At 38.6% G+C, this 63,259-nt stretch overlaps 1 protein-coding gene across 1 annotated transcript; it reads right to left on the bottom strand.

Annotated features, from left to right (window-relative positions):
- Nucleotides 1-12,101: 12,101 nt before the first annotated feature.
- prkd3 (protein kinase D3) lies at nucleotides 12,102-62,766 on the bottom strand. The gene is made up of 19 exons (XM_053632560.1): nucleotides 62,329-62,766; nucleotides 61,155-61,877; nucleotides 32,293-32,431; nucleotides 28,262-28,393; nucleotides 27,054-27,211; nucleotides 25,418-25,613; nucleotides 25,246-25,323; nucleotides 24,973-25,159; nucleotides 24,538-24,661; nucleotides 24,134-24,211; nucleotides 20,136-20,427; nucleotides 18,636-18,688; nucleotides 18,414-18,486; nucleotides 18,201-18,307; nucleotides 17,947-18,108; nucleotides 17,391-17,489; nucleotides 16,236-16,503; nucleotides 13,797-13,882; nucleotides 12,102-13,690 (listed from the first exon to the last, which is right to left on the bottom strand). Exons 2-19 carry the CDS (start codon nucleotides 61,434-61,436, stop codon nucleotides 13,517-13,519), a joined length of 2,688 nt encoding a protein of 895 aa, XP_053488535.1. The 5' UTR covers nucleotides 61,437-61,877; nucleotides 62,329-62,766; the 3' UTR covers nucleotides 12,102-13,516.
- Nucleotides 62,767-63,259: the final 493 nt, after the last annotated feature.

Genomic DNA, 63,259 nt, shown 5'->3' with positions numbered 1-63,259 from the left:
AGGTGTTTGGCACGTGCCTGTGCAGCAGTGTTATCGTTCCGTATCTGTTTGATTGCGTATTTGCGTAGCGCAGGCGCACAAATGTCAATATAATCTCAGAGTTTATTTGGACCTATGTGTAATGTGTAAACGGCGCAGAGAGTGACGGACACTCAGACAACGCAAAAAGTCAAACCCTACCAGCCTGTTTGTAGTTTGATAGACTGCCAGAGACTACTGATATCGTGGGCAACATATTTACCACTGTTTCAGAAATGTGCTTGGCATCTAACTTTATATTTAATGTACATATATGAACGCTTCCCTTGTAATCCGTCTAACATAACACTGCAGTAAAATCAGTCCAATTGCCCAGAAAAAATTCACTCTGTGTCCATGGATTGGACAGACCTTAAGAAATACCTAGAGATGCACGTGCATACATGAATATATCTATATCCCAAACCACACAACAAACTATATGCTAGGTAGCATACAGACTTGATTGCCATATTACAGTTTAGTATATGTGGCTTTGGGCATAAATGGCTTAATTCACATTTTAGAATGAACCTTTTCCTGTGGATTAATATTTTTAACTAGTACCAGTGTACTCACTACAGCATGAAAGTATTTCATAAATTATATGAAATGGTACTTTACATATAGCCTACTTTAGGATCACATACACAACTAGTAACGTTTCTGTTACTTATTATTTTAAATATATATATTTTACTTTTGTACTCAAACATTCAGAAATAATAAAGCACAATGTACAGACTAATATAGTGTAAATGATTGATTAATGTCATACTGGCATGTTTAACATGACCATAGAATTCAGTCATATCTGCAGAATTAACATTTAAAACATTCACATAAATATGGTGACTACTTCATGGTCAGTGACCGGGTGTGTAGTATAGAGTACTTTTGGAATATTTTGCTTAAAGTTAATCATTCATGAACGTGGTACAGATTGTGAGCACACTCAGTAGTGAAGGTCACTTTTTTGTATTTGATGAAAACGAAAAGGACTCTATCTTTGAGCAAACAGAACACGTTGGAGTTATGGTCTATACTTTGTGCCTGATTTCTCTGAACCAGAGGCAGCATATGGCAGGGGATTCCAGCCTTAACTAGAGACTGCATGTGGAAGAGAATTAAGACAGCAGAGTGAATCTCAGCAAATCAAATTATTTAAGCATGTAAAAAAAATCACTTTCATTTATTTGGTTTATTTTGTCTTTAAGGTATTGGTGGGTGTTTTTTTTCCCCTTCTGTTCTTATATATATACTGCGGCTCATCCATCATCTATTTGAATGCTTTCTGTGTGTTGCAATGCACAATCACAGTGGGTGATGTCTAAGTGATCCTACTCAAACTCATACATTAGGGCCTGTATTCTGAACAAATATTGCCTTGGGATCTCTAAACACTGACCTGCATTCTCCCTATTGTAGACCTAAAATCATGTTTCAGATCGCAAAGAGGTCAGGTTATATTTAAGCTTCTAAAAAGGTTTGGCACGACCTTTCATGTAATGCAGGTTACATTTTTCAACAAAGCAACAAAAGTCAGCACAGGTTGGGGGCAGGTTCAAACTCAGCTTTTTGGAGGACCTCCAGCAGTATCAAAACCAGTCCAGAGATCAATGTTCAGAGCAAAAACAGAAATGCATTAGTGGCTATTTATATTTAAGTAGCGATTATATATGACTATTTTATTTGAAGTTTAGCTATGTGGTATGATACATCATTTTTTGTTGGTGTGTTTAAGTTTATATTACAGATTGTAGGATGGTGGGTGATTGTAGAAATGTTTTGTCAAGTCACTCAGTTTTTTTGTAATAGTTTATATTCAACCTGGAATCTTGAAAGCTGAATTCCTCTGACACCTGTGATGCTACAGATTATCTGCACTGGTTCAATGTATTTCTCACTGGCTTCTTACTGTCCTGGGAATCTTGCATCGTTTTATGCATATCAGGGTCTCTGTACAAGCTAGGTGGGAGGCGCAGTTCAAATTCCCTGCTGTTATTTGCAGGAATGTGTTACTTAGAGTCTTCACTTTCAAAGCACAGCTTTCTGTGCCTTAAAACTTAAACAAACCTCGAACCAAGTTCCTGCTGTAAGGTTGCTTTGCTCTGTATCAGTGCTTTTACTCCTCTGTTTCTCCACCACAATAACAAAGGGCCAATGGGTTAAGCTTGTGATTTGTCAAAATAAAATTAATAACTGCACCCTCTTTCTTCTGGAAGGTAATGGAGAAGTGTTTGCTGTGCAGGCCCTGTGGTGACAGTAAACATTCCGGAGCGGTGCAGGAGTTCGGCCTGGCTATTATCCAGCACAGCTGTGACAACGGCTGTTGGCTGCAGGTTTGTGGCCGGCCAAAGCGTGTTTACCTGGAAATGAATCTCAAAAGTAGAGTGACGGGGAATGCACACAACCCTGACTGGATGGAGGGAGGAAAAAAGCTCAGGGCAGCCATTGAGGTGTCATTCACAGCCAGAGGGGTGGTGCAGAAGTTATTGCACAGAGGCCCATTGGGTCTGGGTGCAAACACTGGCGTAAATGGGCTAAGGATTTCCTCAAATACGCACCTTTTTGATATTGAGAAGTATTCGCTGGGGAATGCCCTGCATTAGGGTCCTATGTGGTCTGTATCCAGGGGCGGCTGCAATACACTCCCCTTGTCATGCTAAAAAGACCTCAGCGTAGTCATGCATACCACAAACAAGGTGCCAATCCACATCCATTCCACAGAGCATGACCAGGAATTGTGGAGCTGAAGTTACAAAATCAAGCAGCTCTTAATTGGAGCTTGATTAAACCTGATGGATGAAAGTTTGGATGAAAAACAACATTAAAAGGGCCACAGGAGAAAGAGGAAGACTTGCAATACACTCAAGTTTAATACAGTTTAATTCTCTACCATGCTTGACAAACTATTAGCACTCAGGCACAAAATGGTTTGGATTATATCCGTTATTTTAATCCATGCATTTTAATGTACACCACAGCAAAAGTGCAATATCATATAACCCTTCATTGTTATGCATCAACGAGGGAAACGCAAAGTCAACACACGGTTTAATTACAAACTGAAAGCAATTAAATGTGATGGCAAGCGTCAGTATGCTAATTAAGCCGTGTGCTCCCTTGGGAAGAAGAGTTCTTAAATATTACCACCATCAATCCCGATCCAGAAGCAGGAGCTGCCATCATTCACACTCAGCTGACACATTTTCACTTCTCAGCTGTCACCTCTAAAGAAAACACAGGTCTGAGTGAAATTAATTCATTAGTGAAAGTCATTTAACTGTGGTGACAGGAGTTAAGCTTGCTGTTAACAGAAGGTTAAAGTTATTTCTCTCTCTTTTCCTTTTTTAATAGGAGAAGGATGAAATCACTGAAACAGCGATTGCAATAGGACCTGAAGGAATTAAATTACAGATAAACATGAGTTAATATCAAGTATGTTTATCAGTTGGTTTAAAATGTAGTATTTTGACACATATTACCAAAATGATCATTATCTGTCTGATTTTAAATACAAAAATTTGATGGCTGAATGAAATGTGCTGTGACAGAACATGTCTGGGTTCAGTCTAGAAACATCATGGCAACAAAGTCCATATTAGGATTAACAACAGCTACATGCCAGACCTGTTTAACATGTGCTAGATAAAACTAGACAAAAATAAAAGAATAAGCAAAACATTTCATATATATATCATATAGAATCATTCTGTCCCTATGGCTGGACCTCGGAATAGAACATTACAGACAGTTACCTGATGCATCTTTTGCACTTTCACATACAGTATCTCACAAAAGTGAGTACACCCCTCACATTTTTGTAATATTTGATTATATCTTTTAATGTGACAACACTGAAGAAATTACACTTTGCTACAATGTAAAGTAGTGAGTGTACAGCTTGTGTAACAGTGTAAATTTGCTGTCCCCTCAAAATAATTCAACACACAGCCATTAATGTCTAAACCGCTGGCAGCAAAAGCGAGTACACCCCTAAGTGAAAATGTCCAAATTGGGCCCAATTAGCCATTTTCCCTCCCCGGTGTCATGTCACTTGTTAGTGTTACAAGATCTCAGGTGTGAATGGGGAGCAGGTGTGTTAAATTTGGTGTCATCGCTCTCACACTCCCTCATACTGGTCACTGGAAGTTCAACATGGCACCTCATGGCAAAGAACTCTCTGAGGATCTGAAAAAAAGAATTGTTGCTCTACATAAAGATGGCCTAGGCTATAAGAAGATTGCCAAGACCCTGACACTGAGCTGCAGCACAGTGGCCAAGACCATACAGCGGTTTAACAGGACAGGTTCCCCTCAGAACAGGCCATGGTCGACCAAAGAAGTTGAGTGCACGTGCTCAGCGTCATATCCAGAGGTTGTCTTTGGGAAATAGACGTATGAGTGCTGCCAGCATTGCTGCGGAGGTTGAAGGGGTGGGGGGTCAGCCTGCCAGTGCTCAGACCATATGCCGCACACTGCATCAAATTGGTCTGCATGGCTGTCACCCCGGAAGGAAGCCTCTTCTAAAGATGATGCACAAGAAAGCCCGCAAACAGTTTGCTGAAGACAAGCAGACTAAGGACATGGATTACTGGAACCATGTCCTGTGGTCTGATGAGACCAAGATAAACTTATTTGGTTCAGATGGTGTCAAGCGTGTGTGGCGGCAACCAGGTGAGGAATACAAAGACAAGCCTACAGTCAAGCATGGTGGTGGGAGTGTCATGGTCTGGGGCTGTATGAGTGCTGCCGGCACTGGGGAGCTACAGTTCATTGAGGGAACAATGAATGCCAACATGTACTGTGACATACTGAAGCAAAGTATGCAGTATTCCAGCATGATAATGACCCCAAACACACCTCCAAGACGACCACTGCCTTGCGAAAGAAGCTGAGGGTGAAGGTGATGGACTGGCCAAGCATGTCTCCAGACCTAAACCCTATTGAGCATCTGTGAGGCATCCTCAAACAGAAGGTGGAGGAGCACAAGGTCTCTAACATCTACCAGCTCCGTGATGTCGTCATGGAGGAGTGGAAGAGAACTCCAGTGGCAACCTGTGAAGCTCTGGTGAACTCCATGCCCAAGAGGGTTAAGGCAGTGCTGGAAAATAATGGTGGCCACACAAAATATTGACACTTTGGGCCCAATTTGGACATTTTCACTTAGGGGTGTACCCACTTTTGTTGCCAGCAGTTTAGACATTAATGGCTGTGTGTTGAGTTATTTTGAGGGGACAGCAAATTTACACTGTTACACAAGCTGTACACTCACTACTTTACATTGTAGCAAAGTGTCATTTCTTCAGTGTTGTCACATTAAAAGATATAATCAAATATTTACAAAAATGTAAGGGGTGTACTCACTTTTGTGAGATACTGTACATCTGGACAGGTTTACGTTTAGTTTGGAAAAGTTCTTTTTCCAACATGGTCTTACGGTTACAAACTGAACAATTTAAATGAAAAGTTAAGAAGGTTAAAGCTATTTAAGAGGGGGTTTTTTTCCATTTATATGATAAGAACAACATCTGGCCACTTGTTTGAATTACTAGATTTGTCATGTGATAAGGTTCTTCTCTCAAGCAATGTTTCTGGATTTTTTTTAACAATAGTTAAGTATACTATTATTCTCTAGCCATGTATTTATTTATTAAGAATCTAACAACTGTAGGTTTTAACTAAAAAAAATCTAATCTTTCCAGTACACTAAAATATTGTTCAAATCTTCAAATAGTCCTATCTCTGATTCCTAGGTTTTCTTAAGAATCTGCTGACATCTCAGTTCTACATCAGTCAAAAGACATTTCACTGTTCCCCATTTTCCATTGTTCCTTATATTTGTTCTTCAGCTGGCTTATCTCTAGCCTGATGGAGTGATGGCAAGTTTAGGATTACTGCAGTCACCATGACTGCTGACCTGCATCTGCATCGCTCAGGCACAACCAAGACCATCTATCTGGCAGCTCCTAAAACATGCCCTTTCCTTGCAAAACCAGATATCATTTTATTTAGCAGTTCTGCTTATTATATTGCATGTGCTGATTAAATGAGTCCCCTTTTTTCTATTAAAAAAAAAACTTCATCTAGGTCACTGACTGAAATTCTAGAGCTCACTGACTGGAATCTCATTGCCTCTCCTGATGACACATCCATATGTAGATGTCCAGTTTGTTAAGTTCACTGAAAAGCAGCAGGGGAGCACAAGACATCCTCATTCCTCTTGTCATCCCAGCCTGTAATTCCCAAAGGCCTCTCAGCCAGTCAGCACATCCCATCAGTGACCAATCTGTGTTTACTTACTCGTGAAAACCCTTGGCAGGGGAGCCTATGAATTCAGGCTCAGTTTTACAAGCCCTGACAGCTAACGAGCTAGCCTGCTAACAAGGAGGCTCCAGTGACGCTGGCCACTCAACAGATTAGCACCTCATCAGCCTCCTGTGGCTACGGACAAATATGGCCTTCCCACCCATAAAATACAATAGGACAGTCAGCGATGAACAGCGCCTCAGTAGGGGTCCAGCTCCCCCATACTAAACTTCCTGGCCCTTCCCCTTCTCTTAGGCTCACAGCTGCTAAAGGCACCCAGCCCTGCTCCAGTCCCAGGCCTCAATTGCAGAGTCATGTGTATTTCAGGTGAGCAAATATTGCCACTTGTTTGAGAGTTCAGTGCCTGCCCCTTTCAGATGTTGTGTATTGCAGTCACTCAAAGGAAGTAGGTGTGAGGACATGGGAGCTCCTCTCAACACAGCTGGAGCTGTTCAGTCTGTCCAACCACACACCGCGTCTTAAACAGCAGCCTCTTTGTAGTACAGGCAAGGATTTCCCTTCCTCCACACAATGTCCCCCATGTGTATGTGTCTATTCTCTTATACCTTCTTAAATTCCTTCAGATACAGCATGGCTGATTGTGTTTTTATTTCTTTTACTTGTGACAGCTAGTAAAGGAGAATTGATCTTGTCAAGCACTTGCTATTTTTGAAGCCCTATTGTCTGCAATATGCATTTACAAGGGGTGTCAACAGCCCATCATGACATTAAACTCTCACCTGGGCCTTAATGTGGAGAAAACAATTGGAAGACAAACTGACCTTGTGTTTCACATGATTTCACATTAGATAAATGGTGGATCCTGACAGCCTACCTCTGTTTACTTTCATTAGTGGAGATGTGTATCAAAAGTGAGAGTTTTTATGAGATTTTATAAATCAGGAGGGCACTGAAATTATGCTCTAGAAAGTATATTTGTGCACCTGTGTTGTCTTCATCAACTCTTTAAAGTGTGTTTATGAAATTGAACTTCTGGATTTTTGTGATAAAATCACTGTGGCTTTTCTCCAATAAAAAGAAATATCATGAATAATTCAATAATTTCAAGTAAATAATAAATAATTAAATGAAAATAAGCCAAACTGATAAAAAAGAAACAAAAAGAACCAGAGATATAGAAGCTAAATAATATTCTTCCTTTAATTAATAACAATTAAAAGAAGCTTTTACACCAGGAAGCCAGTGCACAACAGGCTTCTTTCAGAGTTTCTGAGTCTGCAGTAGAGCATTTCACTCAGACTTAAGTGTTAAAGGTGCCCAGCTGGAGTGGAACTGCCTCAAGAGTCAATCAAAGGAGGCAGTAGGCAGCTCTAGTGGGGGTTCTCCATGAAATAGATCCAGCGCCACTGCAAATAGCTCTCACCCATCCCAAATCAATCTGCTGCCTGAGCTCGTTTGCTTTTTGTGTGTTTGCTTGTTTGTTGGCTTGTTTGTTTGCCGTAATTCCTGTTGGTAGAGACTGACTCAAGGAGGATACATCACACAGACCACCCCAGAGCTGACAGGGGACTGCAACCTGATCTGCTGTTCAAGGCCAGACTGGAAGCAGACAGCACCTGACTGTGCACATCTACAGGTTCTTACAGTGCTAAAAGAGAGAGAGAGCGAAAAGTCTAGGTGATTAGTATAGCAAAATCTACATTATGTAATTAAAATCAATATTATATTGTACTGAACACGTGACACGTGTCTAAGTTAGTAAAGGGATTTAAATAAGTATATACATATTTAAAATATACTTAACGCCATGTGTTTTTAATGAAATGTTATGGCGCTGACAATGAGTCTATATTAGGCCCAGAATGCCACCTAGTGGTGAAAAGGAGATCTGCATCACTGAACTAGCAGTTTTTGGCACCTAGTAGCTTAAGACAGGAACGATGCACTTTTTACATTGGCTCAGCGGATAGTCTTTCTATATGTTGTTTCTAAGAGAATATAGCTTAATGTAGCCTAGTGTTATATTCAATTAAATGTATAGGCCTAATGAGTTTCTGTTGTATTTATTGTAGTTTCTTTTCCTAAGTTCTCTTTCTCTCTTTCTTTCTTTCTTTCTTTCTTCATATTATTATTATTATTATCATCATCAGTAGTAGTAGGAAGTCGGATGTCTGATTAATGTTTGTTTTTCCTTCACAGTTTTACTTCATTTTTGTGAATTGTTAGTTCATGTGAAGTTTTACTTCATTTTGGGACTCTACACCAGTTGTCCCCCAGAGTTGGACCGAGTTCCTCTATATAAAATCACATACATCTCAAAGAAACAGGCCTGAAGCCCATACTATGCCAACATCTGGACTTCATCAGCCATGTTTACACAATATGTGCATTTTGAATCAATTTGATCTCCACATTTCTCCATAATCTCTCCAAATTTAACTGCCAAGTTTTATATCACACATGAGGCTCAATCCACAGTAGTAAATCTTGGCGCAAAATCACATGCCTGTGCTCATGGTTTCTTTTATTTTCCTGTATGATCTGTTCAGTTGTTCCTGTAGCATTTGCACAGTTCACTTTCTCCACTTTTCACCACTTTTGTTTGTGTGTGTGTGTGTGTGTGCGTGTGTGCGTGCGTGCATGTGCATGTTCCTAGAAATAATTTAATTCATGTGTATGCCTTATGAGATTCCATGGTCTTCCTTTATGGGATGTTTCAGATTTTTGCTGATTTGATTTGCGTTTGATTAATCACACCATCCTGTTTACACAGAACCCTTGTCTCAAATCGTATTTGAGATTTTTTTTGTTTTGTTTTGTTCATGTGAGATTGCTCCTTACTCCTGATCTGGGACCAGGGCAGTCATGTCCGTCTCCTTATCTAAATGGTCTATGATAAAACTCAGACTTCTCCTCACTTCACAAGCTCGGGTAATGGAATGGGCTGAAAGCCAATTTGTCTGCCAGGTTTTCCTCTCTTCTGAAGATGAGCACTTATCAGTAGACCACGTGGCACGGTCCACATCTTTAAGCCATTTGAAGAGAGAACAGATAAAGCAGCTCATTCTGAGTTCAAGCTCAGGGGGATCTTTCTGAGACCCTCTTCAAGTGCTTCTGAATCCACAATCCTTTAATTTAATCTTACAGATGTGTGGAACTGCACCCTTTTAATTTGTTTGATTCAAACAAACTGCTGAATTCCTCTATGTTAAATAGTTTTAAATATAGAACAAATCTTAAAAGACAACTTCTATCTAACCATTGTGTTATAATTATTATTATTATTATTATTATTATTATTATTATACAGTTCTATCTTTCATTCATTCATCCCAGTAGAACCTTGTAAATATAAGGTTCACAGTTATGATTTAAAAGGTTATGAAAAGCTGTTTTCAATCTGATAATAAATTTGGTTTAGGAAAAGAACCTCAACATGCACATGTATGTTCATGAGCAGTGAATATATTCTCTTCTCTCTCTAATTACTCCTCAGTGTTTGGGGTGGGCCAAGCTGCCTGATGGCCAGTGGTTACACAATTGCATCCAGCTGCTGCTAACTGCATGTGACGTGTGCTGCCGCTTTTACCGAGTAGTGAACCTAACCCAGCATGCATGCTGACACGCACACAGCACATGCTAGCATCATATACCATACCTCAGAAACCAAAGAAGTGCTCTTAAAATGTGTGGTCTGGTGGCAGCAAAGACCAAGAATTTATCAACATCTTTCATGTAAATTCTAAATTACATAGCCCAACCAACAAGTCAGCCATACAACTATAGGGACTAGACGTAAATGCAGAAACATGTAGGATTCAGTGTACACATTACTTCAGAAATATATTTCTGAAGGTTAACATGACACTTCTGAACCTTGGCTCAGGGATAACTGATCATTCCTCAAAGAAAATTGCTCCAGTTCCCTGAGGAATGAAGAAGCCACTTTGCCCTCCAGAGTTTTTCCTCTGCTGATTTGCTGATGTTTAGATCTGGTAGTTGGGGAAGTGATGGAAGACTTTCAACTTCAAAATGTACTGTTCGGGAAAATAGTCTAGAATGTTTTTGCCAGTGTGCATGAAGGAATTATCATGTTGTAATACTGAAATATCAAACTCAAAGTGTGTTACATGAAATATTAAATACTGCAATATTGGAAATAATTGAATGGTAGAACTTCCAATACATGACAATTCTTTACATACATACAGTACTGTGCAAAAGTCTTAGACACATGCAAAGAAATGCTGTAGAGCAAAGATGCCTTCAAAATAATGAAATTAAATGTTTCTACATTAATGAAAATACTATAAAGAGCAGTAAACAGTAATAAATTAAAGAAACTCAATATTTGGTGTGACGACCCTTTGCTTTTTTTTTAAAAAAAAAGTACAGTTAGTGTAGTTTTATAAGGAAAGGAGCTGTAAGTTTTATTGAGCATCTTGCAGAACGAGACACAGTTCTTCTGTGGACTTTGACTGTCGCACTTGCTTCTTATTTTTGCAGAAAAACCCAGCAGCCTTCATTATGTTTTTAGTCTGAAAAGTGTCTCTTTTTTAATATGTTGCTTTCTTTTCTGACACACAAACATTTTTCTGTAACATTTAATTTTGTGCTGGAAATCTAATGTCTTGAAATCTAAAATGTTTTTTGTACTGACTCACTAAGGCAGAAGTCATAAAATAAAAATCAAAAAATTTGTACTAAAACTGGGTGCCTAAGACTTTTGCACAGTGTATGCTAACTCTATATTAACATATTATGTCTATAGATGAGTCAAATGCTAATGTACTAATTTAACTCGGGTATGCAGAGGTACATAATGTATTCGTATGTGACTCATGTAAAGCACACAAGTTACTATGCAAAAGTGCTAGTGAATTGTCTGTAGCCAATAGGTAGACTTTTACCACATTTGTTTTTAAAAATGGAAATTGGGGCTTAAAAACACAAATGTAAAATTATAAAACAATAACTAATAACTGAAGATTATGAATAGTTAAGATTAAAGAAATCTAGTTTCAGGGCCATAAGCATTTATAATATACAGGTGAGAGTTTCAATCATGAAATGCGAACTGGTATAATCATTTAATGTGATGAATGTCGTACATAACAATAACATTTTAACTTTATTATTATTATTATTATTATTATTATTATTATTATACATGAATATAGCCTAGACCCAAAGGCTGTTGTTATGGGTCCTAACCTAAGCTTGTGGTGTTTAAAAAGGATGAGAATAACATCAGCTCCTATCATTTTCCCCACTGCTCTGTGGCCAGGTTTTGTGCATCAAAGTTCCTGAATATTGGTGGTTTACAAACTGGTTGTTCTGAGGTAGTAGTTTTGTAGTTATCTATAGTTATACAAATCAGTGCTTTCAATGTTTTCATCATTTGCTAGATTTGTTCCATGTGGCATGTTAAATAAGTGGAGCGAGTGACTGAATTTTGTCACTTGAATTTCAGACCCAAATATTTATCCTCCTTGGAATACTGTCAGTTGCCTCATGCTGCTTTAACATGTTAAACCAGAGACTGTCAGGCCTCTCAAGTTCTTCCACACCAACCCTGGCAAACCATGTCTTCATGGGGCTCGCTTTGTGTACAGGGGCATCGTCATGCTGGGACATGTTTGGGTGCCTTAGTTCCAGAGAAGGGAAGACATCCTATACAATTGTGTGTTTCCAGCTTTGTGGCAGCAGTTTGGGGAAGATCCACATATGGGTGCAATGGTCAGGTGTCCACATGCCTTTGGCCAAAGAGTATTTTTCAATCCCTAAATCATGAAACAAACAACCCACACATGAAGTAGTGCATTTAATTCTTTATGTACTAAAATATACAAAACACTCACACCTGCCAATCCAGTGGCAACATGAAGTAATGATTATATGGATCCAGAGGAGCCAACATGCCCTCCTCTCCCAGACAAAGTGATGGAAAAACTTCCATCTCATGCAAACTTTAAAAGCAGTCAAATTGATCTGCTCAAAATGGCTCCTTATTCTGTGCTATGGCAAACCTTGAGAACAGAGTGTGTACTGTAAACCCAATTGTAATCAATAAATAATTGAACTTGAACATTTATAGGCAAATCTTAGCTGCTCACCATAATGCATATCTTCCATCCCGTATAGTGCACACAGAAGGTGAGTTTGTACATATGTACTTAAATCGTACTGATCTGAGTGAAAACAGCTGACTACTGAAGTCAATTCAGTATTTATGGCTGAAATGGAAAATTTCTTCTCCTATGTTTCTCTTTTCTCTTATGTTACATGTTGGTTCTTCTGGCATACAGCCCACATGAAAAAGAAATACAATACTGCTGTTAAACCATGATCTCAAGCCATTATTAGATAATATTTTTGATGTGTTTAACAAATGTGTAATAATGTATTGTAGTGCTATTTCAAGTCAGTTTGACTGTCTGAGCAACAGACATAGTCTCTACAGATGGAAGTTTAAAAAACAAGAAGGAGAAACAGTAACTGCTTAATCTGATAAAGTTAAAAAAAAAAGGGGGGGGGGCCTGCAGGCCATAATTGAGGTTTTAAGCGTCTTCTATTCTCTACATAAAAAAAAAAACTCTTTTCATAGCCTTATTTTTGTACTTCTCCAAAATTCTTGGCCTTTTTCACAAATGTTGTGAGGAAACCTATGGCTCTACTTCACCGTATGGCTTTTTAGTGAACCATCCTAACATCTTCCAGTTATAGAACACAAGGCTATTTGTGTTATAGGCAACTTGAACTTAGCCCTCGAATAAGTCAAATTCATTATAGCACCATTCCTCTCTCTCCTTTATATGTAACATCACCTAAGCCCTTTTGCCTTTCCTCGAATTAGGAATATTACTGTAAAATTGCTAATACTAAATCTGTAAATAAGATAAACAGATCTGCACCTTTAGATGTAGCATAGACAGGGCTAGAGGGCAGAATGCATAACCACAAAATACTGACATTTAAGGTTTCTACTAGGATTAGAAGAAAAACAATCTTCATCACAAATGGTCTTGACTGTAAGACCCGGAAAAACCAAGGCCTCACACTGCTGTGTGCATTTGTAACACTTTGCCCCTTCACAAATCCCCTAATATCCTGCCTCTGCTTCAGCAGAGTGCTGTATTCAGTCTAGCTACAGGTCCTTATGGGCCTAGCGCCTTCTAGTGAGAGTCTGACATTGTCCTCCTTCACAGATTTAGTCCATAATGTATCTAGGGGTCTTCATCCATGTCGTCTAGGTTCGGAGCCATGATGAAGTGTTTGGGGTAGATCAGACTGTGCTCATCAGCGAACTCCTCCCAGCGTGCATCATCGCTTTCGTGGGTGATGTAGCGCTCGCCTCGCCGGGTCTCGAACTCCCGCAGGTCTAGCCATGTCTGGTAGTCCTGAGAAAGCAGGGATATGCTTACATAAACAAACAAGGCTTCAAGACTTTCACTGGGAATGTGGAGGTATCACTGTAATGCCACATTATGTGCTATGCTGGCTAACCTGGAACCATGGATGACTGAGGGACTTGTCCACACTGTACCGCTTCCTCATCTTCACTTGAAGAAGGTTGTTGATGAGATCTGTGGCTGTGGGTTAACACAAAGTTCAAACTGTAAAATAGGTTTCAAGAGCAAATTATTTGTATATTCTACAGAAAAAAAACATATTAAAAGCATATTATTATACTAGTCTAATTAACGTGGCACAGTATGTTGAAATATCATGGCAATCCAAAGTTGTAAATTTAAGATTATCTTCAGACATCTTTTACTGGTTAATTCAGGTCAAAACTTTAAAGATCATGGTGTAGAGTTTGCCATTTCTGAAGGTTATTAATGTGACACACTGCACCATTAAAATCTCCACTATCAATTACAAGTGTGCATTTCTACATAACCACTTCCTCAGGCTGCTTGCACATACTTTATATCAATCACATCATCTCCATTTAACATAAAGAACATTTCATCTCCAACATGAATGTAATTAAGATCCTACATTAAGATGAATTGTCAATAATAAACATGTGATTTAATGACACCAATATAAAGGAAATGGACAGCAGTTTTACAGCAAATATATTGTGTCTTTTTTTTTGTTGTTGTTGCATCCTCTTCAAACCGAGCCTCAGCACTACATGCACATGTGCCATTTGTGACCTGAACTGACTAAATGTAATAAATGCCAAGCTGATATCAAAATGTCAAATGAGTAATACCCTGAATTTCGTTATGAAAATTTAAGGACTAAATAAGATCATGAAAATGGAGTTATGATAAATGCAATTTCCCGGTGCAAATTGTAATGATCTTTAAAATAACTGTTGATCAGCTCAGAATGTAAAGAAATAGAAAATGCAGAAACAGAAGCACAGAAGTTCAACTGGGAGGTGGGTAGTGCAGTGACTCATTAGAGCTGAAATGTCTGAGATTGTGGTAGTATAGACAGACATGGGGGTGAGAAGCATTACCATGTCTGATAAACACTTTGCATCTACTGTATGGTTTTGGGTTTTAAATACAGCCCACTAACCTTGATATTAATGTTATAAACAAACACTCAGCCATTTATACATAATACATGTTCTGTATTAATACTAATGTTGGGCAAAACCTCTGTAATTTAATCTGACTTATTCAGCAACTATATTATATAGCAAACCACTATTTGTAAAAATAAATAAATAAAAATTTTACAAACTCTCTTGTCTAGACAACTATGTGTTACTGTGTAATATGTTGAAGTAAAATATTGATGCTAGTGTGGCTGAAACAATGACTAGCTTCTAAAAGTGTCCTTGTCCTTGATTAATGAGCTAAATGATGAGGTTATAACATCAAGCTTGCCACACATTTTAACCAGAATACAGCGCAGAAGAATTCTTTGGGGCCCCATCTTTTGTTTATGAGGATAATATTTGGGGCTATTATCTTTTCCAAGATCCAATGGATATTTTTTTATATGTGCTTAAGCATTGTCATTCTATTATTTTCCAAAACATCAACAGGGCTGAACTTTTATTTTAATTATTATTATTATTATTTAATTATTTTTTTCCCTACTTTTCCAGGATTTCCAGCACAGTTAGAACTCTGTTATGCTCCATCTAATTTAATATATTTAGTATTTAATACTTTTAAATATTGAAAAAATATTTAGAATGCAATATAATTTGTGTATATAATCTGTAGTATTTAAATTTAAGTATTGTTCTTTTAATGCCATGTCTACATCAATGGCTATTTTCATGGCTAGTTCAAGGTAAGTAAAACAGGACATTCAATAAAATCGTATAATATAACAACAATAAAATCTTAATAAAAACATTTCAACATCAACAACAAAAACTATATAAGATCCTAAATTTAATATTTGAGAAAAAAAATTGTTCTAAAATGTTTCCTGGTGAGATATTTTGGGAGACTTCCAGAGAAGTATTTTCTGAATAGAAACATTGTCTAGTACGATTAAGAACAGGACAGGCCAGTAAAATATTCTTAACAGTCATTCTTATCTAACAGAAATCACATGTTTTTGATTCTTCACCACTTAATAAGAACTTGAACCGCCTATGTGTCTTTGTGTCTGATTGTGTCTAGATTCAAAGGGGAAATGAAGGAAAGGAAGTATCTTTCATTTATAACAGGGTTAAGTTTGTGTAGTTTGTTAAATGCACACTGATCCCATTCCATTCGCCACTTTTTTTTATGTACAACCTTATTATAGGTTTGAGATCTGATGGTGGGATTTGACAAGCAGTAATTCTCAGTTTGAGGGCTTCCTTAGCAGCTTGCTGGTTACGAGTCAGCCCAATATGGAATGGTATCCAACAGAACTGTAGTATTTGAAAATACTTTTAAAACATTTGTTGTATTTAATATAATTTAATATTTTTAGTCACCTCAGCATATCAGCGTGTAGAATGCATTGTTTTCTTACCTTCGGTGGATATCTCCTTCCAAGGCATTGGTGGATACATAAAAGCTGCGTTCTGGATCTGATCATTAATATCTTCATCCTCGTTAAATGGGAAGGTACCACTCAGGCTGACGTAGATGATGACACCCACTGACCACATGTCCAATGAGCGGTTATAACCTTTACTACGAAGAACTTCAGGAGCCAGATACGCTGGAGTTCCCACCACAGAGCGACGGAATGACTTCTCACCAATTATGCGAGCAAAACCAAAGTCACACAGCTTTACCTGCAGGCAAAATGTACAGTCATGAGCCTGATAGAGTTTTTGGTGCATAAAACTCTATAATTGCAGAGGTGGGTAGTAATGAGCTATGTTTACTTCGTTACATTTACTTGAGTAACTTTTTGAAAAAAATATCCTACTGTTAAATGTTAATGAATAAAGTAGTTTTAATAATTAGTTAATATCATATTATGAGGTTGCGAGTCTCACGATACGCTGCAGTGGTCTGAATGCGGACGCAACATCCGCTCACTTTTTTAGCAGCTCAGTCCTGGAAGACAATGGCCGAAGAGGGGGAAAAAGTGAGCGTGTCAATGGAGGCAGGACACCCATACACACACATAAACAAACAAACAAACACACACACACAAACATGCTAACGCAAACATACCAACACACACACACACTCAAACTCTCTCTCTACACACACGTTCTCTTCTGTTCTGTTCCATTGTCTGACAGGTTTGTGTTGTTTACATGTTGTGAAAATAAAGACAGTCAACTGTTGGGAAAATGTTAGTTTTTTGGTGTGTGCGCGTAGGCGCACGGTGGCTTAGTGGTTAGCACTTTCGCCTGTTATTCTACCCACCACAGGACTGGGATATGCTGCTTCATTTTGAACCCATTTTCAACTCTTACAGTTCTCCATGTAGTCTGAGATTCAGGATTTTCCCTTCATTTTAATCAGATCTGAAGTAACTAGTAACTTGCTACTTGAGTAGACTTCTCGTTGGATACTTTATTACTCTTACTCAAGTAATAATTAACATTATTACTCTTACTGTTACTTGAGTAATTATTTTCACAAGTAGTTTTACTTGCAGTTGAGTAAACTTTTTGGCTACTCTACCCACCTCTGTATAATGGCAAACGTGTGACAAGATTCTTACCTGAGGAAAAGGCTCTGCCGAGGCTAGGAGCACGTTCTCTGGCTTCAGATCACAATGAACAATGTTTTTGAAATGGAGATGCCTCAAAGCCACCAGAATCTATAACCAGAAATAAAACAATGACATATTTTAAGCCTTATATTAAACTGTAGTCACATTTAGAAGATGACAATCACATATTTGGTGATGCATGCTGAGAACATGTGCTGGTTAAATCAAGTTGAATGAAATTCACTATTTATTTTCAGTGAAATATACACCATCATGCACAGTCAGGGGCCTCTGGCCACATCAGAGCTGTGTGTGGTTGCTAATTGGAGGCTGCAGATCCATAGCTAATAGATGAGCCCCTGTTATTCCAGCCCCCAAGGGGCCTTTCGGTTCTAATCATCTCACAGACTCGAGCAGTGGAGCACTTCAGCTTCCTGATGAGATCCAGACTTCTCTAAACACAGCCCCCATTCAAAACACCACATCCATCAGAATAAACACAGTCCAGAGAAGAAGAATGAAGGGTCCTGAACAGAAATGGATGAGTCAGATAAAAAGAGTTAACCTGTGTGACGAGGAACTTGGTGATGCGCTCAGGCAGTCTGCTCTTTTCGCTGGACAGGATCATCTCCAACATGTCCCCATGCAGCTTCTCCATGACAACAAACACTCGCTCCAGGGTCTCAAACATGCACTCCAAGTTAACAATACCAGGATGCTGCAGGTTCTTCATGGTAAAAAAGGGAAAGGCAGTTATAATCAGCCTTCATATAGTACTGTATGCTTCTCCACAGTCTCATCAGGCTGTGATGGTCCCACCTGTAAAATGGCTACTTCATTCCTGAGCTGGCTTTCTTGTTTGGTAGGGAACCTCATTTTGTCGATCACCTTTATTGCTACATCTCTGCCTGTCTTTCTGTGCTTCCCTTTTAACAGAAAGAGGTTTATTTGTTCAGGCTGTTCTTGTTTATAAACTGCAAAAGTAAATACAATGGTATCTAAGAAAAATTAAGAAATAATTCACAACAGTACCTCCATATACAATGCCAAACTGGCCTGATCCCAAAACCTCATCAGCGAAGATCTGGTAAACAGAGCTGATATCCTAAAAACAAGTGGAAAATAAATCAGTATTTTTAATTGGTATTGTATGTCTAACAAAATGTGGTTGTTTTACAGAAAATGTGGAAGTGTTACTTTGGTTGTAGTGATAATAATAATAATGAGTGAAACCCCACTATGGTAAAGACTCACCACATTCTCCTGGATTTGACTGTTAGATACAGAAATGCTCATGGACAGTTCCTCTGAAGAGACACAGAACAGTAAAGATAATTCATACAAATTCACTTTTCTAGATTATCCTTATATAAGGTACAATCACCAAAAATAATTCATTGAGCAGATAACAATGTACACAAATCTGAAGGGACCTAACCAAGGAGTAATAAAGGATGAGGAAGTATTTGATAAAAATAAGTACCATGTATATTTTCTCAAGTGTAAAACACATCGATTAAAGGCATTGATTGAAGAATTGTATAGATCCAAGCATTGACTGAAGAATTGTATAGATCCAAGCATTGATTGAAGAGACCATTGAAAGCGAGTTCTCATATGTTCTGGCTGATGTGGGGAGCTTATTCAATCTTCAAGCTAAACTAGAAGCAGTGGGTTCTTATCCTGAAAGCATGCTTAATATTCATGCAAGAGACTGCTATACAGCAGTTAAATTATTTGAAAGTAGTGAAACATTTCCTGAAAATTTGTATTTGATTCGTGCTTAATCTTGAGCAAATGCACTAATCATAGTACAGGAATAACATGAATGATCATGAGAGAACAGGTTGTGGAGCAGCTCAGCAGCAGCACTGTGGATGCTTTAAAGGAAGAAGTGGCCAGTAAATGGTATTTCTGTCTCACAATCAGTGCTGGAAGGCAAAAAGAAGCTGTTCAATCATGGAGCAAATGATGGAACAAGGACTTAAGCATCATGATTGGAGTAATTTTCTCCTAAAATTCGAAGAAGAACATGCTGGTTCGAGGAATTTCAGTCGAACATATAACACAACCTTGTATTAGAGATTGTACAAGTTATGTAGGTTCTTGTAAAGTGTTCACATTAAGAGGCTTGGGGACCTGTGACCTATGGGATGAATGAAGTATTTGAAAAGTAAGCTCCACCCATTAGTTTCTTTAACCAATCCTTTTCTCCTGCTTCCAAGTTAGAGCTGTCCTCTGCACAGTTTCGATCCTGAGCTTATTGAAGATGCCGGCTGCCTTCTCTTAATTATTTGTAACCTACACCATTGAGTAGATCATTCAGAGATTTGTCATTAAAATGTTGTTTCTTTTCTTATGTTCAGGATAAGCAAATGTAGACATTATTGTGGGTAATGTTATTCTATTTTACAAGGTTTCTACAATTACAGCTCTTCAGTTTTCTTTGCATTTTCCTTCCCAAAATGAGCAATCATTGCCTCGCAAGGATTACCGTAAATTCCATGTTAGTCATCACCAATATCTGATTACATCGTCCTACTACTCTAATTCATTGTTCTTCTCATGGATTATAGTCAATTAATTAGTAACTCTGAAATGATGAAAAGTGCAATATAAGTAATAATAATAACAACAACAATAATAATAGTTGTGATTATTATTATTATTATTATTATTATTATTATTATTATTATTATTATTACATTGACACAATCCTAACCATGCCTTAAGGATTTAAATTAATGTACTCACTGTGGTCCTTGCCCTGACCAGCAGCAGCACCCACACTTGGCTGAGGTGTAACCGGAACAGGCATGAGGGCTTGGCGAATGGCCATCTCCCAACCCTGTGCCACCTCCAGCCCCACGCCAGAGGCAGCCAGCATGGGGTTGTGCATATGAAGATGGGGGCCACCGGTGTTCTCCCCAACATAATAGACCATAGTAGCAGTGATAATCTCAAAGCAGTGTGGATTACCCCCCATAGCAAGACTACTGAAATCCCGTGCTGCCTCCACCTGCAGGATCTCAGACAGAGGAATCTCCTGTAGGTGAAACAAAACAGTGATGGAAATTCAGATTCAGGTACTAAATGCCTGACAATGATTGAATGAATGAATGAATGAATGAATGAATATCATAGTTCACACTTGAGAGAACTATGAACTTCCTTTTCACACACTCTCAAGTAAATGAGCACTACAGCTAGATGTGATAATATGAGATACAGTACATAAAAATCACCATCAGTAACAAGAGAGTCAATGTCCACTACTGATCACAACTACTGCCAGGATTCTCAAGAGAGGTAAGATTAGTACAAACAGCATGACTCCTGTAGCCTCCAGTCAAACCCATACCATACCTTAAATTCTTTAGAATAGAGTGCAGGTTTTGAGATCACACAATCCAGGGTCTTCATTTTATCCAGGAATGTCCTCTCAGAACGAGCTCATGTGCCTCATATCCTTTCTGAGAGTCTAAAGTAAAATAAAGCAAGCTGGCTTCTGACGGCATTTGCTTTTGTCCTCCCACTTTACTCAAACGAAAGAGTGAAACAGTAGCTGTAACCAATAGCAGCTTCCTCTGAGCTTCACATCAAGTGTCTGTGGTTAGAGGGTGGACCACAAGACCCAGCCCACTGAGGAGCTCCATGATTACAAGGCAGCAAACCGAAAGTCTTCATGACTTCATGCTGTTCAGTGTGTATGTGTGTGCGGCACGCGTGTGTGTGAGGCCATGCTACCACTGTGCTGCGGATGGCCACTACATGGTAAAAGGGGGTGGTCTGGTTGAAGAATGGTTATGTGGAGACAGGATTGAAGTCCCCATAGGCCATAAAAGAGGTGGGGAAACCAAAAGTACAGGGCTTCTGTCTTCAAAAGAGCATGGTATAATTTCTAAATGTATAAAACAGACGCAGTCTTACAGCTCATGACACATGACCACCAGAGCATATGGGGTGAACATAAGGTAAAAAAAACAGTGGTGACCAAATAAAAAAGCAGAAAGTGCTATAACCAAAAGTGAACAATCAGCAGCTTTTGGCTCAAATCAGTTGAACACAGGTGGCCGGTTTCATTACATCAATCCAGAGGAAAGCACTGTGTAGGAAATACCTAAAATACAAAGGGCCTTGACTCAAACAGAAAACTATTAGGAGGAGCTGCTTCATACACTAATCATTTGCTCTTAGAATAATCTATAAGATTATTCTTCCAAAAAGTTCATTCAAGTATATAGAAAGTTTATCCATATTTACTACAAGTACACTAGTCTACACAAAAAAGTGTACTAAATAATAAAATAACAATATACTTAGTGTTTAATTTTGATATACTAGCATGTCTAGAGAAGAGAAATAAACTAGGTCCCAAGAAAGTTAGTAAGTAAATTTAATTTAGGTGAAAAATACAGTAAAGTCACTTATTCCTGAGTGTATTAAAAATCAGATCTTATTAGCTAAGTTGTTATTGAAGCACAATTTGTTCCAGTATACAATTTTATCAAGCATTTTCATTTGTATCTGTAGCAGAGAGGTCAATTCTCTTTTACTCAGTTTCGGCTGATAAACATTTCCTGCCTGTCTCATGAAACTAACCAGTGAAAAAGAGAACAAATTATTGAAGAGTAGCAAAGCGGTAAGTAGTTTTGCTCATGGTTGAGAGATCACATGTTTAAAGCCAAAGCAAGGCTGGTATTCATCTCTCATCTCTCCCTTTTCAATATGAGCAATTAGGTGTTGTTTAAAGTTATATGAGGAGCATTTATATAGATGTGTTTTGTAGCTTTCGTGTGATACATTATGGCTAGTGTACTTATAGTATTACAATATTCTTCAGAATAAATTCAAAACATGTCAAATGTACCTATAAGAATACTTTTAATCCCAGTTCAGTCTGAAACATGCACAGAAATAGCACATGGATAGTACAGTATATACATATATACTAATCCATTTTATTAGGATATAATACACTGTATAAAAGTATATTATACTGTATACTGTACATATGTGATGCACATATAGTGCTATATAGTGCTAGAGTATACTATAAGTGTATATAGGTATGTGTGAAGTGAAATTACTGGCAATGTTACAAACTCAAATCAGAACCAGAGATCAGCATACACACACATTCCATCATGGGGAAGACATTAAGTCAAATACTCTGACATTAAGTTTTAATTGCTACTTAAATAGTGAAGGGCATAACTGACCTAATAGTGCACTGAGCTAAAGTGTGGGCTTTAGTGGTTTGGATTTTACTAGCAAGAATACACTTGGTGTTTCAGAAAGAGACTCACTGGAGTCCCCTCACAAGAAGTAGACAGGGGGCTGCCCAGAAAACTAAAGAATGAAAGAAGACAGCATGTGTGTAACGCCTACTCTGGTGTCGTGGAGTTAGATGTCTTTCTGTGGGTACATTTAGAGTTTCAGGGGTTTGTTACAGCTAAGTGTCATTATAGTTTTACAATTCTTTCTACAGACACTTCAATATACAGCGCATCAGCATGTAAAAGGAAAAAATGGTGTCAAATATGTTAGCAGTACAATAAACTACTAGAGGGAGCTGTAACTATACAAATTCACACATATGCATGCTATGTACTTTTAACAAGCCCCTGTTTAACAAGTTTGTCTTCAGAAGTGTATGTTTAAGTGCAATATATTTGATTTGTAAGTTTTTTTTTTAACAAAACATTTATCCAAATATATATTAAAAGTTTTAGGACTAAGTTAACATATTAATGCCCAACTGTTCACCTTTACGACTATATATTCGTACACACATGTATGCAGAATTGTATATGACAGTGCAACACTGTAAAACCAAAACCAAAAGTATTAACTTATTTCTCTCTGAAAAGCAAGAAATTTATGGAGCTTGGAAGCTGACAAACGTATATGAATATGAATTTCATGTATTTGAATTATATACACATTACAATAAATATTTTTAAAAGATGTTTTGCCAGTGTTTTCAATCATAATATTCAAAATTGTGAGTTACAGGTTTGAGATTTTTACAAATCTGAAACCATCTAATTTTCCACCGGAAAGCCGGATGCTTCACCTTTGGAATATTTTATATAAAATCTGTATTTCTGAGATTTCAATTCTTGAGATTTTTATTTAAATCTCAAAATCAAAATTTGTAACTTTGATTTAAATGGTTTTAAAGGCAAATCTTACCCTTTAACAACTTCAATACAAAAAAAATGTCAAAAAATTACATTTTTACATTTTATATATACATATATAATTCAAATAACTTTGTCAGTTTCTAAGCTCCATAGGAATTAACATGTTTTATTTAGTATCATTTTTGTCTATCATTTGTTTATCATTTGTTAAAGAAACACAAGTTCCTAAATCTATTCAAATTAGAGACACTGACATTTTACATTATCCGAGTTTAAAGTTCATTAATGTTTTCTTCAAGAAGCATTTGAGGTGTTAGAATGGCCTCAGATGCACTATGACTAGCTGTGAAGTGTTTTATTTGACAGCTCTTCCACTTTGACCACAGAGAAATTTTTCATCTCATAAAGTGAAACCAGATCAGTGGGGGAGGGGACATTTGAAGGGCCACTGACCTTCTTTCTATTCAGAAAGGCCAATGTTAACTATTATACTGATCTAAGCAGAATTTGAGTAATTCATTAGAACTGTGGCTTCTACATTTACCATGTAATGACTACATATTAATCGCAACTAAAAAAATTCCTTACAATTGAGTCTCTTACCTTGTAGAACTTGGCTCCTGTGTCATTCTGAAACAAAGTCAGGCTTTTGCTATCCAGCCTCCAATAGTGTCTCTTTCTCTGAGGAAATGTTATAATAACCATTAACAATATATTATGAGACCTATACACACACACACACACGCACATATATGTATATATATATATATATATGTATATACATATACATATATATATATATATATATATATATATATATATGTATATACACACACACACACATACATACACACACACACACACACATACATATATGTACATGTATATATATATAAGTATATATGTGTGTGTGTGTATATATATATATATATATATATATATATATATATATATATATACACACACAGTTGTTTTTAAAAGTATAAGCAGTTGCTTAAGGATCTTACAAGGTTATCCGTACTGGTGTAGTGCACCATCCATCCCTCCCTGACCACAGTGGAGCTTCTTCTCTTGGTGTGTTTAATGGACTGCACTACGCGCATCAATGGGATATTAGTGCTAGTGGATGGGCTAAAGAAAGACAAGAAGTTTTAGAGGAAACAAGAAACACTCTGATCACAGGTTCATACACACTAAATCTGTAAAGATTTCTGTGACTCACTGAGAGGCACAGGAATACAGAAGTATTTTTAGAAATGCCATTTTGATCACTCTCATATCACAACACACAAGACTGATCTTTTCCTTATTTAAAAGATAATATCATTTGTCGAATAAACTGGAGCAGATGCTGCATAACTAAAACTTTAATAAACACAATGGTTCTACATGCAGATCGAGTCATTCTCTGACCTTTACTATGCAAATCAGTATCTACATACCTGATCTGAGGAGCTTTTACAGGCTCCTCGTCTTTCTCCTGGTCTGAGAATGGATAGTCCCGAAAGATCTTGTCCTCAGGAGTAGAGGGTTCTTCAGAGTCGTCCTGGCCTCTGCTGCTGTCACTGTTGACATCACTGATATCCACCTCCATAGTGGTGTCTGAATCTGGAGCTGGACTAGCTGGCTCTGACACACAAAACATATGACATAAAGAACACTTTCTGGCCATAAAGCGTCAAACTGATACACCACTAAATACAGTTGCTTTGTACCTCCATTGAAGACGACTTCCCCAAGACAGTCTTTTGGTACCTTAGATGCACATCGCTTGTGGCAATTAAATTTGCAATCTAACAGAAACAATAATACATATACTAGGTGTGTTGTTTTCTCAATTATTTAAGTTTACATACATATTCCCGTAGGGCAGAAGGAGCGGCTCACCCTTGCACTGCATGCCCTGGCGGAACAGGCCTTTGAGCAGGCGTTTACAGTACTGGCAGATGGTGGGGCGTGTGTACGTGTGGATGACAAATGTGTGTGGCACTTTCACCCTCCCCAGCACCATCCTTTCCATCCAGATAGGCCGACCGCTCCAGGATGGGATCCGTTTCCCTGCTTCCTGATGGGGGCGCTGTTGCTGGATGTACCACAGGGGAAAGAGGGAGTTAGAAATAGAATCTTTACAAACTGCAAGACATGATGAGACATGAGACATGACTGTTACTGTTACAGGGCGTTTCCTCAACAGATGTTTTAAATGACCTGGCTGAACTTTGTCACATTCACAGTAAACACCAAATGATGAAACCTCCAAAAACAAAGTCTTTCAACTTGTATTCATGTTCTGACTTGTTCTGCTTCAAAAAAGACCACACAGCTTTAATAAAACCCGACTCAACCTAGTGCTCTTCACATACAGTGTGTCTGGGCAGAACAACACAGAAAAGAATCCACAGAGGCTTGATCTGATTTACTTAATTCCATTTTCAGTGAACTGTCTGATGGCTGAATGCAAAGGAACATACTCAGTGGCACTGGATAAATGCCAGATAAATAGTTGCACAATGTTTGGGTAGCAGGCAGTTACAACATGCTTGGTGTTCTTCATTTTATCTGAATTTTTGTGTCTGTGGACAAAAATTTAGTCGGCTGTATTATTTCTTTCATTGGTTGAATAACACTAATCCAGTCTTTAGATCCTCTCAATTTTAGCCCACAGACTGGCTGCACAGTTCATTTCCTACTTCAAACAATCCCACAAGTTTAAGATTGTACTCCAGTGATTTTGTAGGCCAATCAAAGTGTCTGAGTGTTCCATTATGCCCGTCAAACACACACACACACACACACACACACACACACTCCTGTCTCCTGCAGACTTCAGGGAACATAGGAGAGTCTCTGTTGTGCTCTGCTTGGACATGATGCACAAAAGGTCAACCTGGTCTGATTTAATATGCAGTTCAATTCATCCAGGTCTGCAACCTATGTACACTGTACACTGAGGACTGCTACTTGTGTATCAAACAATTTTTTTCCCTAGGGAGCTTAATATGCATGATTTACACTCTTAAAAAAGAACAGCTTATCAACCTTATAGTCAAACTACATATATCATCAGCAACCTTATAGTCACCTATAGATATCCATATCCTCTTTAAAGGGCAGCTTACTGCATTGTGTAAACTAGTAATAGTATAAACTAATAGTTTTTAACATCCTATATTGATGCCATTCTATTAGGCTGGGCCAAAACAGGAAATGTAGCAAACTGCATGTCTTAGAAACAGGGGAATGTAATTCCTAGGGAGGTTCTCTTGCAAAGAGTCATTATGATTTACAGTTCTCAATGGATGGTGGATGGAGTTTTTAATCCTTTCCTCCTCCTCTTCAACACAAACATTGAGATGAATCAAACAGTTCTCTCAATTGCCCAGGACAAACACATCTATATTTATTGCTGTATATACAATCGAGACAGACAGAAGTGGAGGAAGTAATAAATGTAATACAAATGACTCACTGAGGGAAAGGGAGAGAAGATAAATCACAAAGAAGCATGCCGAGCCCTCCTTACCTCCTCCAGGGTCACCACGGCATTTTCTGCTGGGAGAGGCCGAGGGACAGACAGTGATGGACCTGGCAGAGACACATTGGACAGGCGCCTCTTCCTGACTCCGCTACAGTTGTTTGGGATCTTAAAGGCGCATCGCTTGTGATAATTCAGCCCGCAGCCTGATACACAAACATAACATGCACGTCAGGAATACCACTCATACTATAACTGAGATTAGATTAGAGCAGACATCATTGTATTTTGCATGTTCTCCGTGTGCTTCGGGTGTTTCCTCCGGGTACTACGGTTTCCTCCCCCTGTCCAAAGACATGCGACGTAGGCTGATTGGCTTTTCCAAATTGCCCATAGAGTGTGAATAAGTGTGTGTGTGTGATTGTGCCATATGATGGGCTGGCACCCCATCCAGGGTGTCCCCCGCCTTGTGGCCCAAGTTCCCTGGGATAGACTCCAGGCTCCCCCACAACCCTGTGTAGGATAAGCAGTACAGAAAATGGATGGATGGATGGATTATTGTATTGTTTGTTCTTTTTGTCAGTTCTTTTAAATGTCCACTAGAGAGCTCCATAAACACTTTCTCACTGGAAGTGGAGCTGAGAAACAGCTTAGGAAAAAAAAGAGAGCTTTTACATCACATTCAAAACCATTTAGATAAGGCTTTAGTGAAATGTAGGCTTCTATATTAAATTTATAGACAATAAGCAGCTCTTGGCATGACTGATGAAGTCTGATATAGCAGCCTGTATCCATCAGCAAAGCATATTACAGCAGCAAACTTTGAAGGCCACATCCAAGACTTGGCAAAGGTACACTATGCTACAATCAAAAAGCCCCTCTATTGGGGCTTCAAAGGCTGGCTGGATGGAGTTGAGGGGAAGCCAACACAGCATTGAGACATCTCACTGCGCATAGTTAGCCTGAGCCAGAGGCACTGAATCAGCGTGTTCGGTGTATCTGGAAAACACTTGATGCCTTGGCCTTTGGTGTGCAGACAACCACAGCTCTGAGGCCCATATGGTGCACATGTGTAATGTATTGTTCTTATGTACTGCATGAACACTCAGATGAGTTTGTGTGTTTCTGTGTAATCAATAGTTATATAGAAAAGTTTGTCTGTAATCAATAGTATGTAGATAGCTTTTCGTACATGTTTGTCTTTTCATAATTTAATATTCATGAATTTGTTCAGTGCAGTATTCTTAAGTCATTACCTTCACATTTGAGGCCTTGCCGAACGAGACCCCACAGCATCTCCCCACAGTAGTCACAGAAGGTAGGGGCCTTGTATGAGTGCACATAGAGGGCATGAGGCCGGATCTGAAAGTCTTCTACTGTAGCCTGAGCTGCAATTAAAACGGAACTTAAAACTGAACAACAACAACAAAAAAAAATGGACTTGAAACCCTGATGAGATTAAACAGCACAACACATAAATGAAATGAAAGAAAACAAACAGAACACAAATATTATTATTATTATTATTATTATTATTATTATTAATTATTTAATACTGAACATTGTATGATTAACAGAAAGTCAAAAAAATCTGCCCAAAATTCTGAAAATTAATTACAATATTTCTGACAATTAATTTAAATATTATTAATAGGAATATCAGAAAGCCACATACTAATGAAATCCAACAATGTATTTAAATATACAAGTATTTTGAGGCACATCAGTAACTTTCTGATTTTTTTAAAAAGGCAAATCAGCTGCAAACTAAACCCATATCCGATTAAACCAAACAACTTAGTATAATTTATCACTAGATTAAATGTGTGTAAAAATTTTTACAAATATTATGATTTTTTTTTCTGAAGTCTGAGTGCTAAAGGCTAAACCACAGACAGTACAGTGAAACACTACTCTTTAATCTGAGTCAGGGAAAGTGATTCACAGACGTGATTCAGCTGTGAGTCAGAGCACAGTGTTGATGCCTTTTACAGCAATGAAAAGACTCCCTCGAGATTCCTTTAGACAACAGTGAACCCATCTGGTCGATTCATTCATCAGGTATAAATCAGAACCTGATTAAATAATTCCAAATTTGAGGGTGACTACTTGAATGCAAGTTAAGCCTCATAATACACTGCTTTTAAGATACAGTATAAGAACTGACTAAACAGGGAACAAAAAAGCAAATTCCCTTAGTGCACTAATTTTGAGAGGATCAGACAGAAATGAATGAATACCAACAATGAGGAAATAACTCATAAGTCATTCAAATGTACGGTATATGTGGGAATAAGGCTACAGTGGCTGAGGTCCATTAACAGTGTGAGATCAATCTAACATTTACATTGTCTTGCAGATCTATAGAAACCTATAGAACGAGGGAAAACGTGAGGGAGAGATATCTTGCTTTCAAGGACCTATGCTTAGCTATCTGTGCTGTACTGATGAAGAACACAGATCAGCTATAGAGAAGCAGACAGATAAAATGCAATATGACCTGTAAAGTTTAATGGTAATGACCTCTTAGTTGTAAAAACTCTGATACATGTGACTATCTCAGATTCTTTCTCCAAGTCCAAACACCGGGGTATGGAGGAGTGAACACTGATGATGTACACCTGCATCTTCCATATATTCAGAATGACTGTACGAGTGAAATTACTGTGGTAGCGGAAAGTGACATCAAATGCCTATTCTTCAGATTAAAGTCTTCTCAGCTGGATCACTCATCAGTGATAAATCAGCGGCTGATTGGAAAAATGTAAAAACTTGATGGCAGTTGGGAGCGGTTTCCTGGCAGATAGAGAGCCAGGAACACTCTGGTGCAATGCACCCTTCTTCAGACTAATATCCTTATTAAATTTATGCAGTGCATTGTTTTTCATCACATCCCTTTGATTATATGTACATGACTTACATATTAATATTTATAATATGATATTTTTCATTTTCCATTGTCTTTATACTCCGTCTTTTACCATTTTATACTGTAACATTCTCATACAAATTTATACTTGGATTGATTAATGAACCCACAGAATGAGTTTTTAGACATTTCTTTTGGCTCTCACAGATTTTGGAATAGATTCAAAAAGAGACAATGATTCTTGAGCTCGATAATATGAGCCCTGCATGAGTGAGCTCCTCTTTATGGATCAAAGGCATAAGGCTGAACCGTGGAGCTGCCAGCGAGTCACATACCAGGCAGCAGTACAGAGCGTTGGCACAAACTCATAATGAGGCATTCATGAAAACACCACATAGCCTACATTATGTAAAACCATGATCCAAACATCCAAGAAGTAATCAAATGCGCACAAAAGCACCTAAGTGAGCCAACAAGCAATGGAAAATAGTGTGGAAGATAAAGCAGAAAACCAAGCAATATCACAGATAATAAAGGAATATTTCGGCCTAATCTTAACTTCCATTAGACTTTCATTATAAGTGAGTTTCAAGTAAATAGATTTTCCATTCTTTTCTCAGTACAGGAAAATATATAAAAATAGTTGTCCATGGTGGTGGCACAACGGGTAGCATTGCAGCCTCACGGCGTCGGGGTCCCTGGTTCAATCCTGAACTCAGTTTCTGTGCACGTCCGTGCCTGTGTGGGTTTCCTCCGGCTTCTCCGGTGTTCTCCCACCTCCCAAAAACATGACAGTAGGTGGATTGGCTAAGATATATTACCCTTAGATGTGAGTGTGTGCATATGGTGCCCTGCTACAGATTGCTGTCACACCCAGGGTATGTTCCTGCACTGTTCCTCATTCATAGTGTTCCCATCTCCAGATCCATCAACCAGAATAATTTCAGTTACTGAAAGTGAGTCATGGTTGTCTGTGGTAATTGCCTATATGCTTGAGAATAGATTTTATTTTAATTTTATAAATTTTTGGAAAAGCTAGAGACCCTAGATACTGACCTGACAAAATAAACATTGAAAGTTATGCAACACATGACCCTTTTTTTCTGTTTAATTTTATTTTCTTCAATAAATGTGTTAGAAAACACCTTTACTGAATATATGTCATCCCAAAACATACTGCTGGATAGTTGAACACACTTAAAAGGACAGGATCAAGACAGAATCAGCTGTGATGCACACTGTAGATGTGCGATCTCGAATGAAACCGGGCATTGCTGGACCTCCTGCGGGGCCGGAACACTCAAGTCCTGCAGCTCTCTTATATCCCTGCGGCACTTCACAGCAGAACCACTACCGTCGTTTACTGTAATAAAAACAAGCCCCTGCCTTTGAGCTGAACGCCAAGTCAAAGCTGCCCTCCTGTCTCTCCGCAATGTGTGGCCTATTTTCCTTCGAAGATGTTTGATTACCACAAACGTTGCAGGACAGGAGACTGTCCGGACAGAAATAATGAAGGGTTATGAGAAGAGTGTCTGTTCAAAATACCTTCATATGGTATGATGTCTAGAAAGTGCCATGCATTCAACACGCAGTGAGATTTATTAATGATAACTCTTCTCTATTAGGAAAGAAAGGATGCTGCTTAGATTTTTGGTGCTATTGCAAGACAATGCTAGTCAAACATGAATGCCCAAATGTGGTACTAATTTCTGCTTGGTGTGTGTGTGTATGTCCAGTGTGTGAGGAGGATGTGTGAGGCAGGTGTGCTGTATTACTCCCCTGTGGAGATGACACAAATGACAGGAAAATCAGTGCTCACAGAGCAGCACTTACAATGCAGGATGCAAAAGCCATTCAGGACAGGAACAGCCCATAAACCTTCTAAAACCAGAAGCTTACTGTAAATTCAAAGCTGTTTTTTTTCTACCCTGCTTTTATGATTTTCTACTGATTTATTTGTACTGAGTGTTACAGTAGACTAGATTTTTTAAACAATATGGGCTAGTATGTCATCCTCCTTATCCGTTGAAAGAAGAGAACCCCTTGAGTCTATGTCTGACTTGAATTTTCTCAACACACATGGTGTTTCACATTAACTTGGGGCTCGGCTGAAATTGATTGTGAATGGTGGCCTTAAGGGATCTGTCCTGTTCGCAGTTATTCAAAGATATCTAAGCTTTTACTGATATTCTATTGACAGAGAATGTTGTGTGTCAGTACCAGAACAGTCCAACAGTGTCAGAATTGTACTCCAGTCTCATCCAGTTAACGCTAGTCTGTTCCATATCAACCTCACTAGCACTGACCATCTGTCTGAAAACATGAAACAGGATTTCTGCAGTTTCCCCAGAAATGCCCTTGGCAAAGCTTTCAAAGGACTCATTTCCTGTAGATCAAGGTAAAAATCCAAGAACTTACCTGAGAGGACCACCTCAATCAGGTCTCCCTCATGGATATCCTCTGCCGACGTGAGTCGCTGCAGAATGTTGTCAGTGTTCAGGTCATGGCGGAAGAGCAGGATCTTATCGTACATACCGAAGAATCCGCATTCTGGGAACTGAAGACAACAAAGGGTGTCAGTATTCATAATCACACATGCTAAAAGATCTCTCCTAACCAACACTCTTACCATCCCAAGTGAAGAAGAAAAAAATAGCCAGTTTAAATATTAGATACACATATCTAGTATATTGTGCCTCTTTTGGTCTTCAGAACAGCATGAATTTGCCTGAGCATGTATTCTACAACAAGCTGGATATACTGAGGAACAATCATGCAGAAAGGACTGTATTGTGTCCATTGTGCATATTGCTGCGAGTAACTCAGTCCACCTACTCCAAGGATGCTTGATGGGGTTGAAATTCTGAAAGCTTATTGGCAGGTTCCTGGAATCATTCAGTGATGACATATTCTCTGGAATATGGTGCATGCAATGTGGAAGTGTCCTAAATGAGGATAGACTATAGCCATGAAGGGATTAGCAACACTGTTCAGATGCACTATGCCCATCCAGACATTCTTCAGTGGATATCAGGGCTCTACCATGTGCCAGGAAAACATTCTCCAACACAATCACACTGCTACAACCAGCCTTTACTGCTGAGACCAAATGGACTCATGTTGCTTGCATGAAATTCTAATTATTCAATTAGAATGATGTAATAGGGACCAGGATTCATCCAAGCACGCATCTCTTCAAAAATCCAGCTTTGATTCCCTGTGCCCACTGAAATGGGCTTTCTTGGGAGCAGTTTCCTGCCGGATAGAGAGCCAGTAACATTCTGGTCCAATGGACCCTTATTCAGACCAATGTCTCATCTCTATATCAAATGAAATTTATACTCTGCACAGTTTTTCACAGGTAAGATCTACACAGCCCTTTGATTGTGTGTATGATTTACTGCCCAATTGTAATGGCAAAAGGCTCCATTTCATCACCTTTATTTTATTTTGCATTTTCTTTTTTTCTCCATTGTTTAAAAATTCAATGCTTTAACATTATCATACATTCTCACAATTTTCTACTCAGATGGATTAACAAAACTAGGGAATAATTTATGGTGTTTACACTTTTATTTTGGCTGCCATACTTGGGAATAGATTCAAAAAGAGAAATACGGGAGCCTGACATGGTCTTTAGCTGGTGTACCCCAATCGAGACAAATTCTGATACGTCGTGCCATATCAGATGACATTCAGATATGATCCTATCCGCAACACACTTGACAGGGTCGGGGGCAAAAAAGACCAGTAAATAAGCTGCTTGGAAGATCCTAGAGCTGACTTTGAATAGTTCAAAGTCACTAAAATCACAAATTTTCTCTTTACAACATTTAATTGAATGCCAATTGATTTATACATCACACCTTAATCACATGACTCATATGACCTAATAAACTGACAGTTTAGTGTAGTTCTTACTGGGGTTTCTAGTGTATAATTTTCAGTCACATAAAATTTAATTTCCCATATGATGTCAGGATATAAATTGCAGATATAAAGCAATCCATTAAAAGGCAATTATGACAGAGATGAGTATGAGGATGACGGGAGCAATAAACACAGTGAACTGCTCTGTTTTTGAGGAATGGCTCGCTTCACAAGCAGATTACTCAAGCTGAGAGACATGTGGTGCAGAGGGCCTTGTGTAAATGCCCAGAATATTAGCCTAGTAAGAAGACGTGCTTAAAAACATCTGTTGGAACAGATCCTATAGCTATGCGTCACCCCTACTTCCTCAGGCTACATGCTTTTCTCTCTCCTCATAACAGAGTGAGTAGAACTGCACCTTTACGGCAGGAGGCAAGGGTTCACACTCATGTGTATGCATGTAGTAAAATCAATAGTACCTTTACTGCAGGAGGCAAGGGTTCACACTCATGTGTATGTACGTAGTAAAATCAATAATGATGTAATTCAACCACATTTAAATGGCTAGCACACAATTAAAACAAGTGTTTTGTTACAGAGATATCTTTCTATCTTTCTAAGGACACATTATCAAAACATTAATCAATGGTGTCCATAATAAACAATGAGAGAGCTCTATGGATGCAACTAATTCACTGAAACTGATGTGTGATGGAAAATATCACACATCAGTGTATTTCACTCTCATCTACCTTTTCTCTGTTTACAAATGTGGTATAATGGCTCAGCTTTCTTTTTTTGTTGTTGTGATGATGCTGACTATGGGGTCCAGCTATCTAGAGGAACATAGGATCTAAAGATCATATACTTGTGAAATCAGAGTAGTGAGAGAATCACTCGTCTTGTATGGTCCCTGCCAGGATGTGAGTGCAACCAACAATTCTGAGTCACTTCCTCTTCCCAAGAGTCACCAGAGATCCCACCTGTAAGAGGCATTACACAAGTTTACCAACACAAACCTAAACTGAAATAACCCTTTACTGTCAAAGAGTATTTTTCCTATTCTCAATAACCTGAATAATAATTTGTTCATTATAAGCCTACAAGTAAAACATACTCACGTTTTTGAGTTCTTCTAAACCACTGAACACCACGTTGTGTTAAACCATTAACCATTCTAAAAATTCCACAATTCTATGATATTAAAGTTACAGTGCGTAGGGTTTTTTGTTAAAAAAAAAAAAGAAGAAGAAAAAAACATTTTAGTATTGACTTAGGGGAGAAAACATACTCTATAATATGATGTTCCTGAGCTACTGTGAGTCACATCGACCATCCTGTAATTGAATTCACAGTCAGAGGTGTCAGGTTGAGACTGGTAAGAAATCTGTGAAAGTGTACATAATAGACCAGCTCAGATACATCAAACATCATAACACCTCAACTTCAGGCACAAAAGCCTGATTACATGGTGACTGGCAGGAGCCGCAGCCAAACAGGGGAGACAGAGAGAGAGAGAGAGAGAGAGAGAGAGCTTAAGAGTGTAAATGAAGAAAATGGGAGTGAAACAGTGAATGTTAGGCTTCTGATTTATCCTTTGTTGTGAAGTTTGTACTGTAACCCTGGTGAGACATTGTTGAGCTAGAGCACTCATGACAGCTGGTAGTGACTAACAGGAGGTGCCGGTGAGTTTCTCTGTATTTCAGTATTTCAAACTCAGTTATATCGGACGAGAGTGAGTGATTCGAGCCCTCTAGTCACCTGATCAAAGTTTTTTTCATCTACTGCCTGTTTATCTACTGTGCTAACACTATCTGGTTCGTACCAAACTTTTTGACAGGCTGGGGAATAAAATAGATCAGATAACAAAATACATAGAGAAAACCAACTGGGTAAAAAAAAAAATTAGAAATGGCCAGGCTTTCAAGTATTGTTCTCTACAATAGTTTAACTAGTCAGCTCTGGAGATGCACAGACCCTCAGCAAAAACTATTACATTCTGCAGTGCTGTGATATTACAGCAGAGCAACTCTCCTCATCCAGAAGTCATGAATATAGCTAACTAGCTAACATTTAGTGACTGTTTTATTCTGTAAGTTATGTGCTGTTGATGAATGTTTCATCAGGCTGTTGCAGTAACAGCTAAATGATAGTCACTAGAAGATAAACTCTGGAGTGTCTTCACTCTTTTATCTGGTAGTCACAATGATGTAAATTATTTTATTGTGGTAACACTTCTATAATACAAAATCTAACAACATCTTGTATCTTTAAGCTGCTAATGCATTACAGTTTGAATCTTAAATCAAAAGCAATAACAGAAACACAACACTGACTGAAACATTTACACCAATCAGTCATAACATTAAAACCACTGACAGGTGAAGTGAATAAAACTGATTACCTTGTTACAGTGGCACCTGTCAAGGGGTGGGATATATTATGCAGCAAGTGAACAAAAGTCAGTCAGTTCTCAAAGTTGATGTGTTGGAAGCAGGAAAAATGGGCAAGACTAAGGATCTGAGCATCTCCAAAACAGCAGGTCTTGTGGGGTGTTCCCCATATGCATTGGTTAATACCTATGAAAAGTGGTCCAAGAAAGGACAATCGGTAAACCAGCGCCAGGTGCATGGGTGCCCAAGGCTCACTGATGTGCCCGAGGGAAGGCTAGCCTGTCTGATCCGATCCTACAGAAGTGTAGCAGAAATTGCTGAAAAAGTTCATGCTGGCTATAATAGAAAGGTAGCAGCAGACTGGTCAGTGTGCCCATGTTGTCCCCTGTCCAACACCAAAAGTGCATACAATGGGCATGTGAGTATCAGAACTGGACCATGGAGCCATGGAAGCAGAGAGCCTGGTCTGATTAATCACGTTTTCTTTTACATAATGTGGATGGCCACGTGCCTTACCTGGGGAAGAGATGGCACCAGGCTGCACTACAGGTGGAAGGCAAGCCGACAGAGGCAGTGTGATGCTCTAGCAATGTTCTGCTGGTAACCCTTGGGTCCAGGCATTCATGTGTATACATGTACCACCTACCTAAAGATTGTTGCAGACCAAGTACATCTCTTCATGGCAACAGTATTCCCTAATGGCAGTGGCCTCTTTCAGCAATATAATGCCACACTGCAAAAATTGTTCAGGAATGGTTTGAGGAACATGACAAAGAGCTCATGGTGTTGACTTGGCCTGCAAATTCCCCATATCTCAATCTGATCGAGCATCTGTGGGATGTGCTGGACAAACAAGTCTGATCTATGGAAGTCCTCCCTCGCAACAACTAAAAGGATCTGCTGCTAATGCCTTGGTGCCAGATACCACAGCACACCTTCAGAGGTCTTGTGGAGTCCATGCTTCGATGGGTCAGGGCTGTTTTGAATGCACAAGGGGGACCTACACATTATTAGACAAGTGGTTTTAATGTTACGGCTGATCTGTGTACATTTACAGTATTAAGTGGGAGATGTGAAGTTATGGATTACAGTAAAATATTCACATTGTGCATTAATGTAGACATAAGCAGAAAGTATATTTAGTTGAATATAAATAACATATTGCCCTGCGATGGACTGCCACCCTGTCCAGGGTGTACCCCGCCCGATGCTCCCTGGGATAGGCTCCAGGTTTCCCCGTGACCCTGAAGGAAGGATAAGCGGTATAGAAGATGGATGGATGGATGGATAAATAACATATGTACAACATTAATTCATGACTACCCTTATCATTCCAAATGTAGATAAAAACTATCAACGTCTGGTAATACCCATTTTTCAAAGCTGGACCATTATATAATTAATGGATCTCTGGGAGTGATATCAATTATCAACCTTTGAAATCTACAGCACTATCCTACACTATGCTTATTTGCAATTACTCATTTTCCTTGACTGAAAGCTACTTTTCATGTGCTATGACAGATATTAGGAACAAGGGATTGAAAGCTTATAGGGAGGAAAAGATTTAGAGAGAGGAATGTAAGGGTATGATGAAGGCTATGGATAGAACATGTCACACTGCCAGCACAGAGGTCTGGAAAGTCCATCAGTCACAGCTGTTTCCCTGCTGGGACCTCGCACACAATGCATGGCAAACAATACTACCCATAATGCCAGGGCCAGTGAGAAGCGTTGGCAGTTCACCGATATTACCCCCACCCCTGATGGACCAAAGCACAACTAGGTGCTAATACAAAAACAGGGCAGAACATGCCATCCAGCATATCAACAAAAAGAGCAACAAAACAAATAGGTGTTCTTTGGTTCAAGAGATACAAAGGAAGAATAACCCACTGTACCTACCTCATGATATTAACCAGTCTCTCCAGGATCTCACAATTTTGCAATCGCAGAAATTAATGTAAAATCAAGCAAACTCTGCAACATTCAGTGGAGCTGGAAATTTTTCAAAATTACCGCAGATTTTCCACAGACTTAGTCCAAGACGCGTCAACTGATGTCATCACAACGCACAGTAGGCCAAAGCCCTCTTCTGTTGACGTGTCGAATATAAGTACAACTAAAATTTTCATTTACCAATAAACATCACTGTGAAAGGCCTTGCAAAACAATTTCATGCAATTACATTTTCGCCAATTCAAGTAATTTTCCACAAAAAGCACAAAAAAACTCAGCAAGTGGTATCACAAATTTTGTAAAAAGTTTTGCACAAAAATAATGCTTAGTAGTATTTTATTTTAAATCTAAATTTAAATAGTTGCATCTCCATTGGCCTTATTGAGGGTCAAAAGTCTTACTCTATAAGTTAAACTCACAAAATACGTTATTGCACAGTCTTGATTTGCTCCTGTCGGAAACGCTCCACTTTCCAGCAAGGCCTGTTTATGTAAAATTGTTTCCCTAATTTTTCACAATGCCAAAGTTAGTCAAACATGCCAGGTCTAAAGTATCTAAAGTAGTCTGTGTCATCACAAAGAATCTTGGTTTATTAAGCACAATATAAATTGCAAAAGTTACACAAATGGCCAATTCATGTAAAAGCTTAAACACTCCAGTGTACTCAAACCCCCCTTATGAAAGACATTCATCCACTCTGCTCGCTTATATAGCTCCATTTGAAATAGACTGTAGGGCTAATCAGCATGGCTTGAACTCCAGCTATAGCAGATGAATGCAAATCTTGTACTGTAGCACTGGTGGCTGAGCCTGTGGCAGCGCTGGAGACCATGGAGAAGCAAGCATACACCAACAATGGCTCCACTGTTCGCACCCTCTTCCTGGCTTTCATGTGCACATGGAGTTTAGTAGAACAAAGAGATTGAATTCCAGACAAGAAGTGCCCAAGGCTGTTCACTGGGATGCTTCTGACAAGAAGACTCCCTTCACTGTTAAAGTGCTTCTGCACTTAGGTTCCTGAATCAAGATTTAGAGACTTATCTCTATGAACTTGTATAACACTAGCACCAGTGGAGAAATATGGGAGCCACAAACTCCAGGACTCTTGACAGAGGTTAGCAAATGTGCTATAAAGCAGTAGGAAGCTGATTCTGCAGCATTATATTGGCTGATGAAGGTTTTGCAGAGGAAGCGGAGCAAAACCAGAACAAACTCCCTGAACCCCTGAACACCTGAGTACAACCGGTTTTAAAAGAGCAGACCGACTTCTTTGCATGCCCCTGACACATGGATTTACAACTGGTCCTAACATGCAGACATTTCGAATGCATCCTTCCTGTGTGAGATATCAGTACAAGGCTTTCCTCTGGCTGTGCCTGGCCCCAAACTCTGCACTTCCCCAGTGGCAGCGGGTACCTTCTGTTGGCATGGGCTATCTCTCTCTCTCTCTCTTCACTCCATGTTTCCCATCCCATGGCAGCAGCAGCTGGTGGCCTGAGCACTGCCATGCTAATTCCAGAAAGCTACAGGGAAGCTGTGAGGTTTGTCCACACTGACTTATCAAGGCTTACAGAGACACAGGAGAGAGGATATGGACTAATAGCATAAGGTAGTGTATAACTGTGGTACAAGAAGGGATTGCAACTGTGGGTTTGCAACAGTGATGCTGTCGGAGACATTTCCTATGCGTTAAGTAGAAAAAAACATATCCCTTGCTTTTTAGAATCTTGTTCTGCCCCAATACTTCGGCTTATTTCTTTAAGCAATGACATCAAAGTCAGCTGCCTTTTTTTCCCATATCCATGATGATGTAAGCACATGTGACTTTTAATGTGAGTATGCTATGATTAATAATTACCAATTGATCATCACGGAAATGAGCTGAAGACACTTAAAGAGTGAGGTGACACATAAAGGAGGTTTATACATTAAAGTGATTTAATGCAAGCACTTAAAATCTGATAGGAAGCCAGATAATATTCTGGTTGAATATTGGTTAATACTACTTTGGAACATTAATCAACTAGACTTCAAGTAAAGTTTTAGATAGAGATCATTTATTAATTCAAGTAAAGTTTACAGTGCCCTCCACTAATATAGACACCTTGGTAAATATGAGCATAGAAGGCTGTGAAAAATTCCTTTCTCAAAAAATCTCTTTATTGTTTAAACATTTGATATTTTGTTCAGAGTATTTTTGTATTTTTTTTTTTTCTAAAACAAAAGATCAAAATGTTAAACAATAAAGACAATTTCCACAGCCTTCTTTACTCATATTTACTAAGGGTGACAATATTTGTGGAGGACATTGTATATAAAGATCAGTTATTGTCTAATTAGTTCTAATTCCAAATAATAATTACGAGTTGGTTTAAGGGTTATAGTTACATTAATACTAAGTTGAATATTAGTAAATTAGTACTTTAAAACAATTGGCAGGAAACAATATCAGAACCTCAGTGGAAGGATCTGTTCCACAGATGGTGCTTGCATAGCCAAAAATCCTTTCAACCTTGAAAAAAAAGGCAGTTGAGGCAATCACACACATTTCTCTTATGAGACAACAGCTCTGAAAGGAAGGAAAGAAGTTCAACACATGACAAATGTGTCTGTAGGGACCACTCATCAAGTAAGCAGATTAGAAAAAAAGTAATTTGCTATAATCACCTGAATCCTGCCAAAGCAAGCCATGCAGAACTAAAAGAAGGAAATAGCTTATTTGCCAGTGAAACATCTTAGCAGATCATTTCAAGCAGTGAAAACATCAATTCTGGAATTTCTGAAATATAAGGAAACTACTAATACTGGAATAAGGCCACAGTGCATCCTGCTTCTCTGTGCCATATGGATATGTATATTTTGCAGTTTGAAAACAGAAAGACTAGAATTAATCCACACTAATGCCTTTCACAAGTGGACAGTAAAGCAGGCCTTAAATCTCAGTGGCTCTTAACAGCCTAGCATGAGCAGACAACAGTCCAAGGGCTGCACATTACATAAAACTATCTGCTCACCACTAGCTGGACCATGCCAAGAAAAGCACAGCACGGCTGGAGCAGAGGGACCAGAAGCGGCCGACTTTGCAACCCAGCTGCACCATCATTCGCCTTTGTATGGTTCACATTTCAGTCGAGTTTTAACCCCCACCATTTATACACTCCCTCTTCATCCCCACTTCAGTCCTCAGCCACTAGGATAATCTCCACTTGTAGAAAAACCAAGCAGGACATCCATCAAACTATGACTCCTGCTCAAGGTTCTCTTGATCTTAAAATCTATTTGCTTAAAACTTCCAGCACTTCACTGGCATTAAATTCAGTGGGGGAATTTGCATCCTTCCTTGTTTATTTGTATGTAGAATTTCAAATTCATGCAATAGACTAGTACAAATGTTACCAGGCTAACTTAACATATACTGTACTGTTTTGTTTAGTTGTGTATTTCTTTATGGTTATCACTTTGTGTTTGTTGTTTTGTAAGTTTTAAATTGATAAAAGATAATCCATATAGTGTAAGTTACTTCATAAGTATTTCCTACGTGCTAATACTAAGTAATTGTGTTTAACTACCTTTGGCAATGTCAATTTATATCATTCTCGATCCACTTAAGACTGAAATATTGTCCACTATAAATCCCTTTGTAGAATTTCTCCATCACAGTGACTAGACAAAATAAGCATCATTATTAATTATAAATACTATTCATAAAGGGGTAATGTATGGTATTTTATTTACTGCCAGAGCACAAATGTATAATCTTGTGCTCATTAAAGTTATTTTGTTTTAATACAAAAATACACATGGACACTCAAATATACCCTGTTTACTCATGGATTTCAAATGGCCAAACTTGTAAGTGCACACACTAAATTAGGTCCAATTCATACCTTACACAAAATGTCAAATGTTCAGCAATATATACAGTGCTGTGAAAACTTCTGGGTTTTTTTGTATTTCTCATACTAAATTGTTTCAGAAATTAAAACAAAATCTAAGACAAAGCAAATGTAACCTGAGAAAACACAAAATACAGTTTTTAAATGATAATGTTAAATCTAATGTTAAATCTAATTCCAAATGGGCCTGTGTGAAAATGTATTTGCCCCAGTAGTTATTAATTCCTAGGAAAACTAGGCACAGTAGTGAACCTTTTCAGAAGTGGCAAACTTTCCAAAATTCCTCCAAGGGCACGGCAACTACTCATCCAGCAAGTCACAAAAGACCCAAGGACAACATCAAAGGACTTACAGGCCTCTTGTGCATCAGTAAGGTCACTGTTTATGGCTCCACTATCAGAAAGACACTGGGCAAAAATGGCATCCATGGAAGAGTGGCGAGGTGAAAACCACTGCTAACCCAGAAGAACATTAAAGCTTGTCTGTATTTTGCCAAAACACACCTTGATGATCCTCAAAATTTTTGGGAGTATGTTCTGTGGATTGATGAGTCAAAAGTGGAACTGTTTGGAAGACAGGAGTCCCGTTACATCTGGTGTAAACACAGAATTCCACAAAAAGAACATCATATCTACGGTCAAGCATGGTAGTGGCAGTGTGATGGTGTGGGGATGCTTTGCTGCTTCAGGGCCTGAGCAACTTGCAATAATTGAGGGAAACATGAATTCTGTTCTCTACCAGAAACTCCTAAAGGAGAATGTCCAGTCTTCAGTCCGTAAGTTGAAACTCAAGTGCAACTGGATTATGCAGTAAGACAATGATCCAAAGTATAGGCGTAAATCCTAGTCTTAGAAGTAAGTGAAAGACTGATCTCCAGTTATCAGAAGCGTTTGGTTGTAGTTGCTGCTAAAGGTGGCACAACCAGATTTTAAGTTTATGGGGGCAATTCGTTTTTCACATTGGTGAGAGGTGTTGGATAATCTTCTTTGTTTCAATAAAAGAAATACATTAAAAACTGTATTGTGTGATAAATTCAAAATCTGAACAGTTGGCATTTTGTGTAAGGTATGAATTGGACCTAATGTATATTTAATCAATTAATGTTTCATTCTGTGTTTGAATTAAGACAAATGGCAATTTCTTGCCAAACATTTTCACTCGCTGTTTGTCACCCATGTTCTAGAATCTGGTTCAGATCTTATGCACTTATCACACTAATTGTGTTCCTGTGTAATGGCAGTTTTAATCTGATGGGCATTTATTTGTAGTCACAACAAACAATGTGGATGAAAAACTCATTTACTCTATAGTGTAGATTCTGCATTGCAACTATTTATCACCAAAACCAAACAAACTATAAAATTATATTCAAATGTTTCACTGAAAAAAGCATTTTACAAGATAAATACTCCTAGAAGTTTGGTTTATAATTACTCTGACCTGACAAATTAACACATGGGTCTGTGTAAATGTCAAATAAAGTGTGTGCGATTTACAAAAAACACACTTGTAAGCATTTGTGCAGCTTTCTCAAATTAGCCAGCTAGATGAAGTGCTAATTTGGGTTGTCACTTCTCTGCACAACATTCTCAGATAAATGTGCCATGGGAGAAAAAAAAGATTAAATGTAGGATCCTATGTGGTTCAATTTGTATTTCTGAGCAAATTTAAAGGTTTTATGTCAAACCATAAAATTGAGGATTCCTTGATCAGAGATGTAGCAAATCTTTAATGTATCTGGGAATTTGAATGATCTTTATTCAGACCTGTTTTTTTAATAACTAATGTACCAAAAATAAAGCACAGATGCTTCCATGTGTGATTCTGATGAGACTGTTGGAAGAAACAAATGTACATAGGCTTAAATTCATCTTACTCACTCACTATTTAATCTAAATCAATTTATGTATGAGGTATTTCACTGCCTCCTTTACCTGGTGATGGGAAGGAATTTTTCATCAACATTAACCAGCAGTCCAAAGAATACTGCTCTGTGTTATTTCTTTCAAGACCCTTTCAAGAACTTCCTTGCTTAGGAGCTATCAGTTCAGCAGATCACTTGAGTCAACGGTCAGGCAGGAAAACCAAGGCTAACAAAAACACCTCCACAAAACAGCTTTGTCAATCTGTCCAAACCTTGCCGATCGATAGGATTAGCACCACAAGCTCATGAGGCTGACAAAGGCCAGGCCTCCATATGGATTTCATTGTAATAACCTGCCGCTATTAACATAATTGGAGGAAATCTCTCTATTTTTGAGTGCTAACAGTGGCTCCATTGTTGTGTTTCAGTGACATCTGGGCTTTTCTGTGTTAGGAGAGTTTGTGTCATACAATTCTAAGCTGTAAAATGGACCTGACAAATGAACCATGCATGAACTCTTGGCTTCTGCTTGCTCGTTTTTAACAGCAAGGGGTCTGAAATATGACATAGTGCTGAGCATGTGCGTGCACTTTCAACACGTCATGGAGAAAATCCTTTATGTATGGCATGTGTAACTTCCAGAGGGACTCCCATAGGAAAGATTTACATACGTACATCTTGCTGCAGAGATGCCAGAGGGGTCAATGTGGCTACTGCAGTGCTGTGAAGGTTACAAATTTGACGTGTTAACGAGGTCTCATACATTAACAGGAATCATGGTGAGCTCATCGTGGCACCTTAACCATGTGTTTTGTTTTGTTTATACTAAACTCCAGGATGTCCTGGACTGTATGCTACAGTATGTCCTAACCCTGCTTTCTATCCTGTCAGCAAGCATTATGATGATGACTTATGATTAGACACAGTTAGTAATCCTCTTCATTTTATCCCAGGAAAGCTTGTGAGGTGCAGCTCAGGCCTCGGACTGGTGAATAGACAATGCACACTTTTTCTTCAACTGTTTTTATCATCCAGTCTTGCAAAGTATCTAAATCTGTTGACTCCCTTGTAATAATCTATAAAACCCTAGAGTCTAACAAGCTTAGGATCTCAATCAGCAACAGTTCAAGTTGTTATTCTTGTAAATTGGTCATTATAAATAGGTCAAGCAAACTCTAGCACAAATGTTGCAGCAGCTCAGGGGTCATCAAAACTGAGCACTATACAAAGAATGTAGCAGAATCTACATATGGAAAAAAAACACTCAAATCTAGTTTTCCAAATATGTCTCATTGTGGCTTCTGAAGAAAATCCACTGTTCCCAATTGCTGTGCCCGATTACATGTAATTATCAACATTATTAAATTGAGAACATTTTTCACACACTTTCACAGATTTTCCATTTCATTTACCCTTTCTGATCTGATTAGTGAATCAATGATGTGGATAGTAAAGTTTTAAAGTTTCTGGACATGGATTTAGTCTTCATATTAAGTTCAAAACAGATTCCATCTCAGAGCCCACGGCACTTGTCAAAATGGCAACGTGAAGCACCACTGCACCTGAATACAGGCATTTGTGTGTTTTATTTAGAGCCAGGAACAAAACATTAATGCTTAACTAATGCACTAATGCATTTAAAGGTAAAATTTCAGTCATGTTAACTGCTTATCTGGATATTTGCAAGCAGTTTTATGTTTTTTAAAATAAATAAATAAATAAATAAATAATATATATATATATATATATATATATATATATATATATATATATATATATATATATATATATATATATATTTATTGTAAACATTCCAATGCATCTCTTTCAGTGATGTATGCAGTAATCTCCAAAACAAGTTTGCCAGTTCAAAAAAATAGACTACACATTTTGCTGTACTAGGTGAGACAAAATTGTTCCTGCCCCTCTAAATATGCAACGACTCCTCCAACAGACAACAACCCACAAAAGCCAACAGCTTCCGCATAATGTTGTGCTCTCAAACAGGCAAACACATTTGAGCCCTGTGAGATTTTCAATACACAAATAATGCCTCAAACACCTCTCATCATAACTGCTCCAATTACCCAGATCCACTTTATTCATATGACTGTATGGAGATGTACACTGTATGGCAGTTTGCTCCCAGATTTTGGTAAAGTGTAAAAGCTGTTTTCATGCGCTTCATCGCAGCATGCCAAATGACGCGATTGGTTCAACTTGTCAAATTACTTCCTGTTTCTACTTTTATGATGGCAAGTAAAGGGTTATTAAGGTCAGCAGAGGAGAAGGAAAGTCTTATTAATAGATAAAACGAGACTTTCATTGACTGGAGCATCGTGAAAAATGCTCTTCACCTCATGAGTGTTGATAGCAAAGGAATGGCAGTCAAATCAATAAACAGTCTGAAAGGAATTTCTGTCTTTTTGTATGTGAAAGCAAACGTGTGAATATCAGCTCCTCCCCCAAATGAATCAGTTCAGGATGCAGACTCAAGTATTCAGCCCAAGTGTGAAAACCCTAAGATCAAATACCAATTTCAGAGGAATAGTTTTGGTACATTTTTGTGCCGCTCTACCTCTTGAACTAATTCACTTATATCGAGACAACAGCAATATCTTGAGATGGTAATACATTTTGAAAAACCACATGCACCTTGGGAGGATATTTGTAGGCAGGTTGTTAGATTTTCTGCTAGCTGCCTCAGTAGCTAATGCTAATCTTGTTGCAAAGAGCTACTGCTAGGAAGCTGAATAACTTTTTGAAAATGGTTAAAATGTAATCTATAATTCTGCTAAAGTTCTTCAGATCAGAATTACAGTGGAGCACATTAATTATAATAATTATTCAAAATAAATAAAATAAATTATACACAATAATCCACTAATATTGGCACCCTTGGTAAATATGTGAAAAATTGTCTTTATTGTTTCAACTTTTGATGTTTTGTTCAAAATAATAATAATAAAAAATACTCTGCACTCATGGATATCAAACAATCGCAAACAAAGCACAAAAAATATCTTTGTTAAATAGGTGTGCAACAATTATTGGCGCCCCTATGAATTCATATGAGAAAACTATATTTGAAGTATATTCCCATTGATCCCAATTTTTTAGTACACCTGGGTGACTAGGAACAGGTAATCATTCAACCATGAATTCCTGTTTCACAGGGGTATAAATATGAGGTAACACATAGGCCAAATTCCCTTAGTCATTCATCATAATGGGTAAGACCAAGGAATATACCTGTGACGAGCGGCAAAATGTTGTTGAGCTTCACAAAATGGGAAGTGGCTATAAGAAAATAGAACAAGCATTGAAAATGCCCATTTTCACCATCAGGGCAATAATTGAGAAGTTCCAGTCAACTGGAAATGTTATGAATCAGCCTGGAAGAGGATGTGTGTCTATATTGTCTCAACACACTGTGAAGAGGATGGTTCAAGTGGCCAAAAAAATCTCCAAGGATTACAGCTGGAGAATTGCAGAAGTTACTTGCATCTTGGGGTCAGAAAGTCTTCAAAAATACAATCCGAAGTCATTAACATCACCACAAGTTATTTGGAAGGGTTTCAAGAAAAAAGCCTCTACTCTCATCCAAAAACAAACTCAAGCACCTTCAGTTTGCCAGACACTACTGGAACTTCAAATGGGACCGGGTTCTATGGTCAGATGAAACCAACATAGAGCTTTTTGGCAATAAACACCAGAGGTGGTTTTGGTGCACACAGAAAAGTAGCCATATTGAAAAGTACCTCATGTCCATGGTTAAATATGGCTCTTTAATGTTTTGGGACTGTTTCTCTGCCAGAGGAACTGGACATTTTGTTAGGATATATGGCATCATGGACTCTTATCAAATATCAACAAATATAAAATGAAAACCTGACTGCCTCTGCCAGAAAGCTTAAAATTGGCCATGGTTGGATCTTCCAGCAGGACAGCGATCCAAAACATGCATCAAAATCAACACAAAAATGGTTTACTGATCACAAAATCAAGGTCCTGCCATGGCCATCCCATTCCCCTGACTTGAAACCCATAGAAAACCTGTGGGATGAACTGAAGAGGAGAGTCCACCAGCGTGGACCTCGAAATTTGAAGGATCTGGAGAGATTCTGTATGGAGGAATGGTCTCAGATCCCTTGCGATGTATTCTCCAAGAGCTGTTATCTTGGCAAAGGGAGATTGCACAAAGTATTGACTAAAAGGATGCTAATTGTTGCACACCTATATTTAACAAGGATTTTTTTTTTCAATAAACGTGTGTTTGCATTTGTTTGATATGCATGAGAGCAGAGAATTTTTGTGAATTTTTTGTTTGAACAAAAGATCAAAAAGTTAAACAATAAAGACAATTTTTCACAGCCTTCTTTGATCATATTTACCAAGTGTGCCAGGAGAGCACTGTATTAGTGGAGGGCATATACAGTTGCAATCAAAATTATTCAACCCCCATTGCAAATCTGGTTTATTGTCAAAATGTACAGACTTTCAGCTGTTTGCCATGAGCAAATCAAGCAAAAGCCATTGAAACAGTTCAACACAATGAATGCTTCAAGTGGTTACCCCAAATTCAACTGAAAATGCAACTTATAATGATTTCTTCAATTTCAAAATGATTCAACCCACTGAATTGAATCCCTCACAACAGCACAAATATGCGAAACAGGTGTTGTCTCAAGCACACCTGATGCAACTAATCAAGGGCTTCATTAGTTGCACCAGGTGTGTTTGAGCTGGAACACATGAAATACCTGAACTGGCTAGGGGCAGAAAATTTATGAAATACTTGGATGGGGCAGAAAAAGGACGCTATCAATGGCTGCAATCAGATTTCTGAGAAGGCAGGTTGTGAAACCCTTGGGTGACTGCAAAAGACCTGCAGCAAGACTTGGTGGCAACAGGCACTGAGGTTTCAGTGAGCACAGTAAGACGTGTACTAAACGCAGAAGTTTTCCATGCCAGAACTCCAAGACATACACCACTACTGACCCAAAAGCACAAGAAAATTCAGCCCAAAATCATATAAATAAGCCACAGAAATTTTGGGATTCTGTTCTGTGGAGTGATGAAACAAAATTGGAACTTTTCGGCACGCTGGATCAGCGGTATGCCTGGAGGAAGAAGAATGAAGAAAGAACACTCTGTCCACAGCATGGTGGTAACTTGGTGATGCTCTGGGGCTGCTTTACATCCTGTTTGCACCCTTCTGCTGCATGTGAAAGGCAAGATGGATTCATTGAAGTATCAGGAAATCCTAGGAGAAAACGTCATGCCGTCTGTGAGAAAGCTGAAGCTTGGGTGCCTTTGGACCTTCCAACAGGACAATGATCCCAAGCATACCTCAAATTCCAACAAGGCTTGGTTGCAGAAGAAGTCCTGGAAGATTCCACAGGCCATCAAAGTCACCTGTCTTGAACCCCATAGAAAATCTCTGGTGAGATTTGAAGAAGGTGGTTGCAGCATGCAAACCCAAGAATATTACTGAACTGGAGGCCATTGCTCATGAGGAATGGGCTAAGATCCCTCAAGAACACTGCCAGAAGCAATGCATCTCATTTGCAGCAGGTCATAAAAGCAAAAGGGTGCTCTACTAAGTACTAAAGATGCTTGCCATGAAGGGGTTGAATAATTCTGAAAATGGAGAAATCATTATAAGTTGCATTTTCAGTTGAATTTGGGGAAACCAGTTGAAGCATCCATTGTGTTGAACTATTTCAATTGCTTTTGTTCATTGTGAACAGCTGCAAGTCTGTATGTTTTGACAATAAACCAGATTTTTAATGGGGGTTGAATAATTTTGATTGCAAATGTATGTGTGTGTGTGTGTGTACATATATATATATATATATACACACACACACACACCCACATATATATATATATATATATATATATATATATATATATATATATATATATATATATGTATATAGATATATATATACACATGTGTATGTGTGTGTGTGTGTGTGTGTATATATATATATATATATATATATATATATATATATATATATATATATATACATATATATTTTTTTTTAAGTCATCTTTACTCTACAGCATTTCTTTGCATGTGCCTAAAGCCTTTGCACAGTACTGTATATAACTAGTTACTGACATTTTTGCTTAACTTCACTTATTTTGCCTTCACATAAACTTATATGCTAGAAGAGTCAGTGGAGTGAAAGCCTCTACTGAGACAGTACATATGGGTGGAGCAAACAGGTTGTTGTCACTATGTTTGGCCTCAAAATTTTCCACAGCCATATTATATGGCCTTCATTTTAAATGCAGAGCTTATTAATCTACATGGGTGGGGGGTGCATGGGCCACTTTATCCTATGTGACACCAATAACAGTGAAAAACATTTAACCCAACCTTTACTTGTTTTTTTTTTCTGAATTGAAGATGTAGTCTTTTGTAAATGGGAAAAGAGGCGTTTTGTGAGAATTTTGAATTATTTTGATTTATTAAATAAATTGTTAGGATCTATACATTTGAAAATAATCCTACATCCCAACATGGAAAGTGTAATTCAGTAATAATATCTAACACCTTCCAAAAAGAACCACATAAACTAAATGAAGAACTTTCCTTTTATTTAAACTGACATTTTTACTTAAAATCAGTCTGTGATTAGTTATGCAAGACAACACAGCAACGGCCATGCTTCAGAAAAACCTCATTCCTAATTTAAAGACTGGCAAATTCCCTTCATCCATGTGCCCTTGTCAAACAAGTACTGCCAAGAAAAAGACATCCATGTGGCAGTGGTGCAGGCTGTGACTCTTACCACACACACACACACGCATACATACACACACACACACACACACACACACACACACACACACACACACACAGGGCTCTAGCCTGACACAGAGGGTAATCACCAATCATCCGCACACTCAGTCAATCATACACACCCTGCCTTTTGATGAGTCAGGCTGCTATGATCCATGATTTCTGACTAGTGGGAGTGTGCTCTCTCCAACTGCTCCACTGTGCACTTGAGCAGGCACAGCAAAAAATCAAAATTGCAGATGGTACAGATTAGGCTACTCTCTGCAGCAGAGAGTACTTCCCTTCACTGCACAGCTCTCTCTTAGTAATATATACTAATGTGCAAAACAAGACTAGTCCTGCCTGTCACTCCCTTTTAAGACCTTTGCTTACGATAATTGCTTTGACTTTTGTTAACATTGAATTACCAACTAAACAAGTACCATTATGTAGATCAGAACAAGTTACTCCGTGCACACATCTACTTTTGCCACTGAGCATAATTTGCATGCTGCAAACCATAGACACACTGTGTTTTTCGCTAAAAACATGTTTTAGTCTGAGCCAGAGTTTCTAGGAAATGTTGAAATGAATGTTTTTAGTAACAGTATATCACATTGGATGAAAAAATGAAATACTGTTCCTTCCATAGGAGTAGGCAGATGCTTGCTATATGGGCCTTTGGGGTCAGGCTTGGGGGAATTTATTTCCTGTTCATTTTACGGTTAGTTTTGGCCAGGATGATCATGGCACACTCCAGTTTCCATGTGCTCCCCCTCTTTTGCTCAAGGTTCAAGTCTTTTGCTGCTGACTTTTCAGCTCTGTGTTACCCTAGTAACAATTTAATGTTGACTGCTATCCTCCCAATGAACCTGCAGGAGAGGAATGATGAAGTTCCTCTCAGAAAACAGAAGGCAGATTTTCTACCTTTCCTTTTAGCCAGATAATTTGATAGCATTTTCCATGGAAATTTAAAAAGCCAGATGTATTTAAAGTTAATAAATACTGACTAAACATCCCAAACTACATCGACAAATGATTAAACCTTGACCTCAGGGTTTGTATGCGGGAACAGTCTATGAGTATGTAGTTTTGAATCTTCATGCCATAACCTTCTTTCATATAGACCACATATTGGCAGACACAATCACAAATCTGTTATATAAAGTAGAATGCTGTGAACCTCCAAAACTGGAGATGCACACTCCATGCATAGACAATAGCTACAAACTAAAGCTAAACAGAGAACAATCTGTAAAGGTGGCATCTAAGCACCAGTAAAATGAACAGTGTTAAAATTAATTGATTACAGATCTGTACATTTAGACCAACCCTTAACAAAGTAACCATGCTACCCTGGCATATATTAATTTTATATTCAAAGCATGCAGTGTCCATTAAATGGAACAACTACAGATGGAAGTACAGACTTTGCCCATAGAATGAAAGTTACTAACCTATCACACAGTGGGAAGGATTTCTTACTTGCCTGTATGCAACACATTAACATCCGACCGCACAGTGTTTCCAGCTGCTTGAGTGATTCAAGGTCGGGCACAAGGTTTAGTCTTCATAAAAGTGCCTTCAGAGAGATTTCTAGAAGTTTATGCCTTTTTCCAAAGTATTTGCCAAAAAAGCTACAAACTTTTGTCCTCAGAGCTAGCTTTATCATCCCTTTCTGACAGAGGGGGAGAGAAGGAGGCTATTCGATCAGAGCCAAAGTAAATTCCCCCTCCTACCAAATTCACACTGAAATGTCACAGACTATATACATGGTTCCCTCACATCACCACTTATTCAAGATCTAATGAGAAATTCCCAGAGTCCTCTTATATCATTTGCAACAGCAAAGCTGACTGATGGAAAGTGCTAAACTAATTTTCCAGGCCTCCAGGTGTGTAATGTGTTAGGACCATCTCAAACGTCAATGTGTGGAAATATGAGGCACATCAGCTCTTGAAAATGTGACGAATGCTTCTTGTCAGCATGGTGAACTTTTGTCCTGTGATTGTGCTCTTGGTGACAGCAGAGGAGAGCCAGTGCAACACCAAAACAGGAAGTGCTTCATTATCAGATGTTTATTTCCCTCATTGCGCACTACATTGTTTGTTATACACCAATCGCAAAATGAAAATATGAAACAAGAATGTTAGTTTTCTTCTTAAATGTAAAAAAGAAGCATTTATTCAAGCTGGCTTATCTCAAGAACTACTGTACCCCCAAGCATAATGGACCCGCTTTCCAATTAGCAGTGGAACTGGTCCCAAGTCAGGTATTATTCAGAAGTAAAGTAGAAAAACATACCACATTTCACCTCACTTTATACAAGCTTTGTACACTAGATGGTCACAGGACAGTGATGAATGGCCCAGTAGTGTGGTTTTGCATTCAGCAGGAAGTCAAAGCAGCTCTGTGTGGTTTTTGCATAGTGTCCTTCCATTACAGTGACTGCAGTTCAATGTGAAACTCTAAACCAAACTCAGAACCAAAAGTTCATCCAGAAGATGAGACATCATACAAATGAAACGCTGTGGTCAAGCTCAGCTGCATATGAGGCCCTGTTATTTGGAAGCTCTCTAAATGTTTTAATTCAGCACCAGTAAAATTAAAAAATAATAATAATTCTTTACAGATCCCTTTATACAGTACATTTAGACATACTATTTTGGCACTTTTATATTCAAAACCCATCCTTATGCTATACTTTATATGGTATAAATATCACATGCAGGCAACTTGAGAATTATTGTCATACAGAGCAAAATTGGCTGATCACCTTCATTGCACTTAACAGTATTTTTAACTAAGTATTTATTATTTTATTCATTATCTGACTTGATGGTCAACAACTATTTGTTTTAAAGGTGTTCGTCTGTCCCCACAGTGAAGTCTAACAGAGTTGGTTGAGGATCTGAAGAATTAGACCCAGGGGTGCCAATAATTCTGGAGTTAAATGTAGGCAATATTAAAGATACCAGTGATACCAGTAAAATATGTACAGCTCCAAGCAGTGCATGCTTTTTGAACATGTTACCATAAAAAAGCATTTCTCAGCCGTACAAGAGCAAGTGGTGAAGTCAGCATGCTACCTAAACCATTAAACCTTCAAAGCAGTAACTTCCGGGTGACCACAAAATGAGGAGCCATGGGTCCAGAAGCCACAAAGTCCCATGGTACACTATTTATGCTAGGTTATACTACTATTTCATAACTAAACATCTGGTTCAAAAAGCAGTTAAAACAAATCCTAATAATCCCAATAACGGAACAAGTAATCAAGCAAATTAGTGCTTTGAGCATTGAGCTCATCATTTGCTTAACAGAAAATATGAATATAAACAAATAAGCTTGTAATGTACAGTATACAGACAAATGTATGGCTTGAAATATACTGGTGGTACAACTACTTTCCTTGACAGTCCTCCAAGCCTGTAATAGTAATGCCTGACCAGACAACATTTATCCACATCTCTTTCTACACATCAATATGTAACACTTTTCTGTCTGTGTCCTGTTGATTGGACGAGCAAAGAGCAGAAAGTGTGTACAAATGTATTTGTGTCTGTAAGCCTGCACACTTGTATGAGTAAAAATGGTCAGGAGAATGGGAGAAATCAGTCATTTTTTCCACTGATATCAAAGCCATATGATCGTGCTGGGTTGGATCTCAGCACATGGAGTTTTCAGCTCATCCCATGGGTTTTGGGTGATCCAGAGCAGCACGCAAGGTTTTGAGACTGACACTGTTGCTTGGATTTTCCATCAAAAACAAGCCTTCTGTGTGCACTACATGTCGACTAAAACTGCATCTAGATGCACTGTAGAATAACCTACCTTCTCCACCCAACAAAACCTTGTAGAAATGAAATGAATGTAAAAACTGCATTAATTATTAGTGACATCTACTTAAACACAAGCCTCAGGCACCATGATGTCATACTATTGTCAAAGGGTCAACAGTAACCTTGTGACAGACGATAAGAAAATTCCAAATATTCCAAATCTCTGTCCTTCTCTCGCTCTGAAATTCCTGCCTTCAAGCCAGAAAGCAGCATCAAGAAAATATCAATACTGGATTCTGCCCTGAAGCAAGGTTCCAGTGAGCAAGGTAGTGAGCATTCACCACTGCATTACACTCGCCTGAAGGAATGTGAACTTGACCTGAAATGCACTGGACAAGAAATACACAAAGCCAGGCATTGCATGTTAGCAATGCTGTCTGTCTGCTAGTGTAGCAGATTAACGAGTAACCATGCAAGGTTGCAGCTTGTCTCTTAGCTTCGAGCAGGAGCTCATCGTGTTCTGCTAAAGGGTCACGTCAGCACATTAATGCCAGACTGTTCACTCTGAAAACAATGGTACAATTTGGATGGAGCTGTTCAGTGTGGTCTAGTTTAAAAGGGTGTAACTGGGTTAGTTTAATGTACTGCATAACAAAAGCTGTTAAAAAAAATAGTGCAAAACTAGTTGGATTTGCTTAAGATAATCATATAGTAAACACTTGGCCATGTAGACGGTGAAGTGAAATGCTGCACATGTAAAAACTAATATATAAAGGTACCATTTATCTGTTATATTCAGCAGCAGCCTGGGACCACAGACTTTGGTGGGGACAGAACAACATTAATAATGACATAGCCTCAAACAAATTTAACCCCATAATAGGCAGCTGAAAGTCAACATTCAACATTCAATCTTTCAGCATACAGTCTAGTAGATCATTTTTGCGTTGTTTTAGACATACCTTTTTTAAAAGCCCCACTACATCTCAAAACCTACACAAAAGACATGAAACTAATATACAAAAAATCAGGCGGTGGAAAAGAGAGACCCGTTTTTTTTATTTTCATACTTTGTGTGGGGAAAAAAGGACACCGTGGTGCACATACATTACTGATATATGGGTATCCACTCCATAAACCCCCTTTCCCACTCCCAATCTTTGCCTTACAATAGAAAAGGTTTCGTAGACACTGTTTACACTTACAGATTTAATTCAGTTTTATTAAATTCTTCAATTCTGCTATAAAACAAGAACTTAATGTTTGTGGAGAATTTTAAACTAGAACAAATTGGCATAAAAATGTCACCCTGGCAACCCTATCATTAACTGTCCTGTCCTCTGTTCCTCCCCTCAGCATGGGGCAACATGATTCCTATCCAAAAGGGCCTGTATTAGCAAATTAAGTCCCCATTTTTAATCATTAGGTTCAACTTATATCACTGGTCACTCAAAACAGGTCACTCTATTTGGACAGAATATGGAGTTGTGAATGAGACCATTGTGAAGGCTATCATTTCTTAAATGGTTTAATATTGGCACACTTGGTAAATATGAGCAAAGAAGGCTGTGAAAAATTGTCCTTATTGTTTAACCTTTTGATATTTTGTTAAAACAATTCACTAAAATACTCTGCTCTCATCGATATCAAACAATTGCAAAAATAACACAGGTCTATCAAATAAAAAATATCTTTGTTAACTATAGGTGTGCAACAATTATTGGCACCCCAATGAAAAAAATATATATATTTGAAGTATATTCCCACTAATATTTTATATTTTTAACTTTTTTAGTACACCTTCGTGACTAGAAACAGGAAATTGTTCAACCATGGCTTCTGTTTCACAGGGGTATAAATATGAAGTAACGCATAGGCCAAATTCCCTTAGTCATTCATCACAATGGGTAAGACCAAGGAATATAGCTGTGATGTGCGGAAAAATGTTGTTGAGCTTCACAAAATGGAAAATGGAAAAATCATTGCAAATGCCCATTTCCACCATCAGGGCAATAATTAAGAAGTTCCAGTCAACTGGAAATGGTATGAATCATTTGGAATTGGACGTTTGTCTATATTGTCTCAATGAACTGTAGAGTGGATGGTGCGAGTGGCCAAAAAATCTCCAAGGATCACAGCTGGAGAATTGCAGAAGTTTGTCACATCTTGGGGTCAGAAAGTCTCCAAAACTACAATCCGAAGTCACCTACATCACCACAAGTTGTTTGGAAGGTTTTTCAAGAAAAAAGCCTCTATTCTCATCCAAAAACAAACTCAAACGTTTTCAGTTTGCCAGACACTACTGGAACTTCAAATGGGATCGGGTTCTATGGTCAGATGAAAACACCAGAGATGGTTTTGGCACATACAGAGAGGGAGACATATGGAAAAGTACATCATGCCCACGGTTAAATATGGTGGTGGTTCTTTAATGTTTTGGGACTGTTTTTCTGCCAGAGGACCTGGACATTTTGTTAGGATACATGGCATCATGGACTCTATCAAATATCAACAGATATTAAATGAAAACCTGACTGCCTCTGCCAGAAAGCTTAAAATGGGCCGTGGTTGGATCTTCCAGCAGGACAACGATCTAAAACATACATCAAAATCAACACAAAAATGGTTTACTGATCACAAAATCAAGGTTCTGCCATGGCCATCCCAGTCCCCTGACTTGAAACCCAGAGAAAACCTATGGGGTGAACTGAAGAGGAGAGTCCTCCAGCGTGGACCTCGAAATTTGAAAGATCTGGAGAGATTCTGTATGGAGGAATGGTCTCAGATCCCACCTCATCAGGCATTACAGGACAAGACTCAGAGTTGTTATCTTGGCAAATGGAGGTAGCACAAATTATTTACTAAAAGGGTGCCAATAACTGTTGCACACCTATATTTAACAAAAATGTTTCTTGATAAAACTGTGTTGTGTTTGCAGTTGTTTGATATCTATGAGAGCAGAGTATTTTTGTGTATTTTTCACAGCCTTCTTTGCTCATATTTACCAAGGGTGCCAATATTAGTGGAGGGCACTGTATGTGTGTGTGCATATACAGTATCTCACAAAAGTGAGTACACCCCTCACATTTTTGTAAATATTTGATTATATCTTTTAATGTGACAACACTAAAGAAATGACACTTTGCTACAATGTAAAGTAGTGAGTGTACAGCTTGTGTAACAGTGTAAATTTGCTGTCCCCTCAAAATAACTCAACACACAGCCATTAATGTCTAAACCGCTGTCAACAAAAGTGAGTACACCCCTAAGTGAAAATGTCCAAATTAGAAACAGGAAATTGTTCAACCATGTCTTCTGTTTCACAGGGGTATAAATATGAAGTAACGCATAGGCCAAATTCCCTTAGTCATTCATCACAATGGGTAAGACCAAGGAATATGGCTGTGATGTGCGGAAAAATGTTGTTGAGCTTCACAAAATGGAAAATGGAAAAATCATTGAAAATGCCCATTTCCACCATCAGGGCAATAATTAAGAAGTTCCAGTCAACTGGAAATGGTATGAATCATTTGGAATTGGACGTTTGTCTATATTGTCTCAATGAACTGTAGAGTGGATGGTGCGAGTGGCCAAAAAATCTCCAAGGATCACAGCTGGAGAATTGCAGAAGTTAGAAGATTTAAGTGAAAATGTCCAAATTGGGCCAATTAGCCATTTTCCCTCCCGGGTATCGTGTGACTTGTTAGTGTTACAAGGTCTCAGGTGTGAATGAGGAGCAGGTGTGTTAAATTTGGTGTCCTCGCTCTCACACTCCCTCATACTGGTCACTGGAAGGTCAACATGGCACCTCATGGCAAAGAACTCTCTGAGGATCTGAAAAAAAGAATTGTTGCTCTACATAAAGATGGCCTAGGCTATAAGAAGATTACCAAGACCTGACAGTGAGCTGCAACACAGTGGCCAAGACCATACAGTGGTTTAACAGGACAGGTTCCACTCAGAACAGGCCTCGCCATGGTCGACCAAAGAAGTTGGGTGCACGTGCTCAGCGACATATCCAGAGGTTGTCTTTGGGAAATAGACGTATGAGTGCTGCCAGCATTGCTGCAGAGGTTGAAGGGGTGGGGGGTTAGCCTGCCAGTGCTCAGACCATATGCCGCACACTGCATCAAATTGGTCTGCATGGCTGTCGTCCCAGAAGGAAGCCTCTTCTAAAGATGATGCACAAGAAGACAAGCAGACTAAGGACATGGATTACTGGAACCATGTCCTGTGGTTTGATGAGACCAAGATAAACTTATTTGGTTCGGGTGGTGTCAAACATGTGTGGCGGCAACCAGGTGAGGAGTACAAAGACAAGTGTGTCTTGCCTACAGTCAAGCATGGTGGTGGGAGTGTCATGGTCTGGGGCTGCATGAGTGCTGCCGGCACTGGGGGGCTACAGTTCATTGAGGGAACCATGAATGCCAACATGTACTGTGACATACTGAAGCAGAGCATGATCCCCTTCCTTCGGAGGCTGGGCCGCAGGGCAGTATTCCAGCATGATAACGTCTTTTGCTTTGCTAAAGAAGCTGAGGGTGAAGTTGATGGACTGGCCAAGCATGTCTCCAGACCTAAACCTTATTGAGCATCTGTCTGGCATCCTCAAACGGAAGGTGGAGGAGCACAAGGTCTCTAACATCCACCAGCTCCGTGATGTCGTCATGGAGGAGTGGAAGAGGACTCCAGTGGCAACCTGTGAAGCTTTGGTGAAGCTCATGTCCAAGAGGGTTAAGGCAGTGCTGGAAAATAATGGTGGCCACACAAAATATTGACACTTTGGGCCCAATTTGGACATTTTCACTTAGGGGTGTACTCACTTTTGTTGACAGCGGTTTACACATTAATGGCTGTGTGTTGAGTTATTTTGAGGGGACAGCAAATTTACACTGTTACACAAGCTGTACACTCACTACTTTACATTGTAGCAAAGTGTCATTTCTTCAGTGTTATAACATGAAAAGATATAATCAAATATTTACAAAAATGTGAGGGGTGTACTCACTTTTGTGAGATACTGTATATGGCGAACCTTCCCCCTCACCACTGATTATGTTTTCACATTTATGTCATTGCTCACATCTACACTGTGTCCATTCTGTCACTACATCTCTCTGTGAACTAATTTTAAACTGATGGTATGAAAATGTGTGCTTTAATCAGCAACAAATGCCCATCATTGCTTATCCCTTAAAAGCAACTTCCTGCTGATTATAGCACAGACTAGGCACAGTCTAGATTAGTGACAGCCTTTTACATAAATTAATATGATAGAAAACTACAGTTGGACAGTCACATTAGCTTTGGTACCCCTTCAACAAAAACAAAATTTAGGCAACTTTCGACAGATTTAGGTTATTTACTCCTCAGATTTCCTCTCCTAATGCTCTGTTATGCTAGTAGTGAGAGAAGACTGCACAGTTTAGGGATTGTTACTAGACACGTCAGCTGCAAGCTGCTTAAGAGGAGCCTGCTGACCAAACTCTACCACTATAAATCTAGACCATTATTCTCAGATTTAAAATGTTCAAATTAATCTTCATTAAAGCAGCATAAAAATTTCCACATTAGCTCTCATAACATTTTTGGTGAGACTCCTCAATAAGGAAGAAATACTATCAAATTTCTGAAGTAAATGTTTGCTAAGCTAAATCTTACTGAGATGCTTCTTTCCTTTTCCAACACACATACAGAGAAGAAATTTATGTTACAGTTCAGGTGAGACATCATGCAAAGGTCCAGTCTGATACTGTACCTTGGCCAGTTAGGAAAACTACCAAGTCCTTTTTTGTGTAAGTACACAAGTGTATCCAGTCATGTGTGTATGTGTGTGTGTGTGTATGTATATATATATATATATATATATATATATATATATATATATATATATATATATATATACACATATATAACAGAAAAACCACTAAAATGAAATAGATTAATACAAATCTGTAACTGGATTACTCCTCGCCTATTTTAAAATGTACAATCTATATAAATTTGCACTTTATACATAAAATAGTGGATAGTTCCTAGGTGTTTAATATGGGTTTAGTACTGTCACAGTTACAAATGAAACAGCAGCTTCCCGTTCACTGTCACACCAGAGACTTGATGTCCTATTACTGTGAAAATACATTTGTGTACTTAAAATAAGCAAACCTGAAGTTTATGCGCATGTGTATTTTCATAAGATGTACTGTTGTGTTCCATATGTAACAGGGAAAACTACACAGGTATTAGTGACACTATATAAAGTGGGGCCAACAGATTTAGACACAAGCAACACACAAAATATACAAACCAAGCAGGTGAGGGTTAATGGCCTAGCTCAAAGGCCCTACAATATCTCACTCACAATCTGATCAGTAGCTTCAAGTCTTAACTACTGGCTCAATCTGTACCATCTAGTGTAACTAGAGCAAATGTGGCATAAAAACTATAGCATAGCTGTAAATTAATAAAAGATCTAATTAGCAATTCTGTTCTTTGCTTCTCCTGTAGAAAGGACCAAAAATATAAAAACAAATAAAAACCGAATAGTATTATTATTTGGACTAGTACTTTTTTCATATGTTTGCTCATTATATTGTTTACATTCATTTTATCATTACTGTAAACTGACTGTAAAATCAGTGTCTATGAACTGCACTATTTAACACATTTATATTACGTTATGGTAAACAATAAAGTTTTCTGAATATAAATATCTACCTTTTGGTCGACAATTGAACACACCAGGTCTTTCACAGCATTGAGTGACAGGTCATGTGGCTCCAGGCTGACTGTCTCCCTGGTGAGGCCAATCTGAAGGAGAAAGGAGAGTCCATGGAGAGAACCTCTGGAGAGTGTAGGGCTTGGAGCGCTGTGACTGCCGTTGGACAGGCGGCCAAAGAGGGACACAGGGGGACTCGGGGATGGGGTCGGGGGCGTAGGCTGGGAGTGGAGGTAGGCTTTGGGCAAGGGTGGAGGAGGTGTGCTACTGCAGGCAGACATTGGCTTGCCTCCAACCACTGAGATGACTGCTGAGTAAAACCCAAAGGTGATGAGCCTGAAATCTGTGTCTCAGCACCACCACTTTTCTGAGTTAAGAGATTTATCTGGACATCTGCCCCTTATATAGTATGGTCAACCGTGTCTGAACTGTCACAGTCTTGCACAGTCCTTTGTATAAGCTATGAAGTATGTGTTATTTTTGTCTTCTGAATGTACACACTAAAATGGTCATCCCAATAGCATAATTACACAATAATAATTAGAAATACGCTCTCGTTACACAGTACCCGTGGTGCTCTATGGTGTACACATTGCACTGATAAGTGCATTTGATGATGTCTCAGCTGAGCTTTCAGGATCTCATCTTGAAGCTTTACAGAGCAGCTGTCATCCTAGAAATCCTAGTCTTCGTGTTCAAGTTCCATTCCTGCTTCTCACGCTCTGTCAAGGAAACAAAGAGATCAATGTTCAAAACATGCAGTAAGTCTTACTTGTATCTCAGATGTAGCCTACATGCTTATTTCATAAAAATAATACATGTTACAAAAGAAAAATAAAACACGCTTTATGAAGTGTTACAAGCACTCTGCAATGGAGAAAACTGTTGGGCTCTAGTTGCAATTTTTAGGATTAAGAACCTAATAATTACATTTTTTTTTCTATTATTGCAATTGCTCCCTGTAACCAACATCTGGAAGCCTTGCCATTCCACACATCTGGAGAGGATCCTCCCCCTCTCGGTCGTGTAGCTGGCAGAGAACCACAACTGCCAGCAAAACAACTTTACAATCGCTGTGCTCGTGTTCACTGTAGGGTGCATAGTAACATAGTAACATACAGATACGAGTAATTCAATATTACAAAACAGCGTACATTGAAAAACACACATTACCTGGATATATTCAGAAAAGGCGTTTTCTTATTCGTGGATAAGAAACGAACCAAAAAAACTTCCAGAAACGACGCTGGTTAAAGTGTTTTCAGAATCCCGTGTTTACTCAAAGGCTTTAAATCCCTGAAATGTACAGATTCCTGTACTGATCTGGATTACAGACTTGTGTTGCTTTTCGAAAACTTTTTCTTCTCTCAGGTCTAGTAGCGAAAGGCTCCTTCATGAGTGCGTCGTGTTTTCAGCTGTGGCTGTAGCCTCCAACTTCGCTGAAAGAGAAGAATATGCCCACAGGTTGTGGTGAAGCTCGCTGAAAGCAAACGCCGTTTTGGAGCCCAAGGCGACTCCACTACAGTCCCATAAACCCTGTGCGTTTCTCGGGCTTTTTTCCTGCTTTTGCATCACGCGCATGCCTGGCTTGATAACTGTTTCCGTTATGTGGACCGATTCTGAGAGAGCTTTAGCGACCTCTACCAGTACGATTCACATTCACCTTGCGACTCTGAAGTACTGTACAAGGCCACAGCGGTGAATCGGTTCTTATTGAACGACTCTTTTGGATGAGTCGGGGGAAACGATTTGAAAGCAATAAATTAATGAATCTAAAGTGTTTCCGTCTGTTCGCTAGTGTACCAGGTTTTGCTGTTAGATTGGTATTATTAGCAATTAAATTGTAGTAATTATTAATCGTTACTACATCTTGACTACCCTGCTGAAAAAAACAACAGAAACCCCTCATAGAATTTGTAATGGTTTTAATGGTTATAATGGGAATTGTGTTGGTTTTAATGGGAATGTAATGGTACCTGTGGGTCTCTACTGGTCATTTTTGCCTTCAGTTGGTGGCATGTTATGTGTAGTGGATACCATTAAGCACCAATAATAGTAATGGTAATGGTTTTAATGGCTAGCTGATTGCTTGTAATCGTATTTG

Source organism: Ictalurus furcatus, chromosome 9 (assembly GCF_023375685.1).
Source record: "Ictalurus furcatus strain D&B chromosome 9, Billie_1.0, whole genome shotgun sequence".
NCBI lineage: Eukaryota > Metazoa > Chordata > Actinopteri > Siluriformes > Ictaluridae > Ictalurus > Ictalurus furcatus.
This window is presented reverse-complemented; position numbering and strand designations above follow the sequence as displayed.

Bases quoted from the DNA above. Each gene is read 5' to 3' on its own strand.
- prkd3 (XM_053632560.1), bottom strand. From the start codon at position 61,436: ATGTCTGCCTGCAGTAGCACACCTCCTCCACCCTTGCCCAAAGCCTAC. The intron at 18,109-18,200 runs GTGGGACCATCA...TTTACCATGAAG, and splicing joins ATGAAGTAGCCATTTTACAG to AACCTGCAGCATCCTGGTAT. The intron at 13,883-16,235 runs GTAAGAAAACAA...GTTAACCCACAG, and splicing joins GAAGGAGATATCCACCGAAG to CCACAGATCTCATCAACAAC.